This window comes from Acipenser ruthenus, chromosome 6 (genome assembly GCF_902713425.1).
Source record: "Acipenser ruthenus chromosome 6, fAciRut3.2 maternal haplotype, whole genome shotgun sequence".
Classification (NCBI taxonomy): domain Eukaryota; kingdom Metazoa; phylum Chordata; class Actinopteri; order Acipenseriformes; family Acipenseridae; genus Acipenser; species Acipenser ruthenus.
Window position 1 is genome coordinate 2,771,112 of NC_081194.1, and position 67,611 is coordinate 2,838,722.

The window sequence follows — 67,611 nt, forward strand, 5'->3', positions numbered from 1 at the left end:
GCATACATACAACTGTTTTACTATAAACTAACTTCAGCAATTACAGTGATAAACTGTTGGCATGCACTAATAAAATAACTAAATAATAATAGGAATTATGCATAAAATCAGCAATAAATAACCCACATTTCCTATCATCAAGAAATACAATAGTTACTGTCCTGAACAGTTCACAGCCTCTGTGCCTCTTTATTTGCAAACTTCCAAAATGCTGATTTTCCATGTGCAAGCAGCTGAGGACTAAACACTAAAATCCACATATGATGATTAACAGTTTCAGCTGAGTGTTTACTGACTCAACATGCTTAGAAACTGTGAGTTAACCTCAATACCAACATGCAGTCAAGATAATAATACAACAGACACTGTGCTGCACTCATATCTTAAATCAACTGCTCAACTGCTCTGGAGCTCTGGGACTTTAATTAGCAGATGGTACTAATGACTTCCAGAAGGTTAAACGCTCCTGCTTTTATTAACAGAACCCGCTTCCTAACCCTCTCTCACGTCAGTATCCCAGACTGACGTTACTGTGTGTGCCCCCTGAAGTCTGTGTCCTTGCAGTTAATGGAAACCAGACGAATTTCGCTTCATAACAGTTTACACTCTACTTTGTTTCTCAAACAATTTGTTAATTGCAATACATTTCCTCTGCGTTGAAAGAAGCTATGCATATCAGTTTTCAACTTGGCAGCCACTGCTTCAAACGGCTTTCGCTTGACGTGTGGTTAGAAAGGAATGAACGGGAGTTGTGCTGACGTTGCTAGCATACGTTAGGCTATAATCACACGGGACTGGTCCTAAGATACTGTACCTGTGAAAGACAGCTACAGTTTCTCAACCAAGCCAAACAAAATGATGCTGAAATCTAGTGCAGGGACTACTTTCAGGCTCTCGTTGCATAGCAGTTTGAGTCATTCCAGACCTTCCTGTGAGCCGGAACTGATGTAATTGCAGTCTTAAATTATATCTTTAAAATCTTATAGACAGCACTTTCTCTCTTATAAATATACCCCCAACTGAGTAATGTACAGTGAGATAGCGAAATTGAGTTTCCTGTTTGGAGCAGCTGTTTCTTGGGAGAGGTTTGTTATTGAAACCTCAGAGCCGTAACGAAACTGGTTTCCATCCTTGTTGTAGTCCTAACAAGGTCTAACCTAGATTAATCAGGTGGTAATAGGGCTGCTGAAATTGCTTGACATGAATTATTCAGGAGGGAGAGGTGGAGGCAGAGGCAGGGGTGCTGTAGCAAATAGACGTCTTGTAAGAAAGCATGGTATTAACAAGTAGGAGACTAGACTATGATGTTGAGACAGACTTCCCCATTTGTTTTTCAACTTTCAACTAATTAGTGCCTGATCTATAAAACAATTAATTTCATTTCATGCCTGCAACAGGCTAAAGCATCCCTTCCTTTCATTTTTAACCCATTGCATTAATACGTTGAAAAGGGGGGCCCATCTGACTGCTGCACCCTGACACACAGTGACTTGTGTATACAGCTCTCGTTTATGCAGTCAATTGGTCAGCTGCTAATGAGATGAAATTGTAAGCCTAAAATGACTTTAGCACAAAACCAACATTATAATATTGGACTTACCCAGAGAATGACCCTGCTATAAAAGTGAATGCAGCTAGATTGTAAAATCATTCTGTTTATCTTCCTTGTTCTGCTCTTAAATTGGCTATTTACTGTAGGTCTCAAACGTGCAGTTTTGAAAGAAACTGTAATTGCAAACATGATATAGCAAGTATTCTCATTTTCAAACACATGGATTATGTTAAAGAAAACATCTATGCCTTGCTCTCAGGAAATCACTTATAAGTGCATGTCCTAGGTCATTGCCCCTCAGCAGTGTCTTCTGGGTCAAAGCATGTTTTAAGGGAATGATTTTGTTCGCTGAGATTGTTTTATCCCAGTATTTACTAAAGGAGCATTACGTGTCACTGTGTTTCATCCCAGAGCGCTGTTTTTTCCTGCTTATTAGTTACACACACCGCACTGTTTAACTTTCCACTCCGATCGCTGTGCTTTTTCCACCTCCTTCCTCCTCCTTCATTTCCCTGAGGTTCAAAGTGTTCGGCACTCTAATTGCTTCTCACTATTTCCAGCTTCATCCCCCCCACGGTGCATCCAGGCAGTGTGCCTGAAATAGCACAGACAGAGCTGTTCTCATGTTCCTTTCTTTAAAAAAGAATAGAGACTTGATTTCCATGAGCTAACCGGGGGGCCGTACACACCCCCACTCCCCTGCCAAGTTATCGGGTCACTTTCCCCTGCCCCCCCCCAGTGTCCACTTCCTTCTTATGTTCCGTTGAACCTGTAGCTCTGCAAGAAGAAACCGTTATACAGGACAGGAGGCAAGATTATATAAGCCTATTGCTCCGCTTTTCTTTTCTTTTTCTTCTTTGCACACGCAAATCCTACTGGGCTTTCTGAGGAAACATTTACCAGGTCGCTTCATCTCTGCTGCTTAAACTGATTAGCTTGACCTGTTTTCTCCTTTTACAAACGCTGCTAAGCAGCTCATTTTTCTTAGCTGCTGCTGGCTGAGTACAAGCTTGACAGCTTAGCTTAAAGATGTAGCAACTAAGTGGTAAGATTCCTTTTCATAACCCCCACTCCCTTACAATTGCTGTATGGGTACCATGGGCCAGATTATCATCACTCTTAGCAAGACCCCTTAGGAAAGCTATGTTCCAGGTTTGCGTTTGTAAGGATAAAACTGCATCTGTGTCAACCTGTATTTTAAAGGACCAGAGTGTGTGTGGCGGACAGTGTTTCTATCTTTCAGAGGAAATACACAGTTCTAAGCTGTCATGCGTCTGCAGTATTTTTAGTGTTGCAAACTGTGAGAAAGCTCATCTTTACCAGTGCTGCTGCAGCAGAAATTTGAATCCCGAAACTTGACTATTCCAACACAGTTGTGTTCATAAAAGGTCAGTTGCCACCTCTAATATTAACACCTAAAGTGCTTTTGTAAACAGCAAACACGGCGCTTCAGTGTGATATACAGTATATATGTAAAGCTAAACTAAGATTCAACACGCTTCAACATGCCTCAGCAAGCAAAACGTAACAGTGTTTTTAGCCACACCACACCATAGCATCTAGTGAAAGAAAAGAATGTCAATTAACTTGACTGAGGTGTTTTAAAGAAGAGTTAACGGGCTTATAAAATCAGCAAGACACTGCAGTGGTTAGGCAGGCAATTATAATTTGTTTTATATAAAGGAAACTGATGTCTTCTTGCTCTGTGTTCAAGAAGATTAAGCAATGTCGTACAACATTGATTAAATAACAATGGCTTCAGCATTGCTCACTGGAGCATTCACATGAAAAGGAGCAATATCTAACTGAAGAGTGCAAGTACAGACAGGCACTAATCCAGTGAAAGTGTTTACCAGGGAGATAAAATGGGATTGTGAAGTGAATACTGTATGGACTGCCGTTTCCTAATAAATCCCAGCGAACGCTCATTGATTTCACATCAGGCGTAAACAGCTGTAGAGAAAAGGCAACATGACCCACAAACATCTTTATCACTTCAAATCGATGGCTGCATCGGGCCGGCAGTATTCCATGCTTTCCCATACACAATGCTGCGGCAGAATCTACTATGCAGTTAGCGGAGTCCTGTCCACAAAACCACAGGCATATTAACTGATTCAGGACATTTGAGTTTAGGTTTGCACAGATGTCTTGATTTTATTCTGAGTAGCTTGTTTAATATGCTGTGCCAAGTAAAATGTTTGCATGGTATTTTTGTACTTTTACTTTACTTTTCCCATGGTTATACTGTGCATTTACCACAGTTAAACTGGTTTGCCTTGTTTATTCATATGCTTTACTGTACCTCGCTGGTCTTTACAATGCTGACCTATGCTTCACCTTGCTTTCAATATGCTTTATTACTTTGCTGTGCTTTTACTGTGGTAAACTTTTATAAGGGCACCACTGTCAGCAGAACAGGATATGTGGTGTGTTTCTGTCATAGAAAAGGAACCCACCAACATTGACTATCCCATTTTCTTAAATATATTTTTGTATATACATGCTAAAGTGTGGAGCAATGGATGGTGAACTTGCCATTTTTCATAACAAGTCAGACCTGCTGAGCATTGTTGCTTAATTTTGAAAAACAAAAAAGCAGAATTTTTATATTTTCATCCATAAAAATGTAAATGGTCAACTCCCTATTTTAATGTGTTGTTGTGTCAATTGAAAAATGCAGTCACAAATACTCACAGGAACAACCTAGCCACTGGTTTTGGTAACATGTTGTACTGCCACGGTAAGATATTTATATCCCGAAAAGGATAAGTATAATGCCTCTGTTGTATTTGGTACGAAGGCCATAGACATTAGCGTTTTCCATTGAGAAACATAGCCAATACATGTTATAGCAAAAAAATGATATTTGCAATTTAAAAATGATAATTAGCATCATACTAGGTTAAAGAAAGTGTATGCATGCCTTACTTTCATGTATTTAATTATACAGTACAAGAGGAGGCTGCGGTGTCTTTACCTTGTCTAGACTACTGCAACTTCCTCCTGGCCGGCCTCCCTGCGACCGCCACCCATCCACTCCAGCTCATCCAGAACTCTGCTGCTCGTCTGGTGTTCTCTCTCCCATGCAACTCCACTGCTCCGCTCACTCCACTGGCTCCCGATCACTGCTCGCATCCAGTTCAAGACTCTTATACTCACCTACCGATGCCTTGAATAGACTGCACCCAGCCACCTCCAGACCATCTCTCCTTACACCCCCACCCGACCTCTCCGCTCTGTCTGCACTAGAAGACTAGCTCTACCTCCGCTACGCTCCCCTGCCTCCAGAGCCCACTCCTTCTCTACCCTCGCCCCACAGTGGTGGAATGACCTTCCTATGGATGTCAGGACTGCCCTGTCCCTGACCACCTTCCGACGCCTGCTCAAAACACACCTCTTCAGACAACACCTGTAAAACTCAACTCTTCCCTTCTGGACAATATAGCACTCTGCCTTTAATGCACTTTAACTTGCACTTATCTGGTCCCTATTTTATTGTATTTAATCCTGCACTGAACCCAATCTGCAGTATCTTGTATTTCACTTGCACTCGTATCTAACTCTGATGTAACTTTCAACACTGTTATCTGCTCTTGAACTGCCCCGATATCAAATCATACTGTGTTTTGTATTTGCTCTTATTAGGACTGTAATTCTTGATACGTATTTTTTGTATACAACTGTAAGTCGCCCTGGGTAAGGGTGTCTGCTAAGAAATTTATATTAATAATAATAATAATAATAATAATAATAATAATAATAATAATAATTAGTTAAAATATGAAAATATGGGAGAACATTTATCCTGCGAGCTGCCCGGGAGAAGTGTCCAAAAAAACGGGAGAGTCCTGGCAAATAAGGGAGAGTGACAGGTCTGGGCTCTGAGCTGGGTTAGATATTCCTTGTGTTTTCCCGCTGCCTGTAGTGCTGGTTTGTACGGTGGCTCATTTGTTATGTCAATGTCACAAGATAAATGACATTGTCGTCTCGACATTATGGTTTGAAATGAGATCATTTTTCTCAGCATCTTGGTATAAAGGTTTGTAATTCTACCTTGCAAGCTGTCCTGTATTCTGCACTCACTTATCTTTTAAAATGTGTATAGGCACTCCTGGAAAATGTTGCAGCGGCATAATGCAGGCCACCTAACACTGTATTTCCCAACTGCCTTCCACCATTCCACACCTGCAGATGAAGTCAAAATGAATCGCTGTTTGTTTGGCTCAGGCTGCCAACTCCTCGCTACAGTTTTACTCAAGGGTTCATACAGCTGCTGTCCCTTTTTAAGTACTGCACTTAGAAAATGTTGAGAATGGCTTGTACCTGGGGATTTTAAAGATAAAACCTTAGGCTGAGCTTCACAAGTCAAACAAAACAACAACAGGAATGCAATGCAAACTCATCTATTAACAACAAAACAGCATACCTTAAATTGTAATTCAATTTAGTCAAGGACAAAAAACAACATACCTTAAATTGAAATTCAATTTACTCAAGGACAAAAAAACAGCTTCCCTTAAATTGAAATTCAATTAGGGTGTGCAAACTGAATTTCAATTTATGCTAGGGTGCGCAGATCTTTATTTGAACTGTGTACTTTTGCTCCACAGTTTATTTAAATATATTTTATTTGATCTATGCAAGCACAAATTGTCAATCATTCCCCTCAGCCTCACCCACTTCCATCGAGGAAATCGGGCTTGCTCTTGATGTCTGCGACATGTTCAGCCAATCACAGCTAACTTTAGTTGGAACCCAAAACTGACACTCATCAGATGAGTTCTGGATGGGGGCTCTGAGCTTTACAGGAGGACCGGGCTGAAGTTAGTTAATTATTCCTGATTCGAGGGCTGAAGTTAGTTACTTATTCCTGATTCGAGGGCTGAAGTTAGTTACTGAGTCCTGATTTGAGGGCTGAAGTTAGTTACTTATTCCTGATTCGAGGGCTGAAGTTAGTTACTTATTCGCACAGTTACGTATTCAATATTAGCTCAAATTCTAACTGGGAAATTAGATAGATAGTCTGGATGTGCCACCTCAGATAGGATATCATTTTAAAGCTTGAGCATTTCTCTTCAGCATAAAGTAGATTGCAGAGTGGCACAAGTAGGCTATGCTGTGAAATATACACCCCCCCCTTCTTTTCCTGCATATTAGCGCACATTGTGAGGGCTTTGCCACCTCAAGCTGGGTGTGATGTGAAGGATAAGCAATTGTCTTGCGAATAGAGTATGGTGCATAGTGGCATGAACAGTGCTATTTATATGAAAATTAGAGCATTTATTATGAATTATTTTGCTCAAATTGCAAAATATCAAACAAGCAAAGAACAAACAGTAAAGAAGAGATAGCAGAAACAGAGACAAATGTAAAATCGCAGATTGAGCAGCATCTTCAAAGTCTGTTCGGGAATTGTGCATTTGCTCAAAGCACATTTCGCAGTTTGATTATATCGCTTTACTCAAAGACCAAAGAAGCTGTCTGTTTTCTGTTTCTTTCTTTGCTTGTTTGATATTTTCCGTTTCACCAAAATAATTTGCTCAAAGACCGAAATAACCTTTCATTTCATTCTTTGATAATTTGTAAATGCTCAAATTGCGAAATAGTTATTTTTATCGGTGATTGACCGAAAATCCTGACTCTGAGTGTTACACACACACACACACACATGTATACATATACAGACGTGTTCAAATTTGTTGGTACCCCTCCACAAAAAACGAAGAATGCACAATTTTCTCTGAAATAACTTGAAACTGACAAAAGTAATTGGCATCCACCATTGTTTATTCCATATTTAATAGAAATCAGACTTTGCTTTTGATTTTTTATTCAACATAATATTGTAAATAATAAAACAAATGAAAATGGCATGGACAAAAATGATTGGACCGCTAACCTAATATTTTGTTGCACAACCTTTAGAGGCAATCGCTGCAATCAAACGTTTTCTGTAGCTCTCAATGAGACTTCTGCACCTGTTAACAGGTAGTTTGGCCCACTCTTCCTGAGCAAACTGCTCCAGCTGTCTCAGGTTTGATGGGTGCCTTCTCCAGACTGCAAGTTTCAGCTCTTTCCATAGATGTTCGATAGGATTCAGACCAGGACTCATAGAAGGCCACTTCAGAATAGTCCAATGTTTTGTTCTTATCCATTCTTGGGTGCTTTTAGCTGTGTGTTTTGGATCATTATCCTGTTGGACCCATGACCTGCGACTGAGACAGAGCTTTCTGACACTGGGCAGTACGTTTCGCTCCAGAATGCCTTGATAGTCTTGAGATTTCATTGTGCCCTGCACAGATTCAAGGCACCCTGTGCCAGGCGCAGCAAAGCAGCCCCAAAACATAACCGAGCCTCCTCCATGTTTCACTGTAGGTATGGTGTTCTTTTCTTTGAAAGCTTCATTTTTTCGTCTGTGAACATAGAGCTGATGTGACTTGCCAAAAAGCTCCAGTTTTGACTCATCTGTCCAAAGGACATTCTCCCAGAAGGATTGTGGCTTGTCAATATGCATTTTAGCAAATTCCAGTCTGGTTTTTTTTATGTTTTTCTTTCAAAAGTGGAGTCCTCCTGGGTCTTCTTCCATGGAGCCCACTTTCGCTCAAAAAGCGACAGATGGTGCGATCACAAACTGACGTACCTTCACCTTGGAGTTCAGCTTGTATCTCTTTGGCAGTTATCCTTGGTTCTTTTTCTACCATTCGCACTATGCTTCTGTTCAATCGATTTTCCTCTTGCGGCCGCGCCCAGGGAGGTTGGCTACAGTTCCATGGACCTTAAACTTCTTAATAATATTTGCAACTGTTGTCACAGAAACATCAAGCTGCTTGGAGATGGTCTTGTAGCCTTTACCTTTACCATGCTTGTCTATTATTTTCTTTCTGATCTCCTCAGACAACTCTCTCCTTTGCTTTCTCTGGTCCATGTTCAGTGTGGTGCACACAATGATACCAAACAGCACAGTGACTACTTTTCTACATTTAAATAGGCTGAATGACTGATTACAAGATTGGAGACATGTGTGATACTAATTAAAGAAACTAATTAGTTTGAAATATCACTATAATCCAATTATTTATTATCTTTTCTAAGGGGTACCAACAAATGTGTCCAGGCCATTTTAGAATATCTTTGTAGAATAAGCAATAATTAATCTCTTTTCACAGCTTCTTTGCTTTATTCTATGACATACCAAAGGCATGCAAGTATACATGATAAAATAGCTTTTAATTTCATCACTTTTCAGGAGGAATGAAGCATTATTTCAATTAGCTGTAAGGGTACCAACAAATTTGGGCATGTCTGTATATATACAATTTTGGAATCTCACTGCATCATACTGTAAAAGGACTTTTGACTAAACTGTTTATGTTATTTTATTTATACATATATATATATTTTTTTCTGTGCTAGGATCAATAACAGTAATACGTTGAAACAAAATTTAATTAAAAAAGACTGACATATAAGATCCTTGAAACTTTGATTTATGAATAGATTGTGCTATATGAACTTCCATTTATGATTTTGGTATTTTTTTTTCCACTAATTTTCTTTTTAATCTTTGTACAAATGTTTGTTTCATTTCTTCTACTCTCCATTAATGTGGATTAAAGTCTACAACACAATGTATTTTTGAATGTGCTTCACACACACACACACACACAATGTGTTTTATTTTAGGTACACCCTTTTTGGAGCAGGTCAACAGTGGGACCCACTTTATCTCTGTGATACGAAGAAAGAGTAATTGGATTTTATGTGATGGCCTAAAGAAAGACTTCCAGATAACTGAAAAAAATCACAAAATAAAAGCTGCAATGTGTAATGTAATTTACACACGGGTTTGAGTACTGACATAAACAACACTCTTTATAGTAATATTAGAGAAATTGAATTTCCAGAAATGTGGTGCATTGCACGTACCAGGCTACTGCTTGATCACATATGTGTTGTTCCGTCACGTACAATTTCATTCAAAGAAGAACACAAGACATATTTTCATAAATTAAATGATTTTGCATCTTTAAATGTTTATATAATCAAATATCTGCTATCAAACAAGGCCTTTCTTCTTACAATTCATAATAAATGCTCTAATTTTCATATAAATAGCACTTAATAGTACTGTACATGCCACTATGCACCATACTGTATTCGCAAGACAATTGCTTATCCTTCAACATCAGGAATAAGTAACTAACTTCAGCCCTCGAATCAGGAATAAGTAACTAACTTCAGGCAAGAGCAAGCCCGATTTCCTCGATGGAAGTGGGCAAGGCTGAGGGGAATGATTGACACGTTGTGCTTGCACAGATCAAATAAAACAAATAAAGATCTTGCGTACCCTAGCATGAATTGAATTTCATTTTAAGGGAAGCTGTTTTTTGTCCTTGAGTAAACTGAATTTCTTGTAGTGACGTTATTTAACACGTGAACGGTTGCGAAATATGACCGGTTGTTACAATCTCCCACTGTTGTTTACTTTCCTGTGGTAAAGAGGCGGCGAATTTTAAAATGTCAACTATTTAAAAAGATGTTAACTATATGCCCCGTGTTTCTGACGACGCCTCAGCCAAGGTCTCATCCACCATTTAGGTGGCTTCGCTTCTGCTTTTAATATCGCATTTAAAATAATTACAGATGAGACGACTGTAACAGCCAGTTCTTCATCAGCAGTTAGTTAAGCCACAGTTTACTAAAGATGATGCTGAAGAAAAGAAGCAACAACACACACAATTTTTAAACACGGGAAACTTGTTGCATAACTAGTTGCTCAGGTGTGGACAAAGCAGTTGCAGGCGATTAAAGTTGTGCAATTTCGAGAGCGATTTGGCTGTGCAACTGATTGCTCAGGTATGGACCCGACTTAATACGCGTAACTTATCACAACCCTGCAAACCACGACCCAGGCAATCGTATTTGTAATTAAAAAAAAAAAAAAAGCTTTAAATATGCGAATGCGAATGAACCGCCTTGCACTTAATAATAGTAATAATAATAATAATAATAATAATAATAATAATAATAATAATAATAATCTTTACTTTATATAGCACCTTTCATGTGCACATCTCAAGGCGCTTCACAAGAATAAGAAAACAATTTAAACACTTGACATAATGTCCAATAAAACAAGAAAAACAATAAATACATACAACAACACATAACAGGTCAGACAATAAAATCCAATGTATAAAAGTGGGTTTTCAGTTTAGATACTAACAGTATCACTGTCCCTTATGACCTTCGGAAGGTCATTCCACAGCCTAGGTGCTATACAGGAAAACACTCGGTCACCAAAAGAACGCTGCTTAGTCCTATGTACTGAAAGGAGGCCAGTCAAAAGATCGAAGGCTACGCATAGGAGAATATGGCGAAAGAAGGTCACAGATGTAGTTTGGTGCTAACCCACGCAGACCCTTAACAGTTAATAGTAGAATTTTAAATTTCACTCTGAACTCCACTGGAAGCCAATGCAGGGAAGCTAAAACGGGTGTGATGTGATCATAAGATTTTGTTTTATGTAGAATGCGGGCCGCTGTGTTCTGGACATATTGCAACTTGTTAAGAACGTTTTTTTAAACACCAGCAAGCAAAGCATTGCAATGGTCTATATGGGAAAAAACAAAAGCATGTATAAGCTTCTTTGCATCCGGCTCAGTAAGACAAGCGTGAATACGAGCAATAGTCTGCAGGTGGAAAAAAGACACCTTAGTAACACTGTGAATATGGATCAAAAATAATACCAAGGTTTACACATGTGCGAGGCCACTTATTGTTTCATTTATTGTTGTGTGAGTTTGAAACACATATTTGTACAGTATATTGCTTATACAATGTATTACTTGTCTTTTTTTGGCGCTTAAGGTAGTTTGATAATAAAATACCTTTACAGACCAATCACTTACAGATGTCAGCATTAAAGCCAGTTTGCCTTAACAATGAAATCAACTACGCAATCCAAACATTATGATGTTCTAAATATTCATAGATGTTTTATAGCATGGATTTCAACATAACACAATTACAGCGTTTTATATAACATACTGTAAACCTACAGGCCCTCAGGGATCCAATATAATCAACACAAATGTAAACAAATCAGACAGGAAAAATGATGTTGGATCCGTGCATTAGTGTACTCTGGTCTTCATATATCTTGGTATATAAAAGGAATTATATAACAACATCAAGAGATCAAACACATTGCCAGCCTTCGTTTCCTGATAGAGGACTGGTTTCACATATTCTGGTTAGCAGAATTCTTGAACTACACAATGTTGCTTTTGATAGTCCAAATCTAGTACTGAACCCAGCCTTGAGATGTACAATACATAGCTAGATCGAAAACAGTGTATAATTGAAAACTTTTCCTTCAATGTAACAACCCAGAATGATTAATTGTACTGGCCCTAGCAATTCAGCCCCACAGTAAATAAATATGTTTTTGTATGTATGGCTCAGTCTTTTATGGGAGTAGTCGAGGGTATAATCCATACACTGGGTGGTTGGAAACTAGTTGCAGTCTAAGCAAACACACTACAGGGGATCCATTAACCATAAGTTTGGGTCCACCAAAGGACAAGGGTCTATAAAATGTGAAGTTTCCTACAAGTCATGGACAAAAACAAAATATTTAGTATGGAGGTTGTTTTAGCATTAGTGAAACTATTACAGCATACATTTGCAGGAAGTGATATTTTTTTTTTCATTTTTTGTTTCATGTATTATAGACTATGTTGGCATACGTTGTGAAAAAGTGTATACCAAAATAATCTGCAACTACTTAGATGCAAAAGAACTGGAAACTCCAGAACGCCCCTCAATCACGCTGTGCACCTACTGTACATTGTTTCTCATAGGAACCTCTTTAAAAGGAGCTCTGGAGCAAAGGCATAAGTGACGCTCATTCCTTACTTTAGCCTTTTAAGGTCATCATATATATAGCATGCCAGACATGAAACAAAGTGGATAAGATTATGTGATTACATTTATTTCAACATGGTCTCAAAAAAGATACTTTCTCTTAGGAGAACAGCCAAGGAATTAAAATAAGCTTTTTTTTTTTTTTTTTTTTGAGATACTGGAGTGGGGACTGCAAGGAAAAATTATATATAATCTCATAACAGTGGTTGTTCTACCCTATTTGGGAAAGGGGATTTCAATATAAACATTTTACTACAAGTATTACACATTTTCTAATGCTTGTCCAATTACAGGCTGAATAAAACATGTGGGTTATTGGATTGGAATTACACTAGTATGGTGCCAACTACTGCCAATCTTAACCCCATTGTTGCCAGTGGTGTAGCTAAGAAGTGATTGACTCTCAACTTTGCACTTGATTTGCACAAGAAATGGCCCCGTCAAATAAATACCTACGCTTTGTGTATTTCAAGTAATAAACAATTCACCAAAATATGGGACGTCAGTACTGCAACTCAGATTACTGCGATCACAGCACTTAAGTCTGGAATTCAGTAAAACCAACACTTCTAGTTTGACTGGCAAACTAGTTCAGAAATAGTTTGCCAGCAACTAAAACTCCAAGTTGCACACCAGACAACTTCCTATAGACAAGTTCTTTCGACCACACAACTATAGCTACTGCATACCATTTTTGTACAATAAATATGTACTGTAGGTTGGCCATACACCAGTCACTGTATACACAAGCTTGCCAACACTGCAATATGCAGCTGCTGACATTTCCAAACCAAGCTACTCAAAACAAAGTAATCCAAGTCAAGCTTCATGTGAAGGAGGGTTTAAGGTAATTAGATAGTTTGCAATTCAGCCCTGCTAAATGTCTAACATTAACTTAAAACTAAAGGCCCCAGATTGTTTGTCGGACTGTTTTAAATGGTCTACCACCAACAAGTACCTCAGATGTCAAATTTACACCCTTCTCTGGTTAAAACTACTGCATATATACCTGAAAGAATTCTTTAACTAAATTGGCTGAACTTTAATACAGACAAGAAGGTTGGGTAAATTGTAAATTTTATTGGAAAACAAAAAATATACAACTTGGAATGGATCTTGAGGCATGTCTGCCATAAGCAGTTAAAAAAAAAAAGTGGGCAAACAAATTTTAAAAGCATAGTGAGAACAGAACAAAAGTTCTCTGGTACAGAACTGCAAATACAAAAAGAGTTAGTGTAAGAGTACCTGGATGATACACCCGTTTTGCAATAGTGCAAGGCTGAGAAATTTCATATATACTTTTTTCATAGTCCATGCAGAGTAACTACTCCACATTGTTTACATGCCAACATTGTTGCCAAGTGACATCCAACTTCAACAGGTATAGCAGGATGGTCTCACTTCAAGTTGTGGTAAATTCATTGTGCACAAAGTTTAGATGCAGTTCCAGATCATGCCACATACACCTGTTAACTTGAGCAATTCTTGACTCAAAACACAAGGACAGCAAAATAAGGAGGGACATGAAGACTTGAATTTTGAATTCTAAGTATTATACATGCATTTCCTTTGGACAGCGGGGGGGGGGGGGGGGGGGGCTGAGAGGGAGAAACATTTTACAGATAAAATTACAAAAAAAAAAAAAAAAGAAAGCAAATAAACAATTTTATACAAGAAATCTGTACAAGGCCTTCACTTCGCTGTCATCATCTGTACAAACTCTGGAAAGAGAACAAAAAAAAAATCTATTAGTACAACAAAAAAAATGAATCTGCTTACTGAATTCAAAAACAGCAGGTGTCCTACACTTCAAAATATTTACAGCTACTAGCCAAACCAACCGCTTTGGCCAACCTCCTCATCCTAAAAAAAAAAGTCAACTGCCTTTAAAAGGTTATTGAACATTTATGGCAGCCTAGCTTTATTATCTCTCCCCCAGCAACCTACATACTGCATCAATAGAGGTTTCAGTTGAAAGAAACCTCCAATTAAATGTCAATAGAAAATCAATTTATGGTATACGAAGAAACCTAGATAAAAGTACAATTTAATTGTAAAGATGCTGCAAAAGATACGTGCAGCATATAGGAAGATTTTATTGTACCATCAGTTTAACACAGCCTCAATTTCCTGTGGACTGCATAAATGTTGAAATGGCTTGGTTTAAGAGTATTGGCCCACTGCACAAGTACATTTACAAGTTATATAATTGAAACCTGAACAGGTTGTACACCCTTGAAACTCAAATGGAAGACATACCTTCATAGTTCACTTGACCATCGCCGTCAATATCTGCTTCTCTGATCATTTCATCAACTTCTTCGTCCGTTAGCTTCTCACCCAGGTTTGTCATTACATGACGAAGCTCAGCTGCACTAATGTACCCATTACCATCCTATAAATGAGAAAGACACAGCCACGTCACTCATGGGAGGGACAAAGTATGAAGTGTAATATTTTCATTCCCACTGCATGCCAGTGTTAGTTTTGAAATGCTGGTTTAACCCCCACCCCTCCCGCTGATTTGACTTAAGTATATAGGTTTAAAATCCCCATTCGTATAAGGCTTCACACAGAACACATTTCAAATCCACCACACCATGCCTATGTACAGAGACAGCTGGTTATCAAAGTACACATGACCCAACCGGGGGAGGGGGCATTTAGCTTTTGAAAGCCACATTTACATGGGTGCATAATTTTCAAGCTTTACACAAGAGCAAAAAAAAGCCACTTTCCTAAATGCAAGGATATTGGGATAGATTTACCTTATCAAATACACGGAATGCTTCTCGGATTTCCTCTTCACTGTCTGTGTCTTTCATTTTCCTTGCCATCATGGTCAGGAATTCTGGGAAATCGATGGTTCCATTACCTATGGCAGAAAGATTATGTAAAAATCACATGGATACAAAAAAAAAAAATTGTCACTGTAGATATTTGGACTCACCATCAGCATCTACTTCATTGATCATATCTTGCAGTTCTGCTTCGGTAGGGTTCTGACCTAGTGACCTCATAACTGTTCCCAATTCCTTTGTTGTAATGGTACCATCGCCATCCTTGTCAAATAGCGAGAAAGCCTCTTTGAATTCTGCAATTTGAGAGGACAATTAAGATTAGTATTAATATAAAATTCATGTGACTGCACCTTTAGAGATACTTCACCATATAAATTTGAAGACTGTCTTAAATCCATGGCCCACCAGCAACAGCAGATTACAGAAGAGAAGACATTTCTGCAGAAGTTGCTAGAAAGTTAGCTGGGGTTAAGAATTTAAAGTCAGCAGACGTGCCAAGCAGAGTTTCAAGATTAAAGTTTGTGACAATACTGTAGGCCCTTTGTTGTATTGAAACATTCATTCCACAGACCAAGCAGGAATCAAGTGGGGGTGGAGCAAAAACACCCCACAGTGACCTACTTTTCACATTGGTTATCATTCATGCTGGGTACAACATGGTTGATAATTCCCAGTTAAACAATACTCTGGGGTGGGGGGAATCCTGTACAGCAATAAATGCCCAAGAAACCCACTAGAGATGTTTGACTGCAGAGAGGATGGTTACTTCAAAACAGGATTTAAAATCACTTTAAAAACATGTATAACTCATTGGTGGAGTAGTTTAGGCGTACATTTAAAATTACTGACGTACCCTTAGAAAATTCAATCATAAGGTACATGGAAGTTTAGTACAAATCTTGAGAGCGGTAGCATTCCGAGTTGCACAAGTGGCATACAGGAACACACTTCAGCAGGTAGCACAGCAGCAAACAGGTGGTTACTGCATCACATGCCTCACTGCTGAAGCCATGTGGAGTATCCACAGACCTGCTCCTCATTCTGTTTTACCCTACACATTAAGGTGTACCACAAGTTCACTTAAATGAGTAACAGCTTGCCTTAAATCATGAATTGCTACCGGCCTGCTTTTAGAACACAAACAAGCATTGTATGTCTTCACAATACTGCTAAAGGAGGACCTCCCCTGTGGTAAACAGCACTTGTATTTACACATTAGTCAAAGAACTTGACCAATCCTACTTAACTTGCACAGTCAATAGTCCTTTCAGGCTAGGCACAATTTAGTGTAATGATTAACACTGACCAGACATTTGTACTGATCAATTCAATACCTCATTTTACAACGAACAGGGCAGACGGAAATAAGGCAATTGTATACAAGGGGCTCCTATCAAGCAGTGCTTAACTACACAGTATACCATGGAAGGCTTGACAAACTGTTTACCTTACCTATGACAGCATTAGGAATTAAAGTGTAGATCTGTTCAAAAGTGTACATTTTAGACGTCAATGCAAGATAAGAGTTTACAGGAGTTAACCTGTGAAGCCTCACATACAAAAGCATATTTCATGCAGGCCACCCTCATTCCTTTGCATTTTACTGTAATATTAGGGAGGAATAACAGACTGATTCTTATCACCATCTTAATGTAGGCCTCCATACCACAATTCTGAGAAGCCTTATCAGATTTTGTGATTCCTTTGAATTTGGTACCTCATCAGCCCCTCAAAGACAATGCTCTTGAAGACAACTTGTTCCTTGCAGGGAGGGTTCCATGCAGAGCCCCTGCTCGATTTCACAGTTCCTGTACTATCCTCCACCCCACCCCTTTTTTAAAACAAAAGGATCTTACCAGCGATCTGCTCCTCTGTCAGTTGATCAGCCTACAGGGGAAACGAGAAATGCAATTACTTAGCGTTTACATCAAAAAGACAGACAGGCTTGTTTCCTAATTGAAACGGAGCAGCACTGGAAACACTTCTTGTAGATGGCACAGGGGAATTCGTTTGCACAACCTAGCTGCTCCTGTACTACTCAACTATATTAGTCACACGGCAAACGCCCTAGAAAAGCTCCACAAAGTATTCGCGAGCACCAATTAAAACGATCAACACAGGCCTTGTGCGAGAAGTTATGTCTTCAAAGCGGCCTTTCTCAATATCTTCGGCGGGGTACCGACCAGAAGGAGGGTTAACCATTATTAACTATCAATTAATATTTCCAGCCGCCACTTAATTCTTATATAAATTATGGAAATTCAACTACACTGCTGTATAGTTTGAGTCAGGAACTGGATGGTTCAAATCCATTTGCTTTAAAACTTTTATGAGCATGCCCGCCTTTCTTTAGTGCACCACGCCTAACTGCGGATACAAGCACCTAGTCGAAAACACTCACATCACTGGCAAAATATGCATAACATTTAAATTCGACATGAATTGCAAGAGCGACACAAGCAACTGCAATTCAAGTTAAGTAATATTTAAGTCTTAACAAGAAGACATTTGACAATCGCGCTTTTACTTCTCGGTCAGGATCTATAACAAGCCTACCTTGCGTGGGTACTTTATAGGCGTGCTTGAGAAATAGCATTATCTGTTTAATGAAATGGAGCAGGTGGACGTGCTGATGTTTTGTGTACTGCTTAACTACTCACTCTTTCTGGTTACGTACAATCAATATAGGGGAAAAAGTGAGAGAAGCCGGGAGCAGCGTCCCTCTATTTTACTGCCTGCTCAAAATGTTTTTTTTTGTTTTTTTTTAAACACATTTTACAAAATTACCCGACTAGGTTAATAATTACGTAATGTAGGTATAGTAAAAATTTAAAATATGAAATTCCAAGAGACAACGTGGGCTTCTTTAACTATGAACATTCATGAGAGTAAGACTGAACCTCAACGCATTAGGTTTTACTATTTAGAGCTTATTTTGCTTAAAAAAAACAAGGTTTCACCCAAGTTGCTTGTCATGCAACGCAAACCGAAGTCAAACACTAAATCCAGCCCGGCTCACAGCGTTTCACAAAGACCAGACTTCCACCTTCACCGCGCCACAGCACCCTGACATTGCTTACACGTCACCACACAAGCTCAACGATGCTTAACAGACCAAGTCTAACCAGCAACAGTCCCGCTGCAAAAATCTTCATTACTTCAAACACAAAGATCCCCACCACTGTCAATAGCTCTGGCAGAGTATTATTTACTGTTGCCCATCCAAAAAAAGACTTTAGTCACCATCTATATATTTTGTTACTGTAAAAAAATATCCCCACTACCTTACAGTAAATGTTTTTAAATAATAATAAAAAAAAAAAATACTCACCATTTTATTATCCTAGTTTGTATCACTATAAACCCAGAACAACAATACTAACACTCCAGTTGATGAAGGCAGACTGACTCTAACCCGCCGTTAACTGTTCTTCATAAACGCCTCCCTCCGCCCTGTATCCCTCCGCCAGACTGCCTTTGCCCCAATCACAAGCTGAGCCGAACCGGAAAAGAAATGCGATCGATAATTATATATATTTATATATAAATATATATATAGGCCACTACAGATAAATCATATATAATAGCGATCCGTGGGGAAAGTGACAAGACACTGTAAACAAAACCAAAAAAAAGGATAACAGTTACGCTAGTTGCCAAGGAACTAGCTGATTTTGCGGAGGTTTACGCTTTGCGGACTTGTCATCCGTATAGGACGTAGTAGGATGGGATGGTGGTTCTGATTGGTGCGTTCCTACCTGCAATGCGTCACTCTTTTGGACATGCACACCAGCGCCAGACTGCACGTGAGCACAGCCAGGGCTAGGAAGCGTGGTTCCGGAGGGATGTGTGCTTGGTGCTTCAGCGGTCACAGTATTCATTCATTAATCCAACTATTTATCCGTCCATACACCCTCTCACCCACCATTTCATTGAGTACTGTGATTCCGCCTCCATGTCATAGAAAGACCTTTGTATTTAATGTCATGAACACGTATAGTGTGTGTCAGCGGAGTTAGAATTTAGTGGAAGAATGAACGCAATTTATATTGTTTCTGTGTTTTGTTTTTAGTCATTGCTTTGACTTGCAACAGAAAACGACGATTACTCATACAGCGAGACATTACGTCAGGTATCCCAGTTTTATTAAAATATCGTGCATAAATCATTCTTTTTTAAATGTGTATTAGTGATTATTCAGCCTACTCGCAAATTAAAATTGAAACACACATACACAAACGTGTGTGTATGAGTGTTTACATTTTCAGAGTTGCACAAACCTTGCTTATATGTCATACCGTTTAGTACAGATAAAAGCATTATATATATATATATATATATATATATATATATATATATATATATATATATATATATATATATATATATTCATATCATACTTATATTTTGTATTTTTTAACCCTACTAAAGAGCTAAATACATTTAAACCCACCTGTTAAAATAGGTTATAGGTGCGTGTTGCACACCTGGGTATACGTGGCGATTTAGCAGAATTAACCCTATACATTGATGCTATATTTATATGCTCCTTTGTAATGGTTGTGATGAGCCATAAAGCAGTGTTGGGGTATATGCTTGAGCATTTGTCAGTATAGGCTTATATTAAAGTGAGATGCATGATGGTGTTCTTTTGGTGATTCAGAAGTAGTACAGAAAGTATATAGTGTACTGTAACTTTAAGATGATGAGGCTGAAATCTGTATACATCAGAGGTGGCCAAAGCTGCAGTAATACCAATTACATAATTCACAGCAACACATTTGTGACCAGCTATTCGCTGCATACAAAAAAAGAAAAAAAAAAAAAAGCTATTCGCTGCATAGAGAACCTCTGTCTCTTTCTCTAGGTCGATCTCCCCTAACAGACCTGCATGCTGGTGGTAGTAACAAGGGAATCTCACTTCTTGTTTTCCTGATAAAGTTGTACAAGGGTTTCATTCTCTTTGGTGCTTCATTATTATTTGTCATGCCTTGTAGTACCTGAGTTTATCCATGCCCTCGAAACAGAACACCGACCACAGTATAAAATGTATTTTAAGAAATGTATTTACAAGGCAGACCTGTATTCCCAGTGAACTAAAGTACTTCATTGTTACAGTCTGACAAGGTGAGCCCATTGCTGTTTTAAGAGTGCAGTTTTATCAGTCATGTTCAAAATCTTGCTTGGCAAGTTATTTACCTGTAAGTAATATTCACCTGTAAGTAATATGAAAATAGTTTGCATCCAGACACATACTGTACTAATCACGGAATCAGTTTTCTTGTCTTGCAATTAAACTGTAGAATCTTTCATTTAAGGGATACGTCATGCAATCTGCATTTTTTTGGAATATTGAATTTCTTAGCTGTTTTAAAACCCTTTGTCATGTGTGTTCCATGCTATTCTCTTCTGCTTAGATCGTTACAGTGCTCCTCGTTATAAGGTGGGCCTTTATGCTGTAGAACAAGTTATAAGGCAATATGGACATGGCTTTCATTTGCCCCATAATGCCATTAAGCTAGCACATGTATTCTCATTGTTCAGATGAACACAGATAGCACTGTTTCTTACCTATGGCTGCCATCTACAGTATTATTATGGGGGAGTGCTGTATTTAGCATGCTTACCATCTAATCTAGCAAAAACAGCCCCTTTTAACCTTTTTTTTATATTTCTTTTCCACTACATCTGAGCCGTGCCGAGCCAGCTCAGAGTCAGAGCAGGAGCCTGGTTGTGTTTCCACTGCAGAGTCAGAGCAGGAGCCTGGTTGTGTTTCCACTGCAGAGTCAGAGCAGGAGCCTGGTTGTGTTTCCACTGCAGAGTCAGAGCAGGAGCCTGGTTGTGTTTCCACTGCAGAGTCAGAGCAGGAGCCTGGTTGTGTTTCCACTGCAGAGTCAGAGCAGGAGCCTGGTTGTGTTTCCACTGCAGAGCCCAAGCCATGCCACTGACGTCACACACCATGAGCGCGTCGAGCTGCATGTAGATGACGCAGTATTAAGAGGCGCTGTGTTAGAGTTGAGAATTGCGGATCCAGAGGTTATGGTTGTTCATCATTTTTGTTCTTCATGTTGTTACTGAATACGACTAAAATGCATCGACGCAGAAAAGAGAAGAACAATGGGGGTTCCTGACCTGTCGATATTCTGTGCAGTAAGATCAGGAAAGATTTGATGAGCAGTTGTCCAGCTCATTTGAGTTTGTCTCATAGAAAGACAGACAGACATTAGGCATCGATTTTAGCAGCAAACTGGAAGATCCCTCACACACCTGCCTAAAGTACTGAGGCAGCGTATTGTAAAACGGAAATGATGAGTCAAGTGTTTTAAAAATATACGTGGAAATAAGAATGGGCCATTTTGAGTGCATTTATTTTCAAAACTTTTGCCCAAAAAAACCCAAACATTTATTAATTTTGACTTTTATTTGATTTTGAAAATCCTCTACAGTGCAGAAGTGTAATATTGATAATAAATTCTTTGGCTAACTATAAAGTATTTTGTTCTTGTCCTGCATCTGTTATTTAAAGCAAGGAAGTCTGCTGTTGCTGTATGCTTCGTTGGTTAAGCCCACTCTGGTGTGTCTTGTGGTTAGCTATAAATTAATCTTTACAGCTGACACACTCTTATAGCACACAGCTGCATGAGAGGACCTCAGTGATCAACAGAAATATTGAAGACTCAGTACTTTGGTCCCATCTGTTACTGGATTATTCAGATCAAGCTTTCCACTGAAATCAGGTGCTGACAATCAGGCGTGGGTCATTGGGGTTGATCAGGCTAATTTACCGTTGAAAATTAAACAAGTGAAGAAACAGCTGCTTGGGTTTGATGATCACTGCTTATCTTAGACTCTATGGAGATCAGCAGTCCACACAAACCCAAGCAGCTGTTTCTTCACTCGTTTCACTTGGGATATTAAATTAGCCTGATCAACAGCAATGACCCTCTCCTGTGATGAATAATCAAATGATTGGTTTGTGCAGACCCACACCCACTGCTTAGGTTAACTGATTTTCAAGACAGTGGGAGCTGAGGTAGTGCTTTGGTTTTCAGTCCTCCAGAGTAGATACTGTATGTAGGCTGCCATTCGAACTAGAGATTTCAAACTGGGTAGAACACAAGTAAGATACATGATTGATTGAGCATTCTCAATGCCTTGAAAAGGAACCAGGGCAATAACAGTACTTTCTGCAGTAGGTCAGTGTTTATGTTTCTGTCCTCCACTTTGCTGTGCTATAAAATGTTTCGGGGGGAGGAGGGGTGGCTGTGACATTGTTTAAGCGAATCTGACACACCATGTGGTGTTTGATGATCTCAGTGGTCTAGTTTAGCAGCTTTGCACCTTCCCTGACTTCACTTGTATAAGCTGGCATGAATGAATCATTTTCCTGGGATGCTGTTTCATCTGATCCCACAGAGTAATACAGAATGTTTTCTTGTGTGTTGCTGATAGGGCTCCCCTGATAACATAACAGCTCTTCAAGAGAGGTGTGAAACCTGTCTTTGAAACTGCGGGAACTGATTACACACGTAAGCATTTGGGCAGCTACACTGGCGCCCATAGATTGATACCATCTTCCATTGGAATGCTGTTCCCCTGAGTAGCACTTTTTTTAACACTCGGGTGAAAACATCAAGGTCCATAGCTCCAGATCTGAATCTAATCGAGCATTGAAGAGGGTGGTGAAAAGAAGACTGTTCTGAGCAGTGAAAGCGCTCTGGTAAGAAAGAGCTATTCCCCAGACTCACGCAAAAACCTTGTACAATCACTATCCGAAAGGATTCTTGTGGGCACCACTATGTTAAACTGGGCTTGTTTATTCTGTTTGGTTGTTATTTGAATTGTGTTCTGTGTGCACGTCGTCAATTTATTCAGAGCCGACCATGCTTTCAAGAAGCATCTCCACATAAGCCTAATCCTACCCTTCAATCTTTAACTTAGCCCGAACATTACAGTCCCTATTGCTGTGCAGTCCCCCAGCAAGATGTGGCTGTTCAGTGTGGGTGCTAGCGGAGTGGGTTCTGGGTTCAATGGAGATCCAAACCCATTTAAAGGGGTTGTACATAAAACTTTTGTAAACAGGCATTGCCAGCATACAGTAACTGTTGTATCTGCGTTAAGTTTAAAGATTTATAAGCTTGTGTAGCACAAATGGACAGTATATTAATATATATAGAATACAGAGAATTCAAAAACAGCAAACATCTCTATATCCAAGGAGAATCAGGATCCAACAAGATACTCATCAATCACTCCATGATTGCTTCTGCTTGTTTCGGAAGAGTCAACAAAAGAGTCTTTTTTGCAGAAACAGCACCTGCAGATGATCTTCATTGTTGCAGTAGAGCTAAATAGATGAGTGCTTTCATTTTTATTGAGTCTTTGTGATACAGCAAATAATTATTTTGCTAATATTATTATGCAACCGGAATGTTATAATGGTAACAATAAAAAATAAAAATACAGGAACAGAAATCATATTGAGCTTCTTTAAACCAATAAAAACCAGAGGAAGCAGTCATTGTCACAGCACTTCAATAAGCAGGTGCTCCTTTTTCCTTTTGTCAACATTAATAAACCCCATTACTGTGAAACATATGGTCACTTGCTGTGGAAAGGATAAAAATATTGTCTCTGGGCTATGTTTCAATCCCTTCACCATGCTTCTATGCCATTTATTTTCCCCTACAGTTACATTTAATTGTATGGACACAAGACTGCTCTTGAAACTTGAGGCACCAATAAGACAACTATGCGAGTTTCTGCCATGACGTACTCAAGCTCTGCTCTGTTTTAGCTTGAGGAAACAAAACAAGATGGCCAAGTCGTCTGTGATGCTGACAGCAAGGTGAATTCTGGGAGGTGAAAGCGAGGCAGTGACTGAGGAACCTCTTTAAACAACAATTTTGCATCACAGACAGTATGCCAGTGATAGCACTGATAACTGACACAAGCACCTGCAGTAGCATTGTTAGAGCCATTCAATGCTGTCTCTACAAACCAGTGGAGGTCATTTGGCCCATCAGTGCTTGTGTGGTTCCTAGTAGCTGGTTGATCCAACAACTTTGTCAAGTCAGGTCTTAATGGGTCCTGATGATTAATAAAAATAAATAAAAATAAAAATAAAAAAACAAACACCTGATAAACAAGATTGACCAATCAGGAAATATCAGCCTTCAGTACTAATTTGACTAACCAATCAACAAGCATGCTATTATTTTTAATAATCCCTTTTATTGAAGAGTTCTTGCTTTTTTATATTAGATTACTACAGCCTGCACTTATTTTTTGTTTGTTTATACAGCACCCTGAGATGTATTCTAGTTAGTTCTTCATGTGTAGATAAGGGCAGCAGTGTGGAGTAGTGGTTAGGGCTCTGGACTCCTGACCGGAGGGTTGTGGGTTCAATCCCCAGTGGGGGACACTGCTGTTGTACCCTTGAGCAAGGTACTTTACCTAGATTGCTCCAGTAAAAACCCAACTGTATAAATGGGTAATTGTATGTAAAAATAATGTGATATCTGTATAAAGTGAAATAATGTATAATCTTGTAACAATTGTAAGTCGCCCTGGATAAGGGCGTCTGCTAAGAAATAAATAATAATAATAATAAAGCATTTCACTTCTGTAGTTATCTAACATAAACCTAAACCTTGTTTGTCTGCTTGGGCAAATCAAGGGCAAATCTAGCATGAAGCTGACAAACACAGACAGATAGATACAGGTTCACAAAACTACAGAGCAGCTTCAGCTGCTTCAGAAAAGAGGGGCTAAAATCGGACACACATCATCATCAGTACACGCTACACAGAGTAGTGTGAGATTTTTAATAATAATAATAATAATAATATGTTGATTGATCTGAACTGGACCTTTGCACAAGCAGTTGTTAGCCTCCTTTGACCCCTAGAAGTCAAAATCCATAACCACAGCGAATCACACTCCACACAACAAGTTAAACAAAAGAAAGATATTGTTACATTTTATAGCACACTGGAAGAAAAGTCAACCAGAGAAAGCAAAGCATTTTCTGTGCTATTGGGTACAGTTTCCATTCGACAACAGAATCTCCTTCTGTTCTGTTCTGTACTGTACTCTCTCATGGAACAAATATCAGCATTTCTACAGTATCTATGCTGTACCTCTCAATTGAATTAGGATTTGTGCTGAAGACTGTAAAATGGTATTACTATTGTGTTATCTATTATAATCTCTAGTTCTACCATTATAAAAGCTATCACAGCAAAAGCATTGCAAAGTATAATAAAGCATAGCCCAGAGGGGTATGGTAAAGCATATTAAAATTGCAAATTTACTGTGCTAAACTTTTCTAAGGGATCTTAATTGTAAGCAATATAAACCTGTGGAGTCGCTTGCTATAACAGGTATTCTGTATAAACTATAGGCAGGCTACTAGCCTTTTGAATGATTGAGGGACCTGCATTGTTGTTGATTGGTTCTGCTATGCAGGTTCACTTTTTGACCGGTTCATAGCACTTCAGTGTAAATGAGCTTGGGTGGATTTCATCCTGGCTCCTCAGGGAAATATCTGAATACCAGCAGAGCAGCCACACATTCACTCCTTATCTGGCAGTGCCTGATGAGGAATCTGATATGAGGGGTGTACAGCTGATTCCACTGAGTTTCCTTATAAAAGTTTACCCCGCTAAATTTGCACAGTCATTTAGCAGTTTTCTTTTCCCAATGGTTGTACTATGCACTTCCCTTAGTTCACCATGGTTTGACATGTTTTTTTATTTTTTATTTTTTTTAATATGGTTTACTATACCTCTCTGGGCTTTACCATACTTTCACTATGCCTAATTACAATGTACTATGGTTTAACAATGGAAACTTTTACAAGGGTGGCTGGTTGTAGAGCGTTGTTGCACAAAAACCAAATCCTGATCATTTGACTTGATCTGGTGCCGGCTATACAGGCCAAGTCTCGCTTGGATCAGCATGCATTTGGATCAGCACCCACCATGTTTTACACAGATCTAATTAGCCCCACGTCGGCCCTGGACTGGACGTAACTTTTGATATATTTTTTAACTTGATAGAGCTCCTTAGATGTGTGATTAAATGTTGATAAAGACTTTTCATTGAATGATTCACCTCCTGCATGTACTGCATTATGCTTTATTAAAGATGTTTGAAAAAAGCCAGTGAGCAGTATATATCAGACACTGGAAATCCCTCCTTCAGGGGGAACACACTGGAGGCATTGGAAACAGGGGAATCCAGGAGTTAAGGGGTTGACTCTACTACATACAATTTATCTTAAAATGAATTTGTCTATGTAAAGCAGGCAATACATGCGAAGTGGAAAACCGCACTTACTAGGTCAGTCACTTTAACACAGATGTTAAGATAGTAAACCTGTGCAAAACGGTTCTTATGATTGTCAAAACAAGCATGTGGCTGCAGCCCTGACAGTAAGGCTTCCTGGACTAACCCAACACACACCTCATAAAAAAATCTTATACAAAAAAAAACATAGTATTTCATACCACTCAGAATGAATTCAAACATCATAAAAACTGCTTACTGCTTGACATAGCAAGCCAAACGCTCTTGTGCTAACTGGGCCAGCAATAAACCACAGCCTCACACCACTTGATGCTTCACCTTATTTTAACAAAACAGTACAGGAACTTGCGAAGGACAAGAGAAAACCACAGAGAAGTTAGTGCAGCTTCCTGTTTGAAATGGACACTAAAAATATCAATGTAACAGGTTGTTTCGCAAGGCTCTGAATTCTCTAATAGAATGTGCACTGCCGTGCATCGATGGAAGTGCCAGGATTGTTCCATTACTTATTTATTCAGTGGTGAGTCGACTTGCTGCTCGTTACTATTGTAACCAGTGACGTAGTTACATCTGTTTTTATGCACAGTCCTGGATTATGGTCTTATAAAGTTTTTATTTGAAATATCTTTGATGTGTGCAGCAGTCTAGCTTTTCTTTTTTATTCCTTGTTATTGGTATAAGACTCCACTGCTGGTGTATAAACAAAACACAGCTTTGTTTTCATTGCAATCAAGAACAGTTCCTTTAAAGACTGCTGTATGAATCCAAGCAAAAACATTTTGACAAACTTTACAATCATTATACAATACTGTACTATACTTATTTTTTTTATTTTTTTTTAAATCATCAACAGCAGATTGCCTAAAATGTATTTTACAAAACTAGTAAGAATGTGAATGGTTTATTTCTAGTTTTAAAATATAGTGTACTGTATATAATATAACACATGTGTATAGTATATACACTATATTTTGGTAAAATAAAATGCAATTATGTGGCACAAACACAAAGCAAACATGACCCAAGCTGTGACTCTGTCTAGATCTAAATGTTAAGAACAGAACTATGACTTTTGTACCGGGAGGTACATAAATCTGGACTTTCATTCTTATTTAGCGATCCTGCTGTCATGTAGATAACAAGATCTAAATGGATTAGTTTCTATGGGAGATGTGGCAGCTGAGGGCCTTTCAGTTTTCAGCAATGTTTATTGCTTCAGCTATCACCAAGCTTACTGTTTGCATTAGTTTCAAGGGAATCATTTCCATTGGTCCTGCCTCTACAGAATACCATTGTCTCACTGTTCTTTTGTGAACTTAACCAACGTGGATTAACCAAGATAAAGGCTGCAGTGTAATAAAGAGCTGGCTTTGCATTTCCTTGCCCGTCCCGCCCCGCTTGTCTGTGCCTGGGCAGGACCGGCCATGCTGCCTGCATCTGGGAGGGGCTAACAAGACACTGGACCTTTGTTTTTTAAATGTCGAGATAGTAAGATTTTTTTGGATTGGCTATCCCGCTGCTCAGAGGTTATAATTTTCATTTAATGTAATTTTCAATAAAAAAAGTCCCTAAAGCAAGGTTTACCACCACAGTACAAAATCAGTATTCAGGTTTGGCTGACTGCAGGCAACGAGATAACCCTGAAGTGCTTTGCATTGGGCTTGTCTCCAAAATACTCCTGGAAACGAGTCTGTCACAGGCTTTCCTCAGTTCCTTTAAATAAATAAATGAGGTGCTGTACAGTATAGTTCAGAATCAGCACTCCTCTTTGTTGTGTTAGAAGAAAAGGGGAGGAAAAAATCTACAGGAAAGTGACTTAATTCATTGCTTAAATTACCAATTTAAAGTGAGTGCTGTTTGAGGCTAATAAGACAATAAGTGTACTGCAGAGTACGCCCCCTAGCAGCTAACAGGTATATTGACTGCAGAGAATCAGTTTAATACAGTAATAATGTCTGCTCATTTCTGTCTAAAACGATTTGGACAGTGTGGTCCACAGACGGTTTCATCTCAGTGAAAGCCGCTGAAACTTTATAAAGGAGTTTCGTAACAAGGCAGTTCAGAACATTCCTGGTTGATAAATCCTGCTCAGTGACTGCCTGTAGTGTGTTTGGGTTACAGTGCCTATTAATGGATGGCTCTCAGATGCCCCCTTTGCCCCTGTCAGTGTATAGCAGACCAATGTGATGATCTCTGACCACTCCTTAAAGATACCGTAACACAGGGGTTTCTCAGCTGCAATTGTATTACCCTGTATTACAGATGCTGTCTGGCCCCTTCCATATTATTAATTAGTTATGTAACAGGCATTGATTAATTATTCTATTTGTTTACATTAAAATGGTGCAGAGACTAGCAGTAACATTTGTCTGCTTTTAACTGCGACCTATTTAATTACAGCCAACAGCTCTAGACCTTATATACTGCACAGCGGATCACATGTCACATTGGCTGAGTCAGTTGTTTTGCTTAATGATGCGTGTAGTCTACTAGATATGTTAATGGTGTGTGTGTGTGTGTGTGTGTATGTGATATAAAATACATCCTAATGAGTTTACTTTGGAAATAAATCCCTGATAGTTTTCTCATTTGGAGAAGTGTGGCAGGGTGGAAGCCCTGTAATGTGTGTGTGGGAATATTGAGTTGGCAGGGAGGGGGTTAAAATCCTCCCTCAAAATACATATAAAAATGTTGTGCTGTGCTGTAGTATTTTGTTTAAATCTTTTGTTTTGGCCCTTGTGCCTTTTTCTTTGATTGTAGTTAAACAAGAGTGAGCAACAACACCTGTAAACTGCAGCTTCTTGTGTCTGAGTCTCTCTTCCTATCAAGAATGAGCCTTGGCAGTGACACTACCCTGTCACATATGGCAATTTAACCCCTTCCCTGCCAACCCAATATCCCCCACACACATTACACCAGGAGGTAGGATCTGAAATACAATACAGCTGATGAGTCACAAAAAGTAGGGCTGGGCTCTCCAATCTGAACGATAGAGATGTGACTGACCAATGAAATGGAAGAACAGTAAGTCTTTTCATATGAAAGGTGTAACCCCTTAAGAACGAATGACAAATAAAGGGATCCTACAGGCTGCTATGAAGTTACTATAGAAATTCTCCTTGTTTTGGTTTGGGGTTTGGGTTAGGGTTAGTGATTTTATAGATGGGATGTCAGGCTGATCCTAGTACTGTGTTGTGTTGCCATTGTGCATATCATTCCAATTACATTGTGTCACAATATGAACATGTTATTTATCAATGGCAGCCTCATCCCACCCCACCTTGTGCAATACTGCAATGCAATTGAAGATCATTAGGCAGGAGTTCTTGTGCAGTACACAGTGTTACCAGTTCTATTAAAAAATACTACCATCAATCAAATAGCATTGAAATCATTAAATAAATGCATTACTCAACACACGCTTTACTTGACATTTCATATGACAGAACATGAAGCTGGTCAAACATGGCAGACAGTGACTGAACGTGTTTGATTTTCACAGCATTGGTGCACAAGACCTCATTGTATTTAGCAGTGTTTCCACTACGGGTTCAAGTGAATAAAAAGACATAATTTGAACCTGAATGCTGTGAATATATTATACTATCAGGTAAAAACATTGGAGGAGGCAAAAATACAAAAAAGGGGACAAATGCAGGAGATTGCGTTTTGTGTATGTCAGATTGCAGATTGGATTGCAAGCAAAATGAATGCCCTGGCCTCTTACTCTCTAACTGAACCTCTAGTGCCCTCTAGTGGTGACTAATGTAAATCCCGCTCCAGGTGGCATTTTGTTCCCGTTTTAGTTTTGACTCTAGATAGTTGTGTGGGGGTTAGTTTAACCGAATGAGACAGATCACAGCTGTGATCCAGGCTCCTTATGAGAATTAAACAGAAGAAATGTTTGATCAATATTTTATCCAAAAGCAATTTGTCTTTATTTGTAAATCACCCTTGGCCTGGAGATACTGTTATTGTAACTTAGCAGCTGTGCTTCTTTCTTTCTTTGCCAGAAAAGATAAATGCACTTTTATACACTGGCATAAAGACTTCCATAACAATAACCACTGAATTAGTAACTGTGTGAATGGAAATGGATAGGAATCAACCCCATGTTAAATATAGCTTCAGGGGATTTGACGCTGTGGAACATCAGTCAATATTCAGCATTAACATTACTCATTATCATTACTTACTTTAGTGTCGCCATGCCAACACCCGTTATAGTGGACTACTTAATGTAAGTAAACACCAAATGGGGCCAGTACAAAAAAATAAAGAAAAAGAATGATGTCAGAGAAAGTTATATAATTGCCGGTTGTTTCCAGTCTTTATCCAGTAGGTGTTCCCAAATTAACACATTCCAGCTTAAATTGAACATGATAACATCTATTAACCTTCCTGAGGGGAAAATAAAATAGTTTAAAATAGTGTTCCTATTTTAATTAAAGATGTCTTATAATGAGATAATATTGGAATGTGCCAACCCTTCCAGTCTGGGTGTAAAAGGCAGACTGAGTCACAGAGCCCAGCTTCACCGTCCAGCATTGCCCAGTTTATTGAAACATTATGGTAGCATTCATTTTGTATTTTTGCTGCATAATAATACAATAACTTTTCTTTTTTTTTTTTTCATGTGCAAAATACGTATTTTAAAGCACTGCATTATGTATTGCAGTTGTCTATTTCTACACTACTTTACCTAAATGAGGTTTCAACGAAGGAACAGTACTCCAAACTTACAGAATATATTTTTATTACTGAATTATATATGAACGGTAATGCTAACGGCGGTGGGTTAGATTTACTGTCTAATGTGGCGTAAATAATGTTTCTTAGTGATATGCTGCCCCCTAGTGGATGTATGCCAGAACTGAGAGAAACAGTTAAAGATAAATTGGCAAGGGTATTACCATACACCAATATAACTGAAATATAATCAAATATATTTGCAGTATATTTCAGATATACTTTTTATAATTTCTTTACATTCCAGATTCTAATTAAGCCAGTGGCCAGGAATATCAGGAATAATTAACAATGTGGCATAATAAACATAGCATGCTGATTTACCATTACACACTTAAATGATTTAAGCTTTAATTTACCATTCTGATATATATATATATATATATATATATATATATATATATATATATATATATATATATATATATATATATATTATGGTTCTTTTGTTTCTGGTTCTAGAGTTTCGTGGTTTCCACTTTGCATTGGAGGTAAGTAATGCACTTTGTAGAGCAGGGAAGGGTCTGTGTTGTTAAAAGGTGGGGGAGCATTCTCCATGAGCATGACCCCTGTGTGCACTGGAGGTATACTGTAAAACAAACGACAAATAACACACAGCTCATTAAAAACACATTCTGTACGGGCCCCAGATTGAAGCTAGTGCAATGGACAAGAGGCTATAAGATGGGGAGTTTTCCTATAAGTGACGGCTGAAGATGAAATAATTACAAGGGAAGTTTTCACTTTTAATGGAACAAAAATAATGATGTTAATTTGCAGAAATTAACATCATTATTTTTTCCATGTGTATCGAATCCTTATGTAGGCCATGCAATTTTTACGTGAGTACCACCTTTATACTACTTCAGCCTTCAACATTATCACATGTGATACATATTAAAAGATTGGTTTATAAAACTGCATTAAGTAAGAAAAAAACACCTCTCAGCATCTCTGCCAGATTCCTGTACAGTGATAAGTGTTCATGGGATATGCAGAGATCCTCTACTGTCAGTCCTGCACAGTGATACGTGTTCATGAGAGATCCTCTACTGTCAGTCCTGCACAGTGATACGTGTTCATGAGAGATCCTCTACTGTCAGTCCTGCACAGTGATACGTGTTCATGAGAGATCCTCTACTGTCAGTCCTGCACAGTGATACGTGTTCATGAGAGTTCCTCTACTGTCAGTCCTGTAAAGTGATACGTGTTCATGAGAGACCCTCTACTGTCAGTCCTGCACAGTGATACGTGTTCATGAGAGATCCTCTACTGTCAGTCCTGCACAGTGATACGTGTTCATGAGAGTTCCTCTACTGTCAGTCCTGCACAGTGATACGTGTTCATGAGAGATCCTCTACTGTCAGTCCTGCACAGTGATACGTGTTCATGGGATATGCAGATCCTCTATTGTCAGGTACTTACTCTCCACTCATTATCTTCTTCCTCCTGCAACAAAAGCAAACAAGCCCTGCAATGAGGAGCAGCAGCAGCGGGACCCCGATCCCCAGCACCAGAGGCACTATCAGCTCTGTGTAATCCTCAGGCCTGGGTACCGCCTGCATAACAGTGCTATTGTCTCTGGGAAAAGCTGCTGGGGAAGCGAGAACAGCTTAGTTAGAACTGGACCATCATACAGCAACAGTAATCAAGATACATGCATGTTTCCCTCGTGTGGAAATAAGAGTTGAAATGGGTTAGCTCAGGAAAGAACAAAAAAACGAGTTAAAACCATTTTTTTTATTTAAAATCCTATTTGTAATGTAATTCCTAGTTATTACAATAATTTGTATCCAAATATAGCTAGTGTCAAGTTGTCAGAAGAATTCTGCATCAGAAGGAATAGTAGGAAAAAAATCAAAACATGTTTTAATATGAATCCACACACCTCTACCACCTGCAACAAACTATTCTTGTCTCAGCCTCTCTATGTTACTTAACTCTTTCACACTACAGCCCTGTATAGTGGTGTAGGAAAGAACTGTGTTCAAACGGCAGTGTATCAGCAGTGGCACAGCGAAGGGCAAGAGGGTGGCCAAGTCTGAACTACTAATGACTGAAAGGATCCACTTCTCTAGAGACACCTTGTGGAGGCTGTGATCAGTGCAAACCCTGGCCCAACCCAATATTTGGTACATTTCCTAATAAAGTGACCAGGCAGTGTATATACATTACCTTTTTTATGTAGTTGGGGTAAATGGCTCTGAACTATTTTATTAGTTATTGTTCTATTAAATCGGTTCTGGAAAAGTACAGTGAAGCCACTTTATTCACCTCGGGCTAAAAGTCACAGATGAAACTTTCTTTTTTTTAATACTAGTTGTGTATTTATGTTTTGGTATCTGCTGGGTGTGTTTTACCTTTTTGGAACAATTATTTTTATTCATTTTCCAATTTTTCTCCCATTGTCCAATTATTACTCAACCTGGCACCACTGCACCCCCTGAACTGACACGGGAGAGACGAGGATGAGCACACATGTCCTCCGAAATGAGTGCCGTCAGCCGTTCGCTTTGTTTCGCTCTGCAAGCCTGCCATGCAGTCATCTCAGAACCTACAGCGTCGGAGGACAACACAGTTCTGAATTGCATACAGGCCTGCCTGCAGGCGCCTGGCCAGCTACAGGGATCGCTGGTGTGCGGTGAGCCAAGAACTCTCCAGTGCTTGGCCAATTGTGAGCTGCCCCTAGGAACTCCTGTCCACGGTCGGCAGTGGCATAGCTTGAACCGGCAATCTCCAAGCTATGGGGTGCATCCTGTGGAGCCCCCGTGTTCTGAAAAACATCATGCTAATGACACTTAATAGCTTTGAAACTCGTGGCCCTTGTTTGCTTTACGATAGTATTGAATGATATAAATGCTTGCTTTGTGTTCACACTAGCGTTGAATGATATAAGTGCTTACCAGTAGCATAGACACAGGATTCAGACCCCATATAAGTACCACTGTTGCAGATGCATTTATAACCTCCGTAAGTGTTTTCACAGTACGCTGCTGTACTGCAATTTGCTTCCCCTGTGGCGCATTCATTTAGTTCTATGACACAAGAAATAAGATGGTTTTAACATGCAGTATCCCTGTTCTTGGAATTATTAAAGAACAGCTGACATTGTAATGCCTTGAATATGTTCTAAAGAATGTCTATCATGGGGTACATGGTAACACAGATTGTTCTTTTATGACAGTGAAACAATATCTTAAAGCATTAGTCTTGTTTGGAGTCACTGCTCATGACTGAAAGATAAACTTTTCTGTGCCATACCTCCCACTGTGATGGTGGCTGGGTCGATGCCGTAGAACTGGCTGACTCGTGATAGGTAGTCCCTGACATACCAGTGTGGCGTGTCGCTGGACACGTTGACCCTGTACTCCACCGCAGGACCCCCCCCTGGAAACGATTTCAGACTCGCGTTGTAGAACTTGTTCTGGAAGCCCAGAGCCAGGATGTCTCGAAGCTGCAGGCAACGAAAGAGAAGATTACAGCATGAATATAATAACAACTGGCTTTCAAAACAGCAGGGGGTCTATTATAGAGCTAACCCTAACCCTAACCCTAACCCTAAAGATATTGTTTTAATCAGTAGCACAAGCCCCTCTCTTGTGTTTAAACATTTTTACACTGAAGAGGCTTTTAGGGGATACCATGCCATTTACAATAGGTACATGTAGAATTGTAATGAAGACCAAGCACTAGTAAGACAATCTCCACTCACCTGCTTAATTTAAGGAGCCAGTATTATTATTATTATTATTATTATTATTATTATTATTATTATTATTATTATTATTATTTATTTCTTAGCAGACGCCCTTATCCAGGGCGACTTACAATCGTAAGCAAATACATTAAGTGTTACAATACAAGTAATACAATAAGAGCAAGAAATACAATAACTTTTGTTCAAGCAAAGTACAAGTGTGACAAACCACAATTCAATAATACAGCAGATAATAGTGATAGTTACATCAGGATATGATTAAATACAAAATACTACAGGTTAAACACTTGGCAGATTACAGTATTCTGAAGTACAGGATTAAATGCAGTAAAATAGGGGGCAGATAAGAGCAAAATAAAGCACATTTAAATGAAGGGTGATAGTATCCCAGGATACAAACAGAGGAGTTCTACAGGTGCTGTTTGAAGAGGTGAGTCTTAAGGAGGCACCGGAATGTGGTCAGGGACTGGGCAGTCCTGACATCTGTAGGAAGGTCATTCCACCACTGCGGAGCAATGGTGGAGAAGGAGCGGGCTCTGGAGGCAGGGGAGCGTAGCGGAGGTAGAGCCAGTCTTCTAGTGGAGGCTGAGCGGAGAGGTCGAGTGGGGGTGTAGGGAGAGATGAGGGTCTGGAGGTAGCTGGGTGCAGTCTGGTCAAGGCATCTGTAGGCTAGTACAAGAGTCTTGAACTGGATGCGAGCGGTGATCGGGAGCCAGTGGAGCGAGCGGAGTAGTGGAGTAGCGTGGGTGAAGCGAGGCAGAGAGAACACCAGGCGGGCAGCAGAGTTCTGGATGAGCTGGAGCGGACGGGTGGCGGACGCAGGGAGGCCAGCCAGGAGGGAGTTGCAGTAGTCTAGGCGGGAGAGTACCAGGGCCTGGACCAGGAGCTGGGTAGCGTAGTTGGTGAGGAAGGGTCGGATTCTTCGGATGTTGCTCAGGAAGAATCGGCAAGTGCGTGCCAGAGTGGAGATGTGCTGGGAATAAGAGAGGCAGGGGTCCAGGGTGACTCCGAGGTTCTTAGCGGAGGAAGAGTGAGAGAATGTGGTAGATTCCAGAGGAATAGAGATAGAGAGATCAGAGGAGGGGGAGGAGGAGGGAAAGAAAAGGAGGTCAGATTTAGAGAGGTTGAGTTTGAGGTGATGCGAGTGCATCCAGGAGGAAATAGCAGACAGACAGGTAGAGATACGGGAGGAGATGGTGGAGTCAGAGGTGGGGAAGGAGAGGAAAATCTGAGCATCATCAGCATAGAAATGGTATGAGAAACCATAGGATGCAATGAGGGGGCCCAGGGAGCGGGGGTAGAGAGAGAATAGGAGAGGACCCAAGACTGACCCTTGGGGGACTCCAGTTAAGAGAGGGTGAGGTGTGGAGGTTGCTCCACGCCAGGTTACCTGGTAAGTGCGGTTGGAGAGGTAGGAGGAGAACCAGGCCAGAGCAGTGCCAGAGATCCCCAGGTCAGCGAGAGATGATAGTAGAATAGAGTGATCAACAGTGTCAAAGGCAGCAGAGAGGTCAAGGAGAATTAGGACAGAGGAGAGAGACGTCCATATAAGTTATTCCAATAGCTGTAAGATATATTGGACCTTGTTGTGCTGTTTCTTATCTTCATGGATCACTTAAAATAACTTTCAGTACTGTTTCGGCATTTTGAATTGTTTTGGGCACCTAGGATCTATCCCAAAGCTTGGTGGCATGTTTACATTTTTGGCTACAGTCCCGTAATTAGTGTCTTCATTCTTTCTGTTCCCTCTTGGCTCAAAGAACAAACAATTAGTGTTCCCATATGGAAGCATACTGCATTGTAGAGTGTCTGAGATTATCGCTAAACTCATTGAGCTACACATGCTTAAATAAATACAGCAGCGCAGCGGCTAGAACAGGCAGCAAAATCTCTGGCTGCACTGTAACCAGGCGAGAGTGAAGGGGCTCACTGCAGGACAAATGAAACAAGTGCGCAATTTTGATAGACAGATGCATCCACAAACAGATATGGACCCCAGCAGTGTAGACTGTTTGCCTGTCCAGAGAACACTAATTTGTTAGAAAGGAAATTACCACTGGGACCACAAAGCTAAGGCTCTCTACCTATGGAGCAAATGCACACTATCATTCGGGTAAACCATAAACACTCAGCATGGATTCCGTCCCAGAGCAATACAGTTGTACATGAATTATGAACAAATCACAACACTCACCAGGCACAAAAAAATAAGTACAATTCATGGCCACATTTCTATATGGGTGGGAAAAGAAGAAAACGCACAGAACATTTGGTGATAGAGCCTGATACTCTCAATAGCTTGTTCTAAAGAATGTCCAGACAGACAGATAGACATTCATCCCCATATAATTTGTGATGAAGTAGTCGCTTAGCAGGTTTTATCACAAAACAAGAACAGCTTCTGCACTGTGGTGTACTTAATGTATCTTAACACTGGCAGACCTGTATGTGGTGAATGAAGGGAAGGTTGTGGGATTGAAACATCTAACAGTGCATGTAAAATAATGTTCAGAGCTCTTACCTGGTCAGTGGTGTGTTCTGGAGCAGTGAGCAACAAATTCCAATTCAAAGTGCAGTTGAAAACATTCCACCCTGTTAACAGAGACAGGAAACAGAGTGCTGGTGACAATGCTTCACTCTGACAGGTATCTACAATCGCTCTGGAATCTCAGAAGAGAGACAGGAAACAGAGTGCTGGTGACAATGCTTCACTCTGACAGGTATCTACAAACGCTCTGGAATCTCAGAAGAGAGACAGGAAACAGAGTGCTGGTGACAATGCTTCACTCTGACAGGTATCTACAATCACTCTGGAATCTCAGAACTCATCTGCGATGACTCTCACCTGGAGGGTTCTCTGAGTCACCTGTAAAGAAATAAGAGAGCAGTTAATAAAAAATACTAGATTCATCAAATCTTTAATTCTCAATTGTAAGAGGGGTGAGTATTATTATTATTATTATTATTATTATTATTATTATTATTATTATTATTATTATTATTATTATTTAATGTAATATGTTGTGTGTAGGGTGTCATTGTATAAGGCAGGGGTGTCCAATGCTGGTTGTTACACTCCTGGTCTTTGTTCCAACCCTGTTCTAAATTGTTTAATTGAACCAATCAAACCTGCTCCCAGCCTCTGAAGTAGTTAGTTATATAATTGCACCTGTTAAACCTAAAGTGGCATGGCCCTCCAGGACCGTAATTGGACACCCCTGGTATAAGACATGTCTTGTGTAGTTTCTATGGGCTCAAACTGACCACAATGATGTATCTATAACAAGAGACAACCTACACACAATGTTTAAAAGAACTTATTACCATATAAATCACAAAAACTGACATTGCAGCGTGGAACTATTATTAAACATAACACCTCCAGTAGATGTGCTCTCACTCACCACAGGCGTCCGCATCTTGAGCAGTCTGATACCTGCAGGAACACTTCACTGATCCAATGGTGTTGGTGCATTCATATTTTGCACTTGGGCATGCAGCTGGGTTCTCACACTCGTTAATGTCTGTGGAGGAAGCATGTTAATCAAAATCTTAGTTTCAGTTCAGAAATTCAGGATTGACCGATGTGTTAATTGCAGTTTATTGTCTCTATAAAACTACAGTACAACATGAGCAAGTTTAACTGCCCATGGCCTGATATCCTCATCGTCACATGGTTTTGCTCCTTTGAATAACAGTGATGTCCATACATTATTTTTTAATGGTTCCTAATAAAGTGTCTGACCCTGTAGATATATACCTGTGCAGTTGAGTCCATCCCCTGAGAATCCAGCCTTACACCTGCAGGTGTACTTATACCCTGAACTGAAGCATTCAGCCATCTTATGGCACGGGAACGGGAATGGAGGCAGGCAGAAATCTAGGAAGGAGGTCAGAGGTAAGTCTTGACAGGTAACACCTGAGCACTTTCATAAAAAACCACCCCAGCAAATGTAATGTTGTATTTTGTTACTCATGGTAATTTTACTCTATTCGGAATCGTTCATTGAAACATTCTGATATATCACACTCACTGTTTATAAAGCACTTATATCCATTCTTGTCTTGTGCCACTGTTCCTGTAGGACACGTATCACATGTAAAGAATGCTGGACTGGGCTGGTTAGCACAGGCTACACCTGGGAAACAAGGCTTCCCTCTGCATGCATTGACAGGGTCAGTGCAGAATGCTCCAGAATAGGCTTCTGGACAAAGGCAGCCTACAACCTGGGGTAACAAAGAAACACACAAAGCCAGGGTCAGGCCTACAAGCTGACGGACATTGCCTATGTGAGATGTAACAGGAGTGGTGCAGAAGGTTAGGGTTAAGGTTAGAGTTAGGATTAGGGTTTGAAACTTTTTTTCCACTGGCCTATGGCATACCTATGTGGAACCCAAGTAGGTCACGACAGCCACCAAAAATAAGCCTATCCCCTTATTTGGCATTCACTCTTAATAGTAGTATAATGGTGTGAGCCGATTTGGATACTGCACAACTACACAGCTAGGTACACACTGGTTCTTTTGATTTTCAAGCAAACATATTGAAAGGAAATAGACCAGATGGTGTTGTCTGAACTGTAATAATGGGTGCAGATACTAGATTATATTGTTCTAGTTAATGACTGTATACTATGTGTCTGTATAGATGTATAGAAGATACAATCCTCAACTGTTTTACCTGAAACATTCCTCTGTGGTGGTTCTGGATGACGCTGGTGTAGTCGCAGGTCCCCCCGTTGGTACAGTTACAGATCTGAAGGACAGGGCTTAATACAGAGCCTGACAGCTGATTGTTAACCTGCACTGTCAACGTCACTGGAGCCGTGCTCCGTGGAGTCCAGGTGAGCACACCGTCAGCTAGTGAGAGAGAGAGAAAGCACAATCCATTGACTTCAAGAGCTTCAGGTTGCCTGCTTATTAACTCTTCAAATTAAGAAAATCCTGCCCTATTCATCGACTGTTAGCTGTAGCAGTGGCTATACAGGCTTTAAAAAAATGTATTGCATTCTAAATCACACTGGGTTAGTTTGTGTTTCTCTAAAGCATTGGAGGTGAATTGTATATCAACAGCAGTATTTCACTTTATAAGTTGTAATTTCTACATTGTCATCTAGTATCTAAGTGGTACCACAGCTGGTGAATGAATTTTCAAACCACCTTGAGATATAGGTAGGCTTGGTGGTCCAGTGGTTAAAGAAAAGGAATAAGGTTCCCTGTTCAAATCACGGCTCAGCCACTGACTCACTGTGTGTGACTCTGAGCATGTCATTTAACCTCCTTGTGCTCCTTTCTTCGGATGAGATGTAAAACTGAGGTCCTATTGTAAGTGACTCTGCAGCAGCTCTCAGTTGCTTAACTAAACCCATAATTTAACCAATAATTTGCTTAATTAGGCCTTTTTTTATTGTTTTCCACTCTTAAACAGTTGGATGTTTCAAGTTAACTATAAAATTGTATAAGTAACTTGAAATCTGAACTTTTTAGGAGCGTGTGTTTCACTCTGCTTACCGCTCCCGATGTGCACTCCCTCTGGCTCTGGAGACACAAGTGAGAAGATGATGGTGTCATTGTTCGGGTCCCGAGCTTTGAACGTTACCTTGGCTGTGGAGTTTAGTCTACACTGAATAAGTGAAGGTCCAGTAAACACAGGAGGCATGCTTCCTGGGGACAAAAGAACCAATAATAGGATCTACTTGATTTATTAAGCTGTGTTGAAAAAAAACTCTTTGATTTCAGTTAAATAGTCCTGTTTAAGAGACACAAAATATGAGGTTAAATGTCATTTCAGAGCAAACATAATTGTAAAATAGGTTTGATTACAGGAATTCTTAGGATAGGTCAAGGCTTTGGATTTCACTACAGCACAGTGAAAAAAATAGAAAGAACCCAGATTACCAGGGAGTGTACATTTTACAGAAACAACAGCTGCTTTGCTGGCTTATAGTATAGTGTAGTACAGCATAGTGTATAGTACAGTATATAACCATATCATAGCATCTTGCTTTGTTTAGTTGTAAACTTTTGTCACTTAAGGAGCATGTTTTGTGTTATTATTATTTGTTTGTTTAGCAGACGCCTTTATCCAAGGCGACTTACAGAGACTAGGGTGTATGAACTACTTATCAGCTGTAGTCACTTACGACAACCTCTCACCCAAAAGACGGTGCACAAGGAGGTTAAGTGACTCGCTCAAGGTCACACAGTGAGTCAGTGAGTGAACCAGGATTTGAACTGGGGACCTTCTGGTTATAAGCCCTTTTCTTTAACCACTGGACCACATAGCCTCTATACAATCTCAGCAATATTAGCTATACTCACCAAATATGACGGTGAGTTTTTGGAATCTTTGGCTGTACTGTGCGGTCTGCAAACCCACAGCTGTGCTGTTGGTGGCTAGAGTGTCATGGATGCACTGCTCGCTCCATCTGCAGATCTCACTAACTTCCTTCAGCCGCTCTGTACTCACTGAAGCCAGCAGCTCTGCAGTGAAGACAAGGCGGAATGTCCTTGTCGGCCGGTCTGAGTGAAGAAGGCTCTCGGGAGAGGGAACGGACCCTGGCAAAGCAGAGACACTGGTGTCATAGTGCATGAAGAGCTGGGGAGAGCATTCTTTTCAATGCTGAAGCTAAAGCTATTATAGGTCTTTTTTATACTTCTGGTTTCTCATATTACCTGCCTCAGCTGATTTATTTTTCTACTATTTCATCAAACCATCATATTTCCTCAGTTTTTAATTTAGAGTGCCCAGTTGTGTTCTACTTGTTTTTCTCCCCGATTTAGAAGTTTCTGATTTTGATTAATATTATTATTATTACTGCGTGTGAACATAACCTCAATAATCCCATTATAGCGGATTCCATGCACAGCTGTGCTTGAGGGGCACACATGTCATCACGTACAGGAGAGGCTGAAGTCCTGCAGCTCCTCTTCAGAGGGGAGCTTCCCGTCTTCAGAAGCTAAGCGTTTCCCATTGGAGTAGAGGAAGTCGTCTGTTTGGTTGCTGTTCCACATGCCCAGCAGACCCACAGTCTTGTTGTAGAAGCACTGTGGTGCTTTAATCAGGGCTGTGAGGTATCCACTGATGCCCATCTCCACCTGCACCTGCAAGCCTGAGTAGTAAACAAGGCTGCACTGCCTGGGCTTGGGGCAGCTCAGGGCAAACCCGTCCTCATTCATATAGCTGGCTCCTGCAAGACAATGACACAGGTTGCTCCATGTTATTTGGGGTTGGGTTTGTTGGATGTGGTTAATGTGGCAGAAGATCATTTTTGCTTGCACTGTGAACTTTTTTTATTTAAGCAATGATTTCATTTAGAACATTTATCTCCGATTAGACTCTTGCCAGTAGTCCAATAGAATGCTTGAGCAGTCCAATAGAATGCTTGAGCAGTCCAATAGATTGTTTGTTGTTTGGTATCCTAGATTGCTCATTGAAAAAAAAACTATTGGTTTTACAGTTGAAAATATATCATTATGCTGTTTTCTTATCGGTATAATAATCAGAGCAGCCTCTGGTATAACAAAGTGTGGAATCATAAAAATAAAAAAAAATTCACTGAAATTGTCCTAGTAGAAGTCAGTCAATCAAATGAATGTGAAAAATTGAATGACAGCAGCATAGAACAGAGATAAAAGTAAATGATGTAAAAAGAAACTTTAAAAGCAAAAATAAAATGCCTGCAGCCCATCATCACAATTATTGTGTCGAAACGCATCCTGGTTCTTTTTTTTGTTTTGAAAATAATGTCTGTTCAATAAAATATATATTTGATGAGAAACTGACAGAGTGTGTCTCCAAGTTGGCTTAATTATTGACATTGCCTTTTTTTGGTCAGAATGGACAGTATCTCTCTGCTTAGAATATATATATATATATATATATATATATATATATATATATATATATATATATATATATATTACATCAGGTTGAAACTGTAGAGAGATTCTTCAGATATAAAAGACCAACATTTGGCTGTCGTAATAGGCATTTAGGGTATAGGCATTTTATAAAAAAAAAAAAAAAAAATTCTCATTGTTTGAATTCTTACCAGTATTTAAATGTATTGTTTCATCATCCACCAGAACTCTAAGCTCCTCCCTGCTGTCAGATGGTCTCCACTCTACCTAAGCACAAATGGTAAATGATTCTCAGTGTGCAAAGTGATGGGTTTTATAACATGGTACAGTATGGCTCTAGAGCAGCCACGTGAAAGAGCTTGATATGGTGTTCATTATATCAATGCAACAGAAACTGAACTAGAGGGTATCACCCCATCGGGAAGGTGAGAGCACAGACCAGATCAATGATCAAGCTAATGCCCAATAATCAGGGGTTTCTTATGAAGAAACGGGCAGATAGTGCCTTTAGTGTTATTGTTTCTTTTACCTTTATTACTTATGACTAAAGACGTACATCTGTTTGAATTATCATAATTCAAGAATTGAATCTATTCAGTCCTGAACAAAGAAGACTATGCGGCGATCTGATTCAAGCTTTCAAAATTGTATTGAGAATGTCGGCCCAAGGGACTTTTTCAACCTGAAAAAAGAAGCAAGGACCAAGGGTCACAAATGGAGATTAGATAAAGGGGCATTCACTTTTTTACACAGAGAATTGTGAAGGTCTGGAACCAACTCCCCAATAATGTTGTTGAGGCTGACACCCTGGGATCCTTCAAGAAGCTGCTTGATGAGATTCTGGGATCAATAAGCTACTAACAACCAAACGAGCAAGACGGGCCGAATGGCCTCCTCTCGTTTGTACTTTCTTATGTTCCTATAACACCATATTAGAATGTGTTTCTTGATGCTAGCCATTCCTGACACCCACTCCCTTGTTATAAAACAAAAGTAACAAATGCACTATGAAGACAAATGCACTAAAAGATTACATGAGATTACTGTGCAATTAAAATGACATTGCAACAAAGTTACATCAGTTATTAATATTTATCATAACCTGTTTAGTTGTAATAATCTGAACCGTTTGACCCAAACATTTAATAACACTGAAGTGAAATCACTTACTTTGCTTGTTCCCTGATAAAAAGCCGCTAGTTGTACAAAAGCTGTCACGTTTGAATGCCTTCCCTCAGTCACTACAGCATCCGTCTGTCCCTGCAGGGTGAAGATGTTGGATCCTTGGCTTGACGACAGTCTGAGAAGGACAAATTCGCCCAGTCCTTTAAAAACGTAGTCAGTCCCGTCAAAAGTCTTCACATGCAGGGTCCCATAGACCAGGCCTTAGTGGAAACAGCAAACAGAGTCACTTTGTTAACATTAAACATCACAGAGGCATTACAGTACACACACTAAGAAACAAAATGGAGAGTGCTTTCAGAAACTCAACTCTTACTAACTACTATGTTCATCACTGGTCAACTTTGCATTGTGGGCCTTTTTTTTTTTTTATACGGTAATTCAGTATATGCTAATATTTCAAATGTGATACTATTGATTAACTGCTTCCTCTGGAACCTGGGCTATAGGTCAAATGTTCTGACTGCAGATCCTGAACATCATTGGGGCGAGTCTGAGCAACAACCCAGGAAGAGATTAGATACCAGCAAGCAGTAGCAATGATTCAACTGTAGTGCAGTTGAAATATCTGTAGATAAAATAAGCAAGGAATCAGATGATTGTTGCTGGAGATAAAATAGGTCATTTACGGATTTAAAAAAAAATAATTGTTAGAAACATTGAACGACATTACTTTCTTTGTAGTTTTTGTGTGAAAAATACTGGTTACAGTCTCTGACCATGTCAGGATAATGAGAGCCTCTGACCATGTCAGGAATGAGAGCCTCTGACCATGTCAGGAATGAGAGCCTCTGACCATGTCAGGATAATGAGAGCCTCAGAACATGTCAAGATAATGACAGCCTCTGACCATGTCAGATAATGAGAGCCTCTGAACATCTCAGGAATGAAAGCCTCTGATCATGTCAGGATAACCTTGGAGTCACCCTGGACCCCTGCCTCTCTTATTCCCAGCACATCTCCACTCTGGCACGCACTTGCCGATTCTTCCTGAGCAACATCCGAAGAATCCGACCCTTCCTCACCAACTATGCTACCCAGCTCCTGGTCCAGGCCCTGGTACTCTCCCGCCTAGACTACTGCAACTCCCTCCTGGCTGGCCTCCCGTCCGCTCCAGCTCATCCAGAACTCTGCTGCCCGCCTGGTGTTCTCTCTGCCTCGCTTCGCCCACGCTACTCCACTACTCCGCTCACTCCACTTTCTCCCGATCACCGCTCGCATCCAGTTCAAGACTCTTGTACTAGCCTACAGATGCCTTGACCAGTCTGCACCCAGCTACCTCCAGACCCTCATCTCTCCCTACACCCCCACTCGACCTCTCCGCTCCGCCTGCACTAGAAGACTGGCTCTACCTCCGCTACGCTCCCCTGCCTCCAGAGCCCGCTCCTTCTCCACCCTTGCTCCGCAGTGGTGGAATGACCTTCCTACAAATGTCAGGACTGCCCAGTCCCTGACCACATTCCGGCGCCTCCTTAAGACTCACCTCTTCAAAGAGCACCTGTAGAACTCCTCTGTTTGTATCCTGGGACACTATCACCCTTCATGTAAATGTGCTTTATTTTGCTCTTATCAGCCCCTATTTTACTGCATTTAATCCTGTACTTCAGAATACTGTAATCTGCCAAGTTTTTAACCTGTAGTACTTTGTATTTAATCACATCCTGATGTAACTATCACTATTTAATCATATCCTGATGTAACTATCACTATTACCTGTTGTATTATTGAATTGTGGTTTGTCAAACTTGTACTTTACTTGAACAAAAGTTATTGTATTTCTTGCTCTTATTGTATTACTTGTATTGTAACGCTTGAAATGTTTTTGCTTACGATTGTAAGTCGCCCTGGATAAGGGCGTCTGCTAAGAAATAAATAATAATAATAATAATGATAATGAGAGTCTCTGACCATGTCAGGATAATGAGAGCCTCTGAACATCTCAGGATAATGAGAGCCTCTGACCATGTCAGGATAATAAGAGCCTCTGACCATGTCAGGATAATGAGAGCCTCAGAACATCTCAGGAATGAAAGCCTCTGACCATCTCAGGATAATGAGAGCCTCAGAACATCTCAGGAATGAGAGCCTCTGAATATCTCAGTATAATGAGAGCCTCTGAACATCTCAGGATAATGAAAGCCTCAGAACATCTCAGGATAATGAGAACCTCTGACCATCTCAGTATAATGCTTATCTCAGAATAATATTTGAAGGTGAGCTACCAGTTTCTATATACCATAGTAGACATTCTACTGGGGCTTTCCTGGTTATGAGCGTGGTTATGCTGACCTCTGCTGGTTTAAAATGGTTGAATTCAGAATGCTTCAGAGGGGCTCTGCACCTTATACTTTGTCATTTTTTAAATTCAGAGTTAAAAAATATAACTTCTTGAAAGGGATGTAATGTAAAAGAGATGGCATCTAATAACATAGGCCTTTACTGTTCCAGATAGAGCAGGTGATAATTCCATTATGTCTGCCTCACTATTGAAAACCAGTCTGCCTCGCTAATGGAGCAATCAGACAAAGATGCTGTCAGGTCTGAAAAAATCTGACACTCGTAGTAAAATGTATTTCCATGTGGAAACTCTCCATTAGTAGGAGTCTGGACCTACTTACCCATCCCTCCGGGGGTATAATGATCACAATTTTCTTGTGGTCGCTTTGTGTAGTACATGTGGCACTGGGACGATTTAATGCAGCACCAGTCGAAGGGCAGCAGATCCTTGTCTGTTGGTAAGGAAAGACAACAACAAAAAAATATACATAAAGCTTTACAAATAAAGTCTATTTCCAGATAAATGTAGTATTACTAAAAGAATGTTTGTTAACATTTTAAAAGTCAACGTCCTGTAAAGCAAGGTTAATGATAACAGACTTTGTTAAGGGTGACTGCTGAAAAAATAAATGGGGACAAGCAGGAGAATATTAAGATTACACCTACTGATGTGTTCCTCAACCCAGGGGATGGCTGGGCTATTAATAAAGAAGCGATCGCTGCTTCCTCTGATCAGGTAACCTTGGTAACCAAAGGTACACCTCCGGCCCGCGTTGTACTTATTGGGCAGCATGGACTGGAAGACGAACCCCTCAGTCTGCAGGCTCCGAAGTGCCTGCACCCTCGCTGCCATCTGCGCAGGAAGAACCTCCAATGTGAAGCTGGCATCTTCAGCAGCTTGAGAGCTGTGGCAGGGGCAAGGGGTTAAACCAGCAGTCCATGAGGAAGCATCAGGCTCGTTCAGGTACCACCTCTGACACATTATACGGTAGTCTGGCTCCTTGTTGACGATGGCTTTCAGCATGTCGAGTTGATAAATCCACTGGCCCCGGAGTCCGGTGTTGCCGATCGCCTGGTCTGGCCGGTACCGTCCCCCAGGCCCATAGGAGTTGTTCTGTTGCGTGTGGGGGTCGTTGTGGAAAGCCCCCACCCCATCTGTGTATCCCATGAGTGCTCTGTGGTTGACTCTTTGCCCTGGGCCCCATAGCATCTCGGAGTACTTCAACAGGGCAAACGTGCGGTTACCATCTGTGGTGAGGATGCACTGGAAAGTGTTTGTCTAAAATATAAAGGCCAAAACAATTAAACAATGCAAACTTTACACCCAGCTCTATTTTAAATGTGAATATACTCTAGGTATGCTCTTGGTAGAGATTAAGGGGTTATTTGTACCAGAAACACTTCCTTCAATGAGTTTGATGTTCTCTGTTCCTCACTAAGAAAACATATAAATAGAGTAGATTGGAAGGTCACATTGTCACATGATTTGAATGAAATGTGGAAACTTAGCTAGTCCTGGCACTAGGATTCTGCAGACAAGCCCAAAGTAAAATATGTTCCAAAAGATACCCATTTCACTTCACCCAGCTCCGTTGTTGGCACTTTTTCCCCTTTCTATCAATGACTAGATTCCGCGAAGTGCAAAAGCTCCCAACGAGGGTTTGTTTGAAATGTGACACCATCTTTCTCAAAGAATAACAATAGGAACACTTGCTTGGCTGCAGTATTGTGAAAGACACCACCCTATTGAAATAATATTACATTATTGAAAAGCATCTCTTTGACCTATTTTTAATCATAGCTTAAATCTAGAGCTCAGGTCTCAAACAAGGTAATTATGTTTCACCTGTTTAAACAACCCATTCTTGACTAAAAACCTGCTCAGCAGCATCTCATGTTGCCAGGTCCGAATGGATAAGGACACAGAGTACAACAAAAAGCTGTATTAACAAAACTGACAGCATGATGCTCTTTGTAGCATATTTACCTCTGAGGTGTTACTTGACTGAAAGGAAATGGGCAGCACACGATCCCATGTAATCTTCAGAATCCATCTCGGTACAAATACAGCTCTGTCTCGCTTTTCAACTAAATACTTGTTCACGTCTCCTGTGGTTCTGTTGAATGCTATTTTGGAAAAGACGTCCTGGGCGTCCGGTTTGCTGTAAACCTATAGAACAGACCGAGAAGAAACCATAGTGACTTGAAGGTTTTGTAGGTGAACACAAGAACATCATTTCTTTTACGAACGACAGAAGGCCATTCAGCCCAAAAACTGGACGAAAACTTTGTCAAGTCATTCTTAGAGGATCCCAATGATTCAGCATCAGCAATGTGGCTCAGTAACCCATTCCGTACACTCATCCCTCTAAATAAGTGTCTCCTACCCTCTATCCTGTCAGTCCACTTAATTTCCAGCTGTGTCCTCTGCTGCTGAAACCATTGTCTGGGGATAACTTTGTCAACTCCCTTAAAGAGTTTAAAATCCTTCTTTGTTCAACGCTAAATAGATTCAGTTCCCCCAAGATATCTTCATAGCTCCTTCCTTAAGGAAAGGAATTAGTCTTATTGCTTTTCACTGGACTGTTTTCAAGCCTCTCTAGACTTTCTCCAACCCTTTTATTTATGCTCTGCTCTTTTGACCATAAAACCCATTCAGTTTATCTTTTTAATTGCTCCCCCCAGTGTCTGGTTGCTGACAGTAATTCAAATGACCATTGCTGTAAATAATTCTTACATAGTTTGGCCTAAGCCTGAGGGCTACCTTCACGCATTTACATTGACTGGGGTTACGGACACCTTTTTATGAGTCATAAAATAAAGCGTTATCATGAAGAAGCCTTTACTTCAAAGCTCTTACACACCTGGTAGAAGAGTTTCCCATCTCCTGCAGTGAGGTCAGAATCTTCCCAAAAGACAGCCAGCATCGGCGTGCCTTCATCGCCCTGGAATCCATTCTCCGGTGGGTTTGGGAAAGAGTACTTCTCATTGGTGTGAGGGGACTGAAACTGAACCAGTCCATTATCCGAAAACTGAAATGAGAAAAACAAAACATGTTGCCCTGCTTTTATGTGAACAAATATATCTGGGTCACAATATCAAACAACCAATTGATTCCATCGGTGTGTAACAGACTTCTGCACCATCAACACAGCTACTTGGCGTGGTTTAACGTGCACTGGACTTGCACTGGACAATTCACTTATAATTAGCATTGACAAGTCAAGAACTTTATAACCATAACCTTGTCTCCATCAACTTGTCCTGTATTGACTTCTACCGAATTTACTAAAGTTGAGTTGAGCTTTACTAAAGTTGAGTTTAGAAATGTATCTAGTTCTAAACAATACAGTAGATGGTTAATTACAATTGATTCAATTATTCATACCAAAGAGAGATGTGCTTGTCAGGAGTCAAATTGAACTGAAAATAAAACAACCCCCTTTTCTCCAGCTTGAACAATACATGCAATGTAAATGGTTTCTGTAAAAGGAAAGGTCTGTGCCATTGCTTTGAAATCCATTATTGCACTGGCACTCGAATGATCCTATGGTGTTGAAATAAGAGGCATTTGTGCAGAGCAAGTTGCCATTTGAGGCCAAGCATTCATCAATGTCTATACAAATGACCCATTCCCTGTAAACCCTACCTTGCACTGAAACACGTAATAACCGTCACTGTTTATTTTTTAATAAAAAAGAACAACTTACTGCACACACAGTGCATCAAGCCAATCCAGCTACTACTACTTACATGCACTCTATCCCAAAGTGATCCAAGGAAAGGGATTCCCACTGGAGGTGAAACATAGGGGGAGTTTACATCACTGCCTGTGGGGAGAACTGTCCTGTCCCCCACATTCTTTCCATAGGGATAAAGAAGACTCTCTGCAGGGGAAAGAAGCACATTCTCTACATGAAGCGGCTCTAAAGACTGTTAAAATTAATACAATAGGGCCCTCCCTGCTGGACTATTACACAATTTTACAGACAACAATACACACTCAATACTGATTAGTACACGATCAGGAAATAGGGCCAAATTCTTGCTCTCTTTGCTCAGGGCACAACTTGTTCCCATTTTTTGGTTTTCTGTAAGGACATAGCAATATCAGTTTACAAAACCACCATGAAACAACTGGTTTTTATAACTTTGCACTGCAGTTAACAGAATACAAATTAAACCCAGTTTCATGATATCTACAGTCTGGATATCATTTACATGACAAGTGGAATCTCTCTTCCAGTCACATTCATTGGGATTCCCAATAAAATGACACAGACAAACAGATGTCTTAAAGACTCCATTGATAGCACTGCATCAGCAGCCCATTGCCAAGCCGAATGCCTGATTCGGTGGAAGTCAAACTCAAGAGAGGACATGAGATTTAGGTAATAAAATCTCAGACAGACATGTTATACCAGCTAGGGAGATTTCTTTTTGAAGTGCCTGGATTTGAATAAAGTCAGTTATGAGCTACTGTGATGCTTGACTTCAATCGAAGTCAAGCAGTCATTCTATATGGAACCATTGAGAAGTCTGTTTATTCAAACTATAGGGCTGTGTTATTGCGGGTTACCAGGATTTGGAACCACAATGTAAGTGAATGGGAGAGATATTTCTCTGGTCATATAATATTTTATGTTTGAATTGTGTATGTAGCATGCACTTGATTCATCTACATTGTGTAATTGATTTGTAAATATGTCAAGCTCTGTTCTGAAGCAAGTGCATAGACAAATTAAAACAACATAGTTGCTGGAAGTAGCAGTTAAATTATTATTATTATTATTATTATTATTATTATTATTTATTTCTTAGCAGACGCCCTTATCCAGGGTGACCTTCAATTGTTACAAGTTATCACAGTACAAAGTATCGCATTATGAAATATCACATTACAGGTTATCACATTATAAAATATCATATACAGAATATCATACAGATAAGAGCAGATATGAAAGTACAATAAAATCAAATCAAGAAGGAGCAAAATAATGCATACAGTAACTTATAAGTAAGAGTGAATTTGACTAAGTGCAGTTAAACCTTATAGTAACTATTTGCTTATATGAATAAAGTCCAGTAAGAACATGTAGTAAGTATGATAAATGGATGAGAATGATTTCAAATAAGAGCAATTACAGAAAATGTGAGTACAGATACCTATAAGAGTAAAGTCAAATACAAGATATAGTAAGTAGTTATAGTTAGGAGTAGTAGTTGAATGCAGCAAGGTATGGAGCAGTTCAGTGCAAGTAGAAGCTGATGCAAGTACTGGTACAAGTGGGTGCCATATAGTCCAGTATGGTCGAGAGTTGTGATATTTACAGATGCTGTCTGAACAGGTGTGTCTTGAGGAGGCGCCGGAAGGTGGTCAGGGACTGAGTAGTCCTGATATCCGTGGGTAGGTCGTTCCACCCTAATGCTAAATGAGCACTGTAAGCAGTTTCGTTCTTATAAAAACACAAAGCTAACATTATACTTGTATATTCATCTCATGATATTGCAACATCGTAGACAAGGGAGCAGATCCAAAGCTTTTTACTCAAAAGTGTAAAATACCATTTTTTTACAAAAGGGTAAAAAAAACACCCTTTCAGGTAACAATATGTTAATCCTTCGATTTACTTAAACTACCTTAAATTAAACATATGCTTTGTCTGTTTCTAGTTTTGAAACTTCAACAGGCTTTTCTCTCTTGAATTTTTGAAAAAAGGAATGAAACTTTTGGAATAAAAGTCTTTAAAAAAATCAGTCCACAGGTTTTGGAAAAAGTAAGGCACCATGTGCTGAGAGCAGGTCACAGTCAGGCAAGATACCTGGAGAAGTGCAAGTGTACGAGCCCAAGGAATTAGTACACTTGGTCCTGGTTTGACAGGAGGACAGAGAATCACACTCATTTATATCAAAGCAGGTCTTCCCATTGCCAACGAAGCCCTGGTTGCACTGGCAGTAGAAGCTCCCCACTGTGTCCACACACAAGGTCTCAGCATGACAGGTTCTTCTGTCCAGCTGGCACTCATCAATGTCAGTGCGTATGACACCAGTGGAAACGAACCCAGTGGTAGGAGCCAGGGGTGTTTAGGCATAGGGCCTGTTTATGACAAAGACTCTTAGTTTCAGTGCATTCATCCACATCAGTGCAGGCAAGCCCATCCCCAACATTGCCTGACGGGCATTCACAGTGGCATGAGCCAGGCAAGTTGGTGCAATTGGCAAGTGGTTGGCAGTAGTCGGTTTTGTTTAAGTATTCATCGATTTCTGAGCACAAATATCCATCGTTTTGGAATCCACTTAGACAAGAGCATACAACGGAACCACCTGACATCACAGTTGTTATATTCAGTAAACACTCGTCAGTATCAATGCAGTCTGTGCCATTGCTTTGAAATCCATCATTGCACTGACACTCGAATGATCCTATGGTGTTGAAACAAGAGCCATTTGCACAGAGCAAGTTGCCATCTAAGGCCCAGCGTTCATCAGGGTTTATACAAAATGCCTGAGAATCCTGCCTTGCACTGGCACACGTAATAACCGCCACTGCTTATGCAGGTGCTGTTTTCATGGCATGTTAGGTTTTCAAGGCATTCGTTAATATCATAGCATGCTGGACTATTGCCTTCATAAAGCTCAAAGCATTCGCAGTGGTAAGACCCCAAAGTGTTGTGACAGGTGGAGCTGTTATGGCATTGCAAGCTGACCATGGAGCACTCATCCAGGTCATCACAATGGGTCCCATTCCCCGTGAAGCCCGACTTCAGCTGCAGTAGAAGGACCCACTCATTTCAAAGCATTCTGCTTGCTCGTGGCAGCTTGTTTGATTCTGGCAGCCAACGATGTACATGCAAATCCCTTTGGCATCCAAGAAGCCGTGAATGCAAGAGCATTTATAAGACCCTGGTGTGTTTTTACACTCTGTACTGTTGTGACAGATTGAAGGGAAGGCACACTCATCGATGTCTTGGCAAGAATGTCCATCACCTTCAAAACCCACACTGCACTCGCACTTGTAAGATCCTACTGAGTTTACACACTGTATGTTCTCACTGCAGTTGCTAACTGCAACGTCTGCACACTCGTCCACATCCCACACTGTTGCCTGCCATTCCTTGAGGACACGTGCTGCAGTACGTCCCAGCAGTGTTAGTGTAGGTGGCAGACGGGTGACATCCTCCATTTTGTGTTTGGCATTCATCAATGTCTAAAATTCATCACCAAAATGGAAAGTGTCAAGGCAGCAATACCAGAGGATTTTCAGAAAATTGAACACCTCACTTGTCCTATTCATTAAAAAAAGAGCACCAAGCTAGGTATTAGCCCTTCATCTAGAGTACAGCTACAACACACCTACTACAAGTTTGACAAGTTTCATCAAAAGAGTTGTGTGTAACCTTACCAGAGCAGTTTAGCCCATCCCCACTGAACCCGCTCAGGCACTGACAAAGGTAGCTTCCGATGGAATTAAAACACTGTGCAAATGGACTGCACTTTTCAACTCCTGTTAGGCACTCGTCAATATCTGTGGTGTTTTTTTGTTGTAGTGGGAAAAAGAGACAAAATGCAAAAATGTTAAAATGCAATGAATTTTCTTTCTCCAAAAACTTTTTACACTTATAACTTTAAAGTCTGTTTCAAAGATCTTTTCAAAATGTCCGCTCTAGTGCACTGATAGTATAAGGATTATCGCCCACATTATCAAACAGGTAACACAGTAATAACGATCCATGATGTGGTACAGAACAGAAAATCCAGAGCACTTGTTATGCTTTTATATTTTTTTATCGCTCTTCCTGCAGTGATTTAGAGGACAGATCTCAAACCCCACTGCCCTAGAGCGGCCATTTTGCAAAGAGCTTTGAAACAGACTTTAAAGTTATAAGTGTAAAAAGTTGTCAGGATGTTAACAATGAAAAATTACAGGTATGTCATTTAAACAGTTGTAGCAACACGTGAAGACGTATAATGCTATATTTTTCAGAACCCTGCTTCTTACTCTTTAAAGTGATGCAGTTTTATGGAATGGATGATAAAGCACATGCGTTAATTATTTTCTATGGTGGTATTCAATCTAGCTTACCTTTGCACGATGACCCATTCTGGCTGAATCCTGACTTACAGACACAGCTAAATGATCCATGAGTGTTGATACATGTTGTCTGTTTGTCTGGACATATGTTCTCTTTGCACTCATCTATGTCAGTACAGCTTAATCCGTTCCCTTCAAATCCAACATCACAGACGCACTGGTGTGTGACTCCAGCTGGATGACACAACCCTTTGGGGTGGCACATTGGCTTGCAGCTCAGGCTTGGCAGCTCACAGCTACTATTATATGCCACAGTGCCATTTAAGCAAGAACAAACATATGAACCCACAGAATTGATGCAAACAGTGCTATTGGGACAGGTGTCATTCCTAATCGAGCATTCATTTATATCTGTACACTGATGCCCGTCTCCATTGAATCCTTCTAAACACTTGCACAGGTAGCTTCCTGGAAAGTTACTGCAGGTGGCGTCTGAGTGGCAAACACTGGTGAGGTTACATTCATTGATATCTGTGCATATGGATCCTTGTCCCCCAAACCCAGCATTGCAGGTGCAGGTAAATGAACCGAACGAATTGCGGCAAATAGCGTTGGCATCACACGGTTTACCGAGGCATTCGTCTACATCCATGCAGGTTATTCCATTTGCTTTGGAAAAGCCCCTTTTGCACAGACACTGATAGGAGCCTGGGCTGTTAACACACTGTTCATTAGACTGGCAAGGCCCAGAACCTGTTACGCATTCATCAATGTCTTGGCAGATGGTACCATTGATGAGCTGAAATCCACCGGCACACCGGCATAAAAAGGACCCTAAAGTGTTTGTACAAGTGGCATTATTAAGGCAGCCGCCATTGTCAACTTTGCATTCATCTACATCCATGCATTGGTAAACCCCATCACCAGAGAAACCTGTTTTGCAGGTGCATGTGTACGCACCAACCTGGTTGTTGCAAGTAGCTTCAGAGTGGCATTGTCCGTTGTTTACCAGGCACTCATTAATGTCATCACATCTGGTGCCAATCCCGCTGAACCCACTGTTGCATTTGCACGAAAAAGAGCCGGGGAGATTCAAACAAGTGGCATGCTGGCTGCAGCGGCTAAGAGCACACTCGTCAATGTCTTCACAGCTGCTGCCATTGAAGGCAAGCCCTTGACTGCAGTCACACCGGTAGGAGCCGTCAGTGTTGATGCACTTGGCTTCAGTGGGGCACATGCTTGCTACAGAGCACTCATTTATATCTATACAGGAGACTCCATTGCCCAAATACCCTGGACGACAGGAACAGTTATAGCTCCCCAGAAAGTTGATGCAGTTAGCTTTAGGGTGGCAGCCATTGGCTCCAGTGCATTCATCAATGTCTACACATGTCAAGCCATTTCCACTATAGCCAGGTTTGCAGGTGCAACTGTAAGAGCCAGGAAGGTTGATGCAGCTTGAAAACAGGCTGCAAAAGTTGGTTTCACACTCATTGATGTCAGTGCAGGTATTTCCATTGTTCTGGTATCCCTGGGCACACGAGCATGTGTAAGAGCCAGGCTGGTTTTTGCACCCTTGATACCCGAAGGCTGCCGAGCAGATTCCTGGGTTCTCGTTGCATTCATCTACGTCCAAGCACAGATAATTTCCATTGCCCTTAAATCCTTTATTGCAAGTGCAAATGTAGGAACCCAGGGTGTTGTCACATGTTGCATACCAGTGGCATATCCCTGTTTTGGAGCACTCATTCATGTCATTGCATGTAAACCCATTCCCAGTGAAGCCAGGTCTACAGCTGCAGGTTCTGCCTCCCGCTGTGTTGGTGCAGATGGCATCGCTGTGACACCCACCATTCTCTGACTGGCATTCGTTGATGTCATCACATGCAAATCCGTTGCCGGTGTGGCCAGACGTACACAGGCAGTTGTAGCTTCCAAGAGTGTTCACGCAGGTTGCCTTGCTGTGGCACTGGTTGGGAGTGATTACACACTCATTGATGTCACTGCACTGGACTCCATTCCCGCTGAATCCGCTTTTGCACACGCACATGGCGGTCCCGTCAATCGTTTTCATGCACTCTGCGTTACTGTGGCATACCAGGCCGATGTCAAGGCAGTCCTTTAAATCAGCTGCAAAAAACAAAACACAGCAAGGCTTTACCTCGAATGCCTCTCTTTCTTAATTAACAGAAAAAAACTTGACAATTGTATGATGGACTGCCTTTCCTACACAGAATGTGATATCTTCAATCAGACTACAGCGTGCACAGCTAATTATCGAAACAGAGACAGATCCAGTCCAGCTATATTAAGTTCAGAGACAGATCTAGCCCAGCTATATTAAGTTCAGAGACAGATCTAGAAGGGACTATATCCTAAAGGGACCTCATAGTCAATTATTGAACCCTAAAGCTTTGTCACTCACCAAATGATTTACACAACACCATGAAGAAAAAAGTCCACCAAAGAAGAAGTGCTCTGAAAGAGAATTTAAATATCAGAGAAAACAGAGACAGCAAATGCATTGCAATTGTTTGTGTTATGGCCTTTAAAATATACAGTATATACGTTAATATATGCACAGATAACAGGATTATGGACATCTGAACCATCACTCATTGTTGAAGTTATACCAACCAAAGGATTGATAGCATAGTCAGTGATTGTTGAAAATGTCAGCCAGCAATTATATAAATAGTTATCCTTGAAGAAAAAACACACCCAAGAACCCTATTGGGTTACATCTCCTGTACCAAGACAACCCAAAGAAGAAGATCTGTTACTATTCATTTAAAAACCGGTTACAGGCTGAACAAAAGAAGGGGATGCATTACATAAGAATTCTATTCATATATCTTGGCATCAATATTTTTGAAGTTTTTGTAAAAAGATGTTTAAAACATGTTCTTTAAACTAAAGCTCAACATTAGGGTCACTTTTTATAAAGCAAAGGTTTGAAAATGTTCAGAAAGCAATAAAATATGGTTAATGACCCCCCCCCCCCCCCCCCCCACACACACTTAATTAACTGTTCCACCCTGTAGCTAATTGTACAAGTGTTTTATTCTTCTCAGATTTGCCTTGTAAATGGGTGCCTATGTGTTCCTCATAAAATGTTACCTGTTTACCAAAAATATAAAAAAGGCTGTCTCCATTTTAGTTTAGATTTTTTTTTTCTCAATGAGTTATAATACAGCTGACGTCTAATCTATAACTCCCTGCTAGTGCATGCAATAGCAATAGCTAAGCACTCACTTTACTATGCAGACTTTTCGTGTCAGTTTTTGTCGGTTTCGGAAAAGGGACCTGCTTTGTTTTGTAAACAAAGTGTACTGGCAACAACACATTTCTGATTATGTAAAGCGTACATAGCAAAAACTATATCATGTAAAAACGTTCATTTCTGTAAGTTAACATAGTATAGAATGTTGATCTTACTAACTGTTTGCTAAATTAGGTCTTTGAAGTCATTGGTCAGGTGTGGAGTATCATTCATGTCAACCCCTAAGTGTTCACACCAGTGAGACCCCTGCTGAAAAACCTTGGGATTGATATAAACCCTTAACTAAAGGAAAACCCTTAACACTGAAGCAATTTGCCGTTGTCTGTGGCGGCACTGATGTGGTACCACTTTAGTGTAAATGGGAAATGACGGTAAAATGCAGCCACTGAACCATCCCTCGAGGTGGTTCAGTGGCGGCACAGTGCAGGTACTGAAGCGCATTACTTTCAGTGTAAACTGCAATGCCGTCACAGCCACCTCACTTTGCGTTCAAGGTGGATTTATTTTTCCTCAAGTAAACACAATTTCCTGTTCTGCCACGTGTTGATTGAAGAAGTAAATCCAACAAAATGGCAAGTGACCCAGGCAGTAATTGGTCCGAAAAAGAAGTAAGGGAACTTAGTGGTGCAGTCCTAAATCTTAAAGTACCAGAATGCCAATTAAAATATATATTTTTCTAAAACAAATTATAGGAACTCACGTTTTATTTGTACATTGAACTTAAGGGTATATTCATTTTAATAGGCAAAACATGCGTCTTGCATGTGACTACTGCCCCAGTGCTGAGATTGATGTTTTCCACGGAAATTTGTCCTGTTTTGAAAGCATCTAGCCAGATAATGTTGTCTTTGGTGGTTTGGTTATCTTTGGGGGCTATTTTATAGTAAAAAAAATTACACTGGTTCTGTTATTGTAAGTTGTAAGTAACATTACCTACCTTTTTTTTTTTTTTTTTTTTTTAATAAGTGTGTAATACTTATATTTTTGTAATAAATCTTAAATGAAAGGGCAGTCGTTCACACCAATCCAGGGATCTGTGACGGGTGTACAAAACAGATCAAGATTTTGCACATAGCCGATAGCTATGCCACTGACCTAGACTTAAGGGTATGCACACCGGGAGCGAAGCAAACGGCACGAATACAGCACGAGAGAGAAAGGAGGGGGGAGAAAAAGGACGAGGAGAGAGAGAGGAGGGGAGAGAGAAAGGAGGGGGGGGGGGGGGTATAAAAAAATAAAAACTGTATATATATATTTGATTTTCAGTTTTAATAAAATCTTCAGTTAGTGTGTGAATGTGATTGTTATTATTATTGGTCAATTTTATTAAAACAAAGAAGCGTCAATTTACACAATACGAAACCAGTGGATGGCGCTCCCCCTTACTCAAAATTATGGTGAAATAAAGAGATACCATATGGCGTCTTTCTTTGTATTGTCTTTATAACCACTGACACTGACATCATAAACAACACCATATTTTTCGACTTTAATAATTACATTGCCATTGATGTCCATTTCTCTTATTTCTGTGGTAATTTCTGCGTGAACGAGACAGTCTGACAGCCTGTTCTTCGACTCGGCTCGCGCAGACAGACTGTCAGTTTGAGACAAGGCAATTCTATCTTTGGAGTTAGGGGGGAGTTTGTGTCGCAGCTACAGGAATATAGAATGGTAATGTACACGTCTTCATAGTGATCAAATTGCCCCCCCCAAAAAAAAAAATATATATAAATGAATAAATAATATGCTTGGACAGTTGTATTGGACTTATCATGTACAAAGGGTTTCGCAGCTTCACAACCACGAGAATCCTTTGCACGGCCGTGAGACTGAAAATTGTGAAAATCTGTGAGTTTCATGGGTAAACCTCGAGACTTGACATGCATGCTGAGTACTGGAGAGAACATCTGCAAATACATTTTAATTATTCATGTATAATTAACTTTGATATTACTAAGACGCTTTTGGAAGGTTTTTTTTAAGAAAAGAAAAGTTGCTTACCCCATTTTGATTATCTTCTAAGTTTGCTCTTGACAGGTAAAGAGTATTCCACAAAGCCTACCAGTCTTCTAAAGTCTGGCAGCATGTCTCTTAAGAACTGAATTGCTATTTCACGCTGCTATTGAGTTTGGATTCCTTGGGATACTGGACAATATCTCCTTTAAAAAATGCAAGATGTTATAACCCTTCCTCCGAGTAAGAGGAACACCCTCATTGTCTGCTTTCTGGTTTTCACATGAAGTGATCAGATTATGAAAGGTGATCCAGTGGAAAGAATCCATGTGAGCCTGGCCTCAGGTCTCACAAAGACATTCTTCAGAAATAGATTGCACGAACTGTGTATCAATTCAATAAGAGTACAATATATCAGGTGTGCTGTACACTGGTGCCCAGAAGGACTGACACTCAGAGGTTTCATGTGTCCTAGGCAGGTAATCATTTGGTTGTCTGAATCAATGCAGTACTTGTTACTAGTTAAATAAATGCTTCAGTAAGTCTCAATGTCATATCTTTTGATGACCATACAGATCTTTTTTTACCATTTGTCCAAAATGAAAATGAATAATACCTTTTAAAAAGCTCCTGGTGTCCCTTCAGTGTTTCGCTTGGCAAAGGCATGAGTGTGTGGTGTGCAGGGTAAAACATACAGTCAGGGGAGAGCAGGTTAGTTTCATGTTCTGGCTGTGCAAAATTGCCCCATTGGTGCTCCTATGGGTTAGGAAGGCAAAACCAGCAAGGACTGTTTCTCCTCATTCTGCTACAGCGATCCCTACTGGCCAGACATGCTTGAGTAGGCCAGATATTGGGTGAAAATCAGTAGCAATAAAAATACTGCTTTTGTAAAAGCGGGATATTTATTGATAAAAACGTATAAAAAGGGCCTTGTCAAATTGTACAGAGTGGAAGTGTAGCCTGCAGAATCCTGCAAGTTGCTCAGGTGTAGGGGACAGCTCAGTCTATATTTACAGGATTAATGGAATGAAACAGACAAATAGGCTGGTTTCATTCCCCATGAGCTACAATCCAGTGTACAGGCATGCTGCTGTCATTTACAGTGGTTTGCGTGTTAAATGTTTTTTCGCTGGCATGCCATGACTAATAACCTGTTACTATTTAAAACCAATTAAGTAATAAGGACGATTAATGTGGAGTGGGAAACACTCCCATTCTGGAATGCAAGAAGCGGAATCTTGTCTAGGCTGTGTATGTTTGAGAATTCCATGGGATTTATAAGCGATAGAGCCCGTCGATGGGGGCTGTACCGTGTGATAGTCGACCGTGATGGGAGTTATGCGTCCCGAGCTGTAGGCGAGGGTGCTAACGAAAGTCAAGGTAATCTACCACACAGTAGAGCCATCATCGAGAGGGCTCTATCGCTATTAGAAAACAATTTATATCTTTATTTTCTCTTTAAAAAAAAAAAAACTTTACAACTTATATTTACCTTGAACTTTTGATATTTCACTCGGTAACCTTCCGCTGAGGAAAATAGTCCCTAACATAATTAGAATAGAAAAATGACATACACGTACAGAAAACGTTTATTATTATTATTATGACAATGAAAGTGACTCTTCAGAACAAGTGATAATGTTACTAATGCTGACAAGAGCTAATGAGACCTTAAACCGTTATTATCAACCCTTTGGGACTAATGTTTTACTGAAGAAAATCCATAGAACCTGTCATTGTAACGATAGCCTATAGCTTTTTATATTCTTCTTCTTAAAACAAACAGGGCTGTATTTTCAAAATGTTTACTTCAGTCTTTAATGAACTACAATTACTGAAATTCCATCTCAGTGTTACAAAACTGAGCAAAAAAGGCAACAGTTAATTGAAAGACTGGCGTAAAGGCCTTGAAAATATAGCTAGTTTTCTTTCATATCTGCATCAACTGCACCACATGCTGCAGAAAACATTTTTGTTTACCTGTTTGTTCACATTATTTCCACATGCTACAAGTTCTATTTATTTCTAAGCACATTTTTAAATCCGAGCAGATGGAAACAAATGCACGACAGATTCCACCCACTGGTTTTAAAGCTCTGCCCATGTACACAAGCAGTGTCTCTGTCAGACCAGTGTCTCCACATCATACTGTAATGCGCACCGCCTTTCTGAAAGGAGAATCAAACATTTAGAACAAGCTTGCTTTGTTGCTACCCTTATTACTTAGCATACTGCTGTGTTATAAGAAATACTAAAAGAAACATTGAAAAAGACTTCTAGCTGAAAGGTTTGTCATGGCATTTACATTTCTTTTTGTATTGTTTTAAGTCAGCACTATGGAGAGTTTAATAGTTAGGTATCTGTGGCTAAGTGGTTAACAGTGTGCAGGTGCAGGTGATCAATAAACAGACAATTACAATTAGTGTACCGTAGCTCAGTCCCCTTTCTAGATGGCCGACTTCTGCCTAACCCTGGGAATGAACCGTCGGGCCATCCAGTCCAGGGTACTCTGTTCCCTTTACACAGTGCCCTCACAGGTCGGGAAGGAGATATAACACCAAGAATCATTCAATCTCTGTCACAGGATCATATAGTATATTCTAGTAAACTATAGTGCTTGTGGACTGTACTACAGTATTTCAATATCACTAGTTTTGTTACGTCTATTTTAATGATCTAATCAGTGGCAGATCCTAATATTACCTCCTTGAATTTATAAACCTGATTTTCTAAGGACCTAATTTTCCTGTATTGTTATCGCTGATACAGTAGGGGGTCAGGTAATCATCCCTTAGAGAAAAACACTGGGAGGATTAATATAGATTGAAAGGCCGTTGGTATTAAGATCCGTCACTGCAGATTGCTGCAGTGGGTGAAACCCTTCATTGTCCCATTACTGCAGGTGACAGAAACTAACTACCATGGGTGTTGTTTGCAAAGGGCAGTGATGCAGTACATTAACATCATAATGAATGGGGGGAGCGGGGATGTTTCCATTCTTATTCAGAGTAATCCAATTTAAATCAATCAGGGTTTGTGCTTTTTTCTTGTGGTTGTGAATAAAGGTAGCTGCAGAGCACTTGGTCTCAGTTTCCCTGTAGTTTGTAATGGTATGTCAGCTGTTGGAGGATGCATCCATCTTGCCAGCAGGCCAGATTCCAGCACTGGGAATTATTATTATTTTTTTTTTTTTAAAGATTCTGAACTAGCAAGTACTGTTCAATTGCTTCCCATTACAAGGAATTTCCAAGGAATACCCTGTTTGACTTTATTACGCAGCTTATATTTCAGCAAATAATGTTTCTAATGATGGCCTCAGTACTACTAGTATATAATTACCTGTGAAATGAGCTCACTTTTGTTAGCGTGAGTGCACAGAATGCGTTACTTTTGGTACACCTTTCAAAAAAGCAAATAAACAATGAGAATGATTTAAAACCCTTTATCACAGCTGGAGAGGCTCTACCACACAAATAAAGGAGGAAGGAAATGACTTCCTTAAAATGTGGGGCCCATTCATAAAATAATTACAAAAATAGATATATGATATTACTGTCAGCTTACTACAGTGACTTTAAAAAATGTTGTAACATTTGTTATTGTGCCGTTCTTATAATGTAATAATTACCACTGACGGTATGGGGTATGGGATGTGGGTTTAGAGTTTACATGTATGAATGTTAAAGTTATATATTTGAGAATATGTTTGTATTATATTGCATGTATGTTATTTAAAAATGTGTTAAAAAAGAAAGGGATACTCAGTCCAATACAGACAGCGTTGAGCAGAGGGCTGCTCTGTATTGTCGTACAGACAGCGTGGAGCAGAGGGCTGCTCTGTATTGTCATACAGAGAGCGTGGAGCAGAGGGCTGCTCTGTATTGTCGTACAGAGAGCGTTGAGCAGAGGGCTGCTCTGTATTGTCGTACAGAGCGTGGAGCAGAGGGCTGCTCTGTATTGTCATACAGAGAGCGTTGAGCAGAGGGCTGCTCTGTATTGTCGTACAGAGAGCGTGGAGCAGAGGGCTGCTCTGTATTGTCGTACAGAGCGTGGAGCAGAGGGCTGCTCTGTATTGTCATACAGAGAGCGTTGAGCAGAGGGCTGCTCTGTATTGTCGTACAGAGCGTGGAGCAGAGGGCTGCTCTGTATTGTCATACAGAGAGCGTTGAGCAGAGGGCTGCTCTGTATTGTCGTACAGAGAGCGTGGAGCAGAGGGCTGCTCTGTATTGTTGTACAGACAGCGTTGAGCAGAGGGCTGCTCTGTATTGTCGTACAGAGCGTGGAGCAGAGGGCTGCTCTGTATTGTCGTACAGACAGCGTTGAGCAGAGGGCTGCTCTGTATTGTCATACAGAGAGCGTTGAGCAGAGGGCTGCTCTGTATTGTCGTACAGAGCGTGGAGCAGAGGGCTGCTCTGTATTGTCGTACAGAGAGCGTGGAGCAGAGGGCTGCTCTGTATTGTCGTACAGAGAGCGTGGAGCAGAGGGCTGCTCTGTATTGTCGTACAGAGCGTGGAGCAGACGGCTGCTCTGTATTGTCGTACAGACAGTGTTGAGCAGAGGGCTGCTCTGTATTGTCGTACAGACAGCGTGGAGCAGAGGGCTGCTCTGTATTGTCGTACAGACAGTGTGGAGCAGAGGGCTGCTCTGTATTGTCGTACAGAGAGCGTTGAGCAGAGGGCTGCTCTGTATTGTCGTACAGACAGCGTTGAGCAGAGGGCTGCTCTGTATTGTCGTACAGAGAGCGTTGAGCAGAGGGCTGCTCTGTATTGTCGTACAGACAGCGTTGAGCAGAGGGCTGCTCTGTATTGTCGTACAGAGAGCGTGGAGCAGAGGGCTGCTCTGTATTGTCGTACAGACAGCGTGGAGCAGAGGGCTGCTCTGTATTGTCGTACAGAGAGCGTGGAGCAGAGGGCTTGATTAATGATTAACTGTTACATTACCCTAGCTTGTCTCGTTCGCTTTGTTTTGGCTGCATTTTCATCAGGTGAAACTGGAGGAAGCGCGGTGTAACTGCACAACAGACAGACTGATTTGAGAGAATTTAAAAAAATAAAAAAATGCAAGCTGTTACTGATATTAAGACAAATTGTAAAATTGACGAGATGGGCTTTGTATCAGAAAACTGGTGACGGAGTCGGAAATCTGTATTATTTCTGGACTGAACCCCGTGGTATACCTGCGCTATACACATCGTTGTGTAGAGCCATTGCCAAACAAGCAACCCAGGACAAATAAAGAGCTGTTTTTCACTGTGAACTGGGTTGTGTTTGTTATTACTGAGCACTGCATCACCTCTACACCTGTGCACTGCAAACCACTTTGCCTCAAGTCATTATTACATTACCACCAACATTACTGGCAATATGGAGATGAGAAGCATCCCTCTTTTCATATGTTTTTAGGGTTGGTTTTTACAGACCCCAGTTAGTTCTAATCTTGGACTAGGCCTACCCGATGTAACCAAGTCATCAGTGTGTAGTAGTGTTTATGGCTCTGGTCTCTTGACCGGAGGGTTGTGGGTTCAATCCCAGGTGGGGGACACTGCTGCTGTACCCATGAGCAAGGTACTTTACTTAGATTGCTCCAGTAAAAACCCAACTATATAAATGGGTAATTATATGTAAATGAATAATGTGATATCTTGTAGCGTCTGTTAAGAAATAAATAATAATAGGAAAGGTAGCCCAGAATTAGTGCTAATCAGGGCCTGTGAAACCAGCCAGTACAGTACTATGGTAAACTTTTATAAGGGAGTCTACAAGTGTATGGCAGGGGCGGCACCACGCTTGGGCCTGAGGGGCCTGGGCCCACCCAGTTATGGAGCGACTGACAATTAAAAACATTTCATGCCAAACCGTATCAGACTGTAACCCTCTGCGGCGAGTCTAGCTCATCCTTGTGGTTCAAAAAATATATCCGTCCCACCCACCTCAGCACCGTTGTCATGGTTATGAAATAAAAAGAATGGTGCTTGGACGGCTGAGATATGAGATCTTACGTCTTCGATACTATAGTATCGAAATTACAGCGCGTCGGCAGCATACATACAGGAACTTTTCTTTCATTGCAAGGCATGCAAGCAACCAGCTTGTGCAGCTGCTGTTTAGTTATTTTTTACATTTGCAATTAGCTATCTAAGTACCTACACAGGGCAACAGTGTGGAGTAGAGGTTAGGGGCTCTGGACTCCTGACTGGAAGATTGTGGGTTCAATCCCAGGTGAGGGGCACTGCTGTTGTACACTTGAGCAAGTAAAAACCCAACTGTATAAATCAGTAATTGTATGTAGAAAATGTGATATCTTGTAACAATTGTAAGTCGTCCTGGATAAGGGTGTATGCTAAGAAATATAATACAGAATGTTTAGCCAACTTTGCAGTAAACCATAGCTATATTTCTGTCTTACGCGTTAGCAATGTCCCGACAAATTTTGTAAAAAGAAAACGAACCGACGAATCAACAAATGCGCCAGTAATGTAAGTACCTACATTTCATTTTATTTTGATTTTACAATTGTGTATGTAGGCCTACTTATAACCAGTTTACAGCTGGTTACACAATATTTTGTTTTGAAGTGCTTATTTTATTATAGTTTTTCATTTTTTGAAGTCGTGCTATGTTATTTTTGTAAATAATGACTTTGTTTTCACAATTTTGTATGTATGTATGTGTGTGTATATAATTAGCTTGTGACTTTGTAGCTCTATCTCTATCTGCCTGTAATTATATATATATATATATATATATATATATATATATATATATATATATATATATATATATATATATATGTTTATTATGTTTTCTTGAATAATAAAAAAAATATACAATTTATTAATAATTTGAAGGTATCTGTGATTTTAAAACTTCTGAATTATTTCTACGTAGTATTAGAAATGTAAAGAAATACAAAAACTTGGGTTTTGTCATTTAAGGTTTGCTGTTAACTTTTCTCCCGTGGAGAAGATTTATTTTAAAGGCAGCAAAATATGGAAATTGCACGTTCCTTTTCATTAGCGTGTCAACATCATTTTAAAAGGTTTACAAAACTTGAACACGTTGCTGAATGTGCCACTCAAGGTTTTTGTCTGCTTGTTATGTTTTTTCAGCCAACGCAATACCTTTCTTTAGCTGTACCTGAGAAAATGCAGTGAAAACGAAAGCAGACATATTTAGCTGGAAACGAGGTATTCTCAGCACAGCTAAGATTTTAGTTTTGGTTTGAAGGCAGCAGGAGCTTAGCCTGATTTTTAATTTTTGCTTGACAGACGCCCTTATGCAGGGTGACTTACAGAGGAAACAGGTTATTACAATATAGCTAAAATATTACAATACAGCTAAGAAAAAAAGCAATACAGCTTTTTGTTTTGGGATTTTTTTAGTTCATGTTTGCACTTTGTCAAATGAAACGGTTTTTGCAGTTATTGTGCGCAGTGTGTTTGTTTCTGTAGGTTGTATGTATGCTTATGTGTTTTGTATTTGTAGTGTATATGTGCAAATACTGTTATAAACTGCAAAACATGTTCGCCTTGCTTCACTCGGCACCATACATTTTCAGTCTTGGCTACGTTGCTCTGCTCAGACCCCGCGGAGATATTTGATGTATTCAGAGTTTTAATTGATTTAAATCGTGTTTGTAATGTAAACTATTTCCTGTGACGTCAGACCTTGTGGTACCTGCCCGTCCACCCGAAGTTGGGGCCCACCCAAATTTCCATTCCTAGCTACGCCCCTGGTGTATGTGTAACAGGAACGGAAAGGCGTTTGTGTATTTACACCAAAATTCTGATCCCTGGTTAGTTGTATAGCGTTTCGTATATCTATTGTGATGGGAGATTCAACAGCCTGCATTTTTTATTGGCGTTTTGGTTCTTCTTGGCGCCTTATGATCACGTCATCACTCGGCTTCCTTCAGTCTGCTTTTCTTTTGGCTGAGAGGAGGTAAGCACAGCTT

At 40.2% G+C, this 67,611-nt stretch overlaps 2 protein-coding genes across 2 annotated transcripts; both read right to left on the minus strand.

The window, feature by feature from the left end:
• Positions 1-13,544: 13,544 nt before the first annotated feature.
• On the minus strand, positions 13,545-18,770 carry LOC117411142 (calmodulin-1). Its single transcript, XM_034018335.3, has 6 exons — positions 18,617-18,770; positions 17,142-17,172; positions 15,435-15,578; positions 15,253-15,359; positions 14,744-14,879; positions 13,545-14,205 (listed from the first exon to the last, which is right to left on the minus strand). The coding sequence occupies exons 1-6, from the start codon at positions 18,617-18,619 to the stop codon at positions 14,177-14,179; spliced, it is 450 nt and encodes a 149-aa protein (XP_033874226.1). The 5' UTR covers positions 18,620-18,770; the 3' UTR covers positions 13,545-14,176.
• A 13,012-nt stretch (positions 18,771-31,782) lies between these two features.
• Positions 31,783-59,884, minus strand: LOC131737359 (mucin-like protein). The gene is made up of 24 exons (XM_059025927.1): positions 59,707-59,884; positions 56,845-56,897; positions 54,471-56,549; positions 53,790-53,912; positions 50,141-50,274; positions 49,252-49,419; positions 48,375-48,557; positions 47,054-47,666; positions 46,729-46,839; positions 44,099-44,313; positions 43,120-43,195; positions 41,968-42,255; positions 41,387-41,623; positions 40,577-40,729; positions 39,747-39,925; positions 39,100-39,292; positions 38,826-38,945; positions 38,470-38,589; positions 37,911-37,931; positions 37,587-37,657; positions 34,609-34,801; positions 34,251-34,382; positions 32,773-32,941; positions 31,783-31,936 (listed from the first exon to the last, which is right to left on the minus strand). Exons 1-24 carry the CDS (start codon positions 59,709-59,711, stop codon positions 31,783-31,785), a joined length of 5,790 nt encoding a protein of 1,929 aa, XP_058881910.1. The 5' UTR covers positions 59,712-59,884.
• Between the last annotated feature and the right edge of the window lie 7,727 nt (positions 59,885-67,611).

Excerpts from the sequence above, each read along its gene's own strand:
- LOC117411142 (XM_034018335.3), bottom strand. Across the intron at positions 15,579-17,141 it reads GACAGAGGAGCAGATCGCTG|AATTCAAAGAGGCTTTCTCG; the intron begins GTAAGATCCTTT and ends CTCAAATTGCAG. Across the intron at positions 14,206-14,743 it reads TGGTCAAGTGAACTATGAAG|AGTTTGTACAGATGATGACA; the intron begins GTATGTCTTCCA and ends TTCTCTTTCCAG.
- LOC131737359 (XM_059025927.1), bottom strand. Across the intron at positions 53,913-54,470 it reads GAATGGGTCATCGTGCAAAG|ATATTGACGAGTGCCTAACA; the intron begins GTAAGCTAGATT and ends AAAACACCACAG. Across the intron at positions 44,314-46,728 it reads TTATACCCCCGGAGGGATGG|GCCTGGTCTATGGGACCCTG; the intron begins GTAAGTAGGTCC and ends GTTTCCACTAAG.